This window comes from Nicotiana tomentosiformis, chromosome 11, assembly GCF_000390325.3.
Source record: "Nicotiana tomentosiformis chromosome 11, ASM39032v3, whole genome shotgun sequence".
NCBI classification, from domain to species: domain Eukaryota; kingdom Viridiplantae; phylum Streptophyta; class Magnoliopsida; order Solanales; family Solanaceae; genus Nicotiana; species Nicotiana tomentosiformis.
The window spans coordinates 31694555-31766643 of record NC_090822.1 but is presented as its reverse complement, the minus strand read 5'-3'; the positions used below and the strand labels follow the sequence as shown (position 1 = coordinate 31766643).

The following is a 72089-nucleotide window of genomic DNA, read 5'->3' as shown; positions in this document are numbered from 1 at the left end:
ATCCGATTTCTTTTTTGGGAGTGTTCATGTGCTAACAGAGCACTATAGTTTGGTTATATTCGGGACCAGGTCAGAGTGGGTGACTCTCAATAATGATTCTAGTGGGTTCAAGAATTAAAGTGGGGTGTCTAAGAATTTTGGGTTTGTTATGTGGCTGAGGACTGGGTTTACACCAGAGTGTGAAGGATACTTGGGGAATTTCTATGTTATCATTAAATTGGAAGAAGTTAAGTCAGATAGTAATGGTTTGAATCAGCATGGTATAGAAATGATCAGTTCCTTCGTTATGTTAAGTCTATACATGTGATTCGTGGTTGTACATACGGGCTTGACAACCACCGTAATTTGATTGATTTAGAGGTATTTGATTTTGATGGCCTTGTTATGTGTAAATAGATCCCGGAAGAGTTATGGAGGTTTAGACCATAAGTTGAGATTTGCATTTTCTACGGTTATGGGAATTTAGTTGCGTGTTGTAATTCTTCCTTTGAAATAAGTGGAGTGAAAGGGTTCTAGCTGATGAAGTGTTTATTCTATTGGTGGTTCGGGGGTTATGATGAAATTCTTGCACTCTCGCGTAGCGGCATGATAGGTGCAATGAACGTTATGAAAATTGAAAGTTGAGGATCAAGGTTGCAGTTCGGTTTTGACAAGAATGTCACGAGCTCGGAGGAGCAGGGGAGGATTTCAGATGTTCGGAGTATGCTGGCACTATTTTCGGGAAACCTGAGGATGGTCTATTTTGTGGAAGAAGTGTTGGGTATTTGCTTGACTAGTACAATAGAAATAGCATGGTTGGTGGCCATTGATGTTCAGTTTTTACTACCTGGGGCGGAAGGTTGTGGGAGTATATCCCACGCGAAGATCGTATAAGTGTGACATGTTAGTCATTTGATTGCTAGAGATTGAAATCAGGTATGGAGCTTCTAGTACCATCGCTGATTGGAGAATTTATATTTGAGAGACGCTCTATTATTTTCATTGCGGACTTTGGAAGATTATTCCGGATTTGACTATCGATCGTATGTGTCATGAATAGGTTCATTGTGTATCTTTGGATGCTTATTGGCCCATTTTGGGATGATTTGGATTTGGCATGAGGTCCATTGGTAGTGTCACGTGGCTTTGTCACGCCTCAAACCTAGGCCTGAACGTCACACGACACCTGATGCCTGATTACATGCGACCGAGCGAACCAACTGGTTGGCTGAATCAACATGTGATATCATAACATACTGAATGCGGAAGATAAACTAACACATGCTGATATACTGAAAGTCTGGATGATATATATCAATGTGCGGAAATACTAATATAATTCTGAAACATATTTGTAGCCAACATAGCTTAACATGAAAAGCCTGTGACTCTGTCTAATTGTTACTCTAGTCTATGAAGCCCCTAATGAAGTACTGAAAACACTAACTGTCTGAGAATACTGAAGACTGTAAGGTAATGATAATGTCCCGAAACAACTGGGTATCACCAAATAGCTGGTACGAGAATCCTAGCACTCTGAATCGTCAACCTGTAAATCATTACCTGCATCGTGAGATGCATGCCCCGGGCAAAAAGGGATGTCAATACATTTGAATTGCACTGGTATGTAAAAAAACTGAAAGAAAGATATATAAATGCTGAAACTGATCCTGAGCTAATAACTGAGAATTGATAATTGAGAACTGAAATGATAACTGTTGAAAGTGAAACTGAAATGGTGACTGATAACTGAAATGATAACTGATAACTGAACTGAACAAAGGAAGTAAGGATATCAATACTCCATCTTCTAAATAATGAACAACCTATTTATCTGAATAAATAAATTGCGGCCTCAGGCCCAATATATATGGGCACACACTGCGGCATCGGGCCCAAGTATACTTATACATAATTGCAGCCTCAGGCCCAAAGATGCATAAAGCATTAAATGTGGCCTCAGGCCCAAACATGCATAAAGCATAAACTGCGGCCTTAGGCCCAAATACATGTGTTCACTATTCAGGGATTTTAAAACAGGAACTAAGAATCGTACTGTAATACATAATACTGAAATACTGAACCATATTGAGTTACATGATACTTGAATGCTGAATAGAACTGGACTGAGACATGTATTCATGAATTGATTATGAGAACTTATGCTTCAACTATTTATGACATACTGGTAATCTAGACTGAGACTCATGGGAATTAAAAACAAGTCTATATTGATTACGCACTGAGCTCACAACGTTCAGAATAAAAGTGATGAACGAGTTACGAAGCTAGGGAATAGAAGTTCTGCAACTATTCAAGGAACTAGGCGTAACTATATTTCTGAGGCAATTAGTAACGTCGTAAAAGAAACGTAGTGTATGGAAAATCATTAACATTTCCAAACATAGATAGTTAGCCTCATATACCTTAACTTCCTTCTCTTGAGCATAATACAACATTCGCCAACCCTTTCAACTTTAATCTATATCAATACAAGTCAAAGGGATTCCATATTAGCAATAATACTCATGTTTTGGTCACTTAGGCATTTTATCAAACACTTGGTGGGTATAAAGCTTCATAGCCCTCATTAATGGTGTGTCTACACCAAACAACCCATTCTCTTGCTCCTAGATAAATTCTAAAACCTCAAATTGTTATAATCAATATCATTGTTCATCACCCATAAGATAAACAACACCCTTAATCAATAATCAACAACCAACAACCTAAATCCATAACCATTCATGCTTTTCTATCAAACTCATCAACTCATATCTTATGAACTTAGAGTCTATAATCATTAATCCAATATTATAATCAATTAGAGGGTGAAGACATTACCTTTTTGAAGTCCAATCCTCTTGAATTCGAGTTCTAGGGTTTCTTTTCTCAACCATGATGTCCCAATCGAATATCTAATGTTTGGAGGGTTTACCAATATTAATAAGGTATTAGAGAATTGAAATCAACTTATAATCATGATTAGAACTTACCTTGGATGGTGGAGGGACCTTTGAGGAGTTAGGTTCTTGAGAGCTTCCCTTTCTAGAGCAAGTTTATGTGTTTTGGGGTGTGGGGGACGAAGTAGGGCTTTAAAAATGACCCACCGGGTGTGCTCCCATGCACATGAAGGCCCCAACCGCGCACCTAGTGCACATAAAGCCAGTAGCACTACCACAAGAGTGCGGCCATGCACGGGACCATCCGGGTGCGCACCTGGCGTGCATACTGTGCATTTCTCTATAAAATGCATATAACATTTGGCACAGAGATCCTTTTGGGCTACACAATATATCGTTGGAAAGCTATTCCAAAGGACTACAACTTTGATGTTTCAAATTTTGTCCAAGTCATAACACAATTTCATGAAATTGGGCTGAAAGACAAATCTTCCATAAACTTAGTCGATTTTATCGAATCGTACGCACCTCACTCTCCGTCTTGATTCCAAATGACTATTTCCACCCATACTCATCCCGATAGGACTTCATATGTCTAAAATATTAAATTAATACCCATTTAATATATCCACACCTAGTCCTAATGTATGGGGTGTTACAGGTAGGCCTAATGTGAATGTATATTTTATATCAAATCAGATATGTTGAGTCAGCATAGAATTGCTTATCGATGATTCTTCGGTCATAGTGGATGATATTCCTAGCATTGTCTAATTTAGGTGCTACTCTTTTATGCCATATGGGTTGTGAGACGGCTTGATTATTCACACATGTGTGGTGATCACACGTAGTTTGTGGTGTTATATGAGCAAGATGGCTCTGGAGATGCAGGTCGTTTATTACACCATAGTCGTGCTTGGATTTTGTAGCACATGGTGATATCCGTCAATCTAGGGTTGTATTATGCAATTGGCATGCTTGCGGTCGATATTCAGGCATTTCATTGTATAAGCATTATAACTTGTTGGGTATTTCCTTATTGATTATTATGTGTGGAGCAGGTGACACACCGCCGCGGGTATGATGTTTGGATTGGGTTGCATGCCGCAACGGTATCATGTGTGGATCGAGTTGCACGATGCAACAGTGAGATGTTGTGTACGGTTACTTATACTTATTTTATATGCCTTGTTTCTCATCTATGAGATAGGGTCATAGCATAGCTTGGCCGTTTTATTCGTTACGCGGGCTGGATGGTCCCTTACCCGAGTTTATTTTTCCTTAATTAGTCATATTCGAGTTGTGGCTTGTTGATGCATTGATGCCGTCATATGGGATTTTAGGTGGATTTAGATCTGGCTTGTAGGTCGAGCATCTTGTACTAGGTGAGACGAGGTTGTCGGGCCTGAAGTCAGTACAATCAAACTTATATAAGGTATAATAGAGGGGAAAGTGTCACTATTCAGTTCAGACGGAGGTAGCGGTTGCTGTTGAGCGGAGGAATTCCATGAATTATTGATTTGGTGGGTCATTATGAGATTCTTCACGTCTCTTTCATCGTGGCAGTATTGCAAGGTTAGATTGGCAGTATTGCAAGGTTGGAACATGGCTTATATGTGTTATGAGGTATATTACGGGCATCGGGTTCGTGAAATTTGCAGCTATTGTGGTTGGATGATGTTATTACGGGCATGCGACTTATGTGGTGCATGGTGTGATTTCAGCATGGATGCATGATCATGTTTTGGTACAGCGTGTAGAGATGGATACGGTGTTCGTATATTAGAATCAGATCTGGTATAGAATTTTGGATGTTGAAATTTGGTTCTAATGCTTGGGGTCTAAGGTAAGGGTGGCAAGTGGGCCGGTCCAGGCCCGGGACAGGTCCGGGACCGCGGGCCAAACGGGCTAAACGGGCCAAGACCGTTTGGCCCGGTTTTAGCGGGTCTGAGCCGGTCTTGTGGGCCGGTCCTATGATTTGGGCCCGTCAGGCCCGGGACCGTTTAGCCCGCCAGGGCCCGGAACCGGCCCGGTCCCTTAGCGGGCCAAACGGTCCCAACGGCTATTTTAAAAAATATATATAGTCGTTGGGCTGTCAAAAATAGCTGTTGGCTATTTATAAAATAGCCATTTAACCCCCCAACTTCCCCCCCCCCAATATTTTTTAATAGCTGTCAAAAATTGCCATATTTTTTAATAGCTGTCAAAAATTGCCATATTTTTTAATGCTATAATAAAATTACAAGGCATATCTCTTTACAATATTTTTGTCTTTAGACTTAGATATTATTTTTAACATCTTTTTGTCTTTAGACTAATATATATACTATACTATACTATATATACATCTTATATATAGTATATAAGTTGTATATATAGCTTATCGAATATAACTTTTATATATATATACATCTTATATCGATATACTATATATACATCTTATATATATATATACATCTTATATATATATATATATATATATATATATATATATATATATATATATATATATATATATATATATATATATATATATATATATATATATATATATATATATATATCTTATATCCAACATTTTTTAATAGCTGTTAAAAATTGCCATATTTTTTAATGCTATAATAAAATTACAAGGCATATCTCTTTACAATATTTTTGTCTTTAGACTTAGATATTATTTTTAACATCTTTTTGTCTTTATACTAATATATATATTATACTATACTATATATACATCTTATATATAGTATATAAGCTATATATATAGCTTATCGAATATAACTTTTATATATATATACATCTTATATCGATATAATATATATATATATAAGATGTATATATTGCTTATCGAATATAGCTTATATATATATACATCTTATATCAATATACTATATATACATCTTATATATATATATATATATATATATATAGTATATAAGATGTATATATAGCTTATCGAATATAGCTTATATATATATATATATACATCTTATATACATCTTATATATATACTACACTATATATATATTATATATATATTTAATATATATACTATACTATATATACATCTTATATATAGTATATAAGATGTATATATAGCTTATCGAATATAGCTTATATATATATACTATATATACATATATATATCTTATATCGATATACTATATATACATCTTATATACATCTCTCTCTCTCTCTCTCTAAAGTTATAAAGTAAGAGTTTGTAGTTTGTTGATTGTAACAAGAAGAACAAGTAAAATAAAATTTTCAGTTCTTCATCTTCAGGCCTTGCATCCCGGCTAAAAGGTACTGATTTCTTTCTTAGTTAGTTTTTCTTCTAGTCTCTCCTCTGTGGCCATGACGATGTCCCACTAAGAGACTTCATATCTATGTTGAGTATCTAACTTCTCTCCTATATAAACCATGAAAGAGACGGCATCTATTTAAATATAGATGAACTTTATATATAGAGTTTTGACTTGGTGTCAAGATGGTTGGTACAGTCTAATATAAGACTGCTCTTATTGGCTTTGCCTTAGTGGCTTCGTCTAGCCAGCCGTGAACCTCAGCCCAATAAAGGAGTTAAAAGGGGCATCTTCTTTCACGGTTAGAACTGCTAGACACATGGGCTCAATAAAAGTATGTATTATATTAAGACAGACCCCTTGCTTGAGTAAAGGTTTTTAACCTTCCATACAGTCATTAAACTATATATAAAATTCAAGTATATTTCAATTCTTATATCCTTACTGATTGTGCGGATTACCGCCAGTCTTTAAATATAAGGGTACTGAATTAGCTAGATTGAGAATTCTCAAATATGTTAAAATAGAAATCTTTAACTGGTGAAAACCTCGGTAGACATATAAAAGTCAGCAGAGGTGCGAAACAATTCCAGTTCCCGGTCAAACGGTGATTTCTGTTTTAGCTTAGTTGAGAAGGCCGTACGGATTACTGCCCGCCACTTGATCCTGTTAAAATGGTATCAGAGCCTAGGTACTTTCATGGTATATATGAGATAGATATGAAATATTCGACATAGATATGTTTCTGAAATATGGATTTAGGAGAAACTAGTATGAAAAATACTAGGTTGGAAGAGGTAGATATACCTCAAAACTTTGATTTGTTAAATAAATGGACTATTCCTAAAGTCCCTATTAGAACAATCTATGATCATGGATGGTTTGATAAACTCTCTTCTAAATAACTTGTTAAAACAACTGAGCAATCTTTAGCTTTAAATTCGTCTGAACAGACTATTCGTTTGTTAAACAAGCATGATGTAGATGTTTATAAAAACCAATATAATTATCTGCATATTGGTATGATACAAATTGCTTTTAAGCCATTAACCCTAAAAGGGTTACCAGAGACGTTTTTGGCTGCTCTCAGAGATGCCAGAAATCTGAATTTTAGACAGTCTCTGATGGGTTCTATTGAATCTAGTGTTGCCTACGGCCCAGTATATTTTAATACTCAACCCAATCTGCAATTATCTCTATCTGATGTTAATATACTTGATGCATTAACATTAAATGTGAAAATGCATGGTTATAATTATGCGCCTGGTTCTGAACTTATATGTTTATCGTATAGGATTTACTTTAAATTGCTATCTACGTTAAACCCTAGATGTAAATTATATGATACATCTGATCAGACCATATTAGTGGAAACAAATTTTGCAAAGTCTAAGGTCACCACAAGAAGACCTATTAAGTGGGAAGAAATTAATTTTCCAACTACATGGACTTTGGACTCGGTAATATCACCAAGTCAGATTACAAATGCTGTTAGTAATACTGAATATTCCCATATTACTCAAAATCCGGATGGTAGGATTTGTATTCAGTTTGATGAAAATAGTTTCACTTATAATAAGCAGTCCTTTTTTAATAATAGACTCTTGCCTGCTACTAGTTCTAATTATAATAGACATTCATTTACCAATCGTAGACTGTTGCCTGATATTCAACACATTTCTCCTGTTGAAACAGTCTATGGACCAGCTAAAAATCGTGCTGCATCTCTACACACAATTTCTACTAAAGTAAGTGATAAACCTGTTGAAAGGGTTAAGATTAACCCCAAGACAAATATTGTTCAGGATAATGATAATATTTCTGATAAGGATATTCCTTCTGCGTCCGAGATGGATTTTGACCCAAATGATGTTTAAATGATTCCACACCAAATTGATTTTAGTCCAGGGTCACAAGCTAGAAGTTATATTCAAAAAGAATTTTTTAGTGATAAATGGAACCGGTTTAAAACTTGGTTTTTTGATACTTATAGTAAAGAGGATTTAAACAATATTTCTCACGAATTTTATGAAACTTGTGCTTTACATAATCAAATTATGTATTTTGTTCCTTGGTTTATAACCACATATTTACCACTTTTTATAAAAATTTTGGAAAGATCTTATAAAGACGGGAGTGAAAATATTACTAAAGTCATTTACCCTCCTCAAGTACCTTTTGTTTTACCTAATAATACAGGTATTACTTTTACTGCATTTTAAAAATTTATTGATGAAGATGTGGCTGCAGTCAGCATCGCAGAAATTAATAAATTAATTTCTCAAAATAATTATTTGAGCTTATATGTTAAAGTTTTGGGAGAACAGATTAGTTTTTTTGATAAAAATACTTGATGATTTAACTGTTTTGATAAATGTTTTGAGTACTAGCAAGAAAATAATTGATATTGCCTCTACTTCAGGAAGCAAATCAGAATCTCAAATTGTTTTTACTCATGTTCAAAGACCTCCTGAGATTCAGGATTTTAAATTTAAATCTTTTAATGATTTAGAAGAACTTCTTGATAAAAAGTTATCCGGTTTGAATATCAAACCCATTGATTTATCAAATGATTTTGCTGATAAATTAGATTCTACTTTTGACTATAAAAATGATGTTTTGTCAGAGTTTAATAAACTCAAAGGATACCCCAAAAAGAATAAGTTTGTTAATAGGAGATATGCTGATAAATCCAGAATGCAAACTTATTATTACAATCGTCCTACTCCTCAAGATGTTTTAATAGAGGAACGTGATTAGAATCAGACTAATACGTCTTACAGTGGTTCTGAAATTTACGAATGGAATCTTGATGGATTAACTGATAGACAATTGACTATTCTTGTACATAGAATGCTTATGTATGCAACTATCTGTAAAAGTGTGAGAAATACAGATAGAAATATTTGCAAAATGATTGTTGCAAGTTTTACTGGCCAACTTCGTGGTTGGTGGGACAATTATTTGACTGTCGAAGAAAGAGCAATGGTTATTAATGCTCAAGCCACTGACGAAGGAGTTGATAACTTAGGCATGGCCCTAGTGGCAAATAGAGAAGATGTGGTTTATATTCTTATTCTTACTATATTAGAACACATCAATGGTAAATTTACCAACCAGAATGAGACTGTCCATACTCTCCTTAATGGCCTTAGATGTAAGACCTCAGGTGATTTTAGATGGTATAAAGACACTTTTATGAGTAGAGTGATGGAACTACCAGAAAATAAGCTTGATCATTGGAAAACTAAGTTTATAGATGGCCTTCCCTCTTTATTTGCTGAAAGAGTTAGAAAGATTTTAAGAGGTTGTTATGGTGAAATTCCATACAGAAACTATACCTATGGTAAGTTGATAGGAATTTGCACAGAGGAAGGGTTAAACCTCTGCAATGAATTAAGATTATCCAGACAGCTTAAAATGGATAAGCTTAAAGAAAGAAACCAATTAGAGGACTTTTGCACCTAGTTCGGTTTACCCAAAACTTCTACTCATAAGAAGAAGAAACATAAGTATCATAGATACCCCAACCAAGACAGTCCTTATAGGAGAAAGAGATCTAGATATAGATCCAAAGAAGAATGAGAAGCTAAGAAAGCCCATCGTAAGGCTACTAGATTTACCAAAATAGGTCTAAGAGAGATCTAGCTGACATTAAGTATTACAAGTGTGGTAAATTTGGCCATATAGCCCCGAATTGTAAGCTTCAAAAGCTGAAAACCTTAGGACTAGACGATGAGTTACGTGATAAGGTTTATGGTTTGTTATACACTTCTGGATCAGAATCTGATTATTATTCTGAGTCAGAATCCGAAGCTGAAATAGATTTACTTGATTTATCTGATAGTGATAAAAATGTTGATAATACTTGTACAACTTGCAAAGGTAATACATGTACTTGTGATGATGATGAATTTTATAAATTGCAATCACAGTTTCAAGATTTGAACATGAAAACTATTACATCTAATAATGTAATAGAACTTTTAAAAGAAGTTACTGATGAAAAACTTCGTGAAAAAATTATTAATTTGGCTGCTAGTTCAAGTTCTAGTTAAAGTTCTAGTTTTGCAAAACCTTTTGAAAAAGAATTTGAATATTCCCCGCCTTATTCTTTACTAGAGGTTAATAACCGTCTTTTAAATAAAAATACAACTCCAGCAAGAGATTCTTCTTTCGATTATTTAAAAGTTGAAGTTGAAAACTTGAAATGAGAAATCAAATCTCTTAAACAAAATCAAATGATTTGTGATCATAGGATTACCCAGATTGAGAAAATCAATTCTCCAGCTAAGAAATCTAATGATAAAAACAAAGGTATTTTTGAAAATGATATTGAAGAAAAACCTATTAATTTTAATCCTAAACATGACATGTTTTTAGGAATGATGCAGATTATTACTGCTCATAAATGGTATATTAAATGTATTATTCTCATTGATAATAGTTTTTCTATTACAAACATTGCCATGATTGATAGTGGAGCAGATGTTAGCTGCATTCAAGAAGGTTTAGTACCTACAAAATATTTTTAAAAAACTACTCATGTGGTTAGATCTGCATCCGGACATGCTTTAGCTATAAAGTATAAATTGCCTAATACGGGTATCTGTCAGAATAAAGTCTGTATTCCCCATTTCCTTTTCTTGGTTAAAAACCAGCTATACCCTCCAATTATACTTGGAACACCGTTTATTAACGCAATTTATCCTTTTACTAGCATAGACTCGAAAGGTTTTACTGCTACTTATAAGGATAAAGAGATAAGTTATACTTTTGTTACAGATCCAGTAACTAGAGATATTAATGCTTTAATTGATATGAAGCAGAAACATATTGATTCTTTGCAGTTAGAATTGTTTAGTATGAATATATTTGATACTTTGAATTCTACTAAAGTACAGGAAAAGATCAAATTAATCTCCGAAAGTATTACTATTGATATTTGTGTAGAACACCCTAGTGCTTTTTGGAATAGAAAAAAGCATATTGTAACTCTGCCTTATGAAGATAATTTCTCTGAGGATGATATTCCTACTAAATCTAGACATTGTCAGATGAACGCAGAATTAGTGAAATTCTGCAAAAAGGAGATTGATAACTTGTTACAAAAGGGTTTGATAAAACCCTCAAAGTCTCCTTGGTCTTGCACAGCTTTTTATGTTAATAACGCAGCTGAAAAGGAACGTGGTATTCCTAGATTAGTCATTAATTACAAACCCTTGAATAAATATTTGAAGTGGGTTAAATATCCTATTCCCAATAAAAGAGATTTATTGTTAAGATTATATGATGCCAATATATTTTTAAAATTTGATTTAAAATCTGGATATTAGCAGATTCAAATATTTAAAGAGCATACTTATAGAACTGCTTTTAATGTTCCATTTGGGCAATATGAATGGAATGTTATGCCTTTTGGTTTGAAGAATGCCCCTTCTGAATTCCAAAAAATTATGAATGATATTTTCAACCCCTATCTAGACTTTATCATTGTTTATATCGATGACATTTTGGTATTTTTCAAAACACTTGAAATGCATATTAAGCATTTAGATATTTTAAAAAGAATTGTTATACAAAATGGTTTGGTTATCTCAAAACAAAAAATGAGTTTATTCCAAACTAACATTCGATTCTTAGGACATTATATTTGTCAAGGAAAGATTACTCCTATTCAAAGATCGATCGATTTTGCTTCAATTTTTCTCGATGTTATTACTGATAGAACTCAGTTACAAAGATTTTTAGGAAGTTTAAATTATATATCACCTTTTTATAAAGATTTATCGCGTGATTTAGCCCCCTTATATGATAGGCTAAAAAGGACTATAAAAATCCTTGGACTGATAGTCATACTGCTTTGGTTAAAAATATTAAGCAACGTGTTAAATCTTTACCTTGCTTGACCCTTGCTAATCCTGCATGGCAAAAGATTATCGAGACAGATGCGTCTAATATTAGTTACGGAGGGATTTTGAAACAGATAAATCCCAATAATAAGCATGAATATCGGATTAGATTCTACAATGGTAAATGGTCTGAAGCCCAGAGAAAATACGCCACTGTGGCATATGAAATGTTAACCATAGTAAAATGTGTTTTAAAATTTCAAGACGATTTATACAATCACAGGTTTTTAATAAAAACTGACGCACAATCTGTTAAATATATGTTTAACAAAGACTTTAAACATGATGCCTCGAAAATGATATTTGCAAGATGGCAGGCTCAATTAGCCCCTTTTGATTTTGAAATACAATATAAAAAGGGAATTGATAATTCTCTGCCAGATTTCTTATCTCGTGAATATTTACAGGATGGAACCCCCCTGGGGTAGGGGAAGAGGTAGAGGTTGGGGAAGATCATCACCTCTAGGATCGTCATACGGATCCACATCAAACTCCACAGTTATACAAATGGGAAGAAAGAGTTTAACTAATGAGAGGATATCTCTCAGAGAAGAATCATCGATCGGACCATCCATCCATCTGGAAGATATTCCAGAAGATAATCCGTTATACGCACATTTGCAGGCATATTTGACTGCTCAAAAACAGAAAGATACTTCTGCTAAGCAAAGTGATACTTTTGCTTCCATTACAAAAGATGACAATGATGATATCAAGTCATATGAGAAAGTGTATAAAAAAGAAATGATATTTCTTTTAGAAAATTCTGATATTCAGAGAAAAGAAGAGCCGAGGAATATATTCCAAAGGTATTTGATAAATGGATTATATTATCCGGGTGAGTCATACAAAACCCGATCTTATTATGAAACAATACTCACCAGTACTGGCAGTGTAGAGTTTCAGCACTTTTCTGGTTATAGCACAGATGAGAACGTTTATAACTTCTCAAACATTATAATTAAACAGATTATATCTGTTGAAGACTGGGGTATATCCATAATGAAAGAAAGGCAGATAAGCCTTAACAAATCTCGAATGAATTTCACCTATTGGGATTATATCCAGGCATTTGATAAAGTGTTATACTACAATAATGATCGACACAAGCATACTTGGTTTATTAAAGTATGTGCAAAGATATTTGTAGAGGCTATTCCTAATTGGTTTCTAAACTGGTGGTCATACCACGGTCCGACAGTAAAAATTTTACTTGATCCATTTCTCATGTTATACAAAGAATGGATAAAAATTTCCCCTTTTATAAACAATTTATATCACACAGATCATATCTGTTACCCAGAAAAAATTGACCAAATTTATTTCTTTCTGGAATTCTCTATTCCCTGGATTCATAAATGGACTCCAGAAGTCGGATTCACCGAAGAACAAGTCCTGTGCTTATACAGGACCTTTTACAACAACTTTTGGGATAAACTAATAAAAAAGGATCCCAAAACAAAGACATTATATGGTCAAGAACTCTTGGATTCCATCAAAACGAAAATCAAAGAATATTCCAGCAAACCTCAGAAAGAGGTGATTGATAACAACTCAGTACGGCATATTGCCAGAAAGATCTCTTTTCAGGAAGGAGATAAAGAAGAAATGATTAGCAACTACTTGCAGATATACTTAAAATTTTAAAACACATTTTACTATGGTTAACATTTCATGTGCCACAGTGGCGTATTTTCTCTGGGCTTCAGACCATTTACCAGAGTAGAATCTAATCAGATATTCATGCTTATTATTGGGATTTATCTGTTTCAAAATCCCTCCGTAACCAATATTAGACGTATCTGTCTCGATAATCTTTTGCCATGCAGGATTAGCAAGGGTCAAACAAGGTAAAGATTTAACACGTTGCTTAATATTTGTAACCAAAGCAGTATGACTATCAGTCCAAGGATTTTTATAATCCTTTTTTAGCCTATCATATAAGGGGGCTAAATCACGCGACAAATCTTTATAAAAAGGTGATATATAATTTAAACTTCCCAAAAATCTTTGTAACTGAGTTATATCAGTAATAACATCGGAAAATTTTGAAGCAAAATCGATCGATCTTTGAATAGGAGTAATCTTTCCTTGACAAATATAATGTCCTAAGAATCGAATGTTAGTTTGGAATAAACTCATATTTTGTTTTGAGATAACCAAACCATTTTGTATAACAATTCTTTTGAAAATATCTAAATGCTTAATATGCATTTCAAGTGTTTTGGAAAATACCAAAATATCATCGATATAAACAATGATAAAGTCTAGATAGGGGTTGAAAATATCATTCATAATTTTTTGGAATTCAGAAGGGGCATTCTTCAAACCAAAAGGCATAACATTCCATTCATATTGCCTAAATGGAACATTAAAAGCAGTTCTATAAGTATGCTCTTTAAATATTTGAATCTGCCAATATCCAGATTTTAAATCAAATTTTGAAAATATATTGGCATCATATAATCTTGACAATAAATCTCTTTTATTGGGAATAGGATACCTAACCCACTTCAAATATTTATTCAAGGGTTTATAATTAATGACTAATCTAGGAATACCACGTTCCTTTTCAGCTGCGTTATTAATATAAAAAACTATGCAAGACCAAGGAGACTTTGAGGGTTTTATCAAACCCTTTTGTAACAAGTTATCAATCTCCTTTTTTGCAGAATTTCATTAATTCTGTATTCATCTGACAAGGTCTAGATTTAGTAGGAATATCATCCTCAGAGAAATTATCTTCATAAGGCAGAGTTACAATATGCTTTTTTTCTATTCCAAAAAGCACTAGGGTGTTCTGCACAAATATTAATAGTAATACTTTCGGAGATCAATTTGATCTTTTCCTGTACTTTAGTAGAATTCAAAGTATCAAATATATTCATACTAAACAATTCTAACTGCAAAGAATCAATATGTTTCTGCTTCATATCAATTAAAGCATTAATATCTCTAGTTACTGGATCTGTAACAAAAGTATAACTTATCTCTTTATCCTTATAAGTAGCAGCAAAACCTTTCGAGTCTATGCTAGTAAAAGGATAAATTGCGTTAATAAACGGTATTCCAAGTATAATTGGAGGGTACAACTGGTTTTTAACCAAGAAAAAGAAATGGGGAATACAGACTTTATTCTGACAGATACCCGTATTAGGCAATTTATACTTTATATCTAAAGCATGTCCGGATGCAGATCTAACCATATGAGTAGTTTTTTGAAAATATTTCATAGGTATTAAACCTTCTTGAATACAGCTAACATCTGCTCCACTATCAATCATGGCAATGTTTGTAATAGAAAAACTATTATCAATGAGAATAGTACATTTAATATACCATTTATGTGCAGTAATAATCTGCATCATTCCTAAAAACATATCATGTTTAGGATTAAAATTAATAGGTTTTTCTTCAATATCATTTTCAAAAATACCTTTATTTTTATCATTAGATTTCTCAGCTGGAGAATTGATTTTCTCAATCTGAGTAATCCTATGATCACAAATCATTTGATTTTGTTTAAGAGATTTGATTTCTCGTTTCAAGTTTTCAACTTCAACTTTTAAATCATCGAAAGAAGAATCTCTTGCTGGAGTTGTATTTTTATTTAAAAGACGGTTATTAACCTCTAGTAAAGAATAAGGCGGGGAATATTCAAATTCTTTTTCAAAAGGTTTTGCAAAACTAGAACTTGAACTAGAACTTGAACTAGCAGCCAAATTAATAATATTTTCACGAAGTTTTTCATCAGTAACTTCTTTTAAAAGTTCTATTACATTATCAGATGTAATAGTTTTCATGTTCAAATCTTGAAACTGTGATTGCAATTTATAAAATTCATCATCATCACAAGTACATGTATTACCTTTGCAAGTTGTACAAGTATTATCAACATTTTTATCACTATTAGATAAATCAAGTAAATCTATTTCAGCTTCGGATTCTGACTCAGAATAATAATCAGATTCTGATCCAGAAGTATATAACAAACCATAAACCTTATCACGTAACTCATCGTCTAGTCCTAAGGTTTTCAGCTTTTGAAGCTTACAATTCGGGGCTATATGGCCAAATTTACCACACTTGTAACACTTAATGTCAGCTAGATCTCTCTTATACCTATTTTTGGTAAATCTAGTAGCCTTACGATGGGCTTTCTTAGCTTCTCGTTCTTCTTTGGATCTATATCTAGATCTCTTTCTCCTATAAGGACTGTCTTGGTTGGGGTATCTATGATACTTATGTTTCTTCTTCTTATGAGTAGAAGTTTCGGGTAAACCGGGTAAACCGAACTGGGTGCAAAAGTCCCCTAATTGATTTCTTTCCTTAAGTTTATCCATTTTAAGCTGTCTGGACAATCTTAATTCATTGCACAGGAGTTGATAACTTAGGCATGGCCCTAGTGGCAAATAGAGAAGATGTTGTTTATACTCTTATTCTTACTATATTAGAACACTTCAACGGTAGATTTACCAATCAGAATGAGACTGTCCGTACTCTCCTTAATGGCCTTATATGTAAGACCTTAGGTGATTTTAGATGGTATAAAGACACTTTTATGAGTAGAGTGATGGAACTACCAGAAAATAAGCTTGATCATTGGAAAACTAAGTTTATAGATGGCCTTCCCTCTTTATTTGCTGAAAGAGTTAGAAAGATTTTAAGAGGTAGTTATGGTGAAATTCCATACAGAAACTATACCTATGGTAAGTTGATAGGAATTTGCACAGAGGAAGGGTTAAACCTGTGCAATGAATTAAGATTGTCCAGAGAGCTTAAAATGGATAAGCTTAATTCATTGCACAGGTTTATAAGAATAAGAGTATAAACAGCATCTTCTCTATTTGCCACTAGGGCCATGCCTAAGTTATCAACTCCTTCGTCAGTGGCTTGAGCATTAATAACCATTGCTCTTTCTTCGACAGTCAAATAATTGTCCCACCAACCACGAAGTTGGCTAGTAAAACTTGCAACAATCATTTTGCAAATATTTCTATCTGTATTTCTCACACTTTTACAGATAGTTGCATACATAAGCATTCTATGTACAAGAATAGTCAATTGTCTATCAGTTAATCCATCAAGATTTCATTCGTAAATTTCAGAACCACTGTAAGACGTATTAGTCTGATTCTAATCACGTTCCTCTATTAAAACATCTTGAGGAGTAGGACGATTGTAATAATAAGTTTGCATTCTGGATTTATCAGCATATCTCCTATTAACAAACTTATTCTTTTTGGGGTATCCTTTGAGTTTATTAAACTTTGACAAAACATCATTTTTATAGTCAAAAGTAGAATCTAATTTATCAGCAAAATCATTTGATAAATCAATGGGTTTGATATTCAAACCGGATAACTTTTTATCAAGAAGTTCTTCTAAATCATTAAAAGATTTAAATTTAAAATCTTGAATCTCAGGAGGTCTTTGAACATGAGTAAAAACAATTTGAGATTCTGATTTGCTTCCTGAAGTAGAGGCAATATCAGTTATTTTCTTGCTAATACTCAAAACTTTTATCAAAACTGTTAAATCATCAAGTTTTTTATCAAGAAAACTAATCTGTTCTCCCAAAACTTTAACATATAAGCTCAAATAATTATTTTGAGAAATTAATTTATTAATTTCTGCGATGCTGACTGCAGCCACATCTTCATCAATAAATTTTTGAAATGCAGTAAAAGTAATACCTGTATTATTAGGTAAAACAAAATGTGCTTGAGGAGGGTAAATGGCTTTAGTAATATTGCCACTCCCGTCTTTATAAGATCTTTCCAAAACTTTTATAAAAAGTGGTAAATATGTGGTTATAAACCAAGGAACAAAATACATAATTTGATTATGTAAAGCACAAGTTTCATAAAATTCTTGAAAAATATTGTTTAAATCCCCTTTACTATAAGTATCAAAAAGCCAAGTTTTAAACCGGTTCCATTTATCACTGAAAAATTCTTTTTGAATATAACTTCTAGCTTGTGACCCTGGACTAAAATCAATTTGGTGTGGAATCATTTAAACATCATTTGGGTCAAAATCCATCTCGGACACAGAAGGAATATCCTTATCAGAAATATTATCATTATCCTGAACAATATTTGTCAAGAATTTTATGAAACTTGTGCTTTACATAATCAAATTATGTATTTTGTTCCTTGGTTTATAACCACATATTTACCACTTTTTATAAAATTTTTGGAAAGATCTTATAAAGACGGGAGTGGCAATGAATCGATATACTACATATACATCTTATATACTATACTATATATACATCTTATATATAGTATATAAGATGTATATATAGCTTATATATATATATACATCTTATATACTATATATAAGATGTATATATTATATATATTCGATATTAAATATTGAATATTAAAATTTAGAATGTTAAATAAAATTTAGGTCACAATTTTATAATAAAATTTACAAAGCATTGCCTTAGATATTTTTTTTAAGATCCTTTTGTCTCTAATATCTATTTAATTTTTTTTTTTTAAATATATATTGGGCCCGTTGCGACCGTTTAGCCCGGGACCAAACGGTCCCGTGCCGGTCCATACAAAAAGCCCGTTTAGGCCCAGGCCCGTTTGGCCGGTTTAATTTGGGACCGGCCCGGGACCGTTTGGACCCGGGACCGGCCCACTTGCCAGCCCTAGTCTAAGGTAACAGGAAGGATCTTCAGTATGGATTGAGCCGATGTGCTCATATAGGTTGTGGTGGCACGGGTAGGCGCGCGTGGTGCCAAATAGTGAATTTGAACAACTTCGGAATGATTCTTGGCACGTTCAAGGACGAATGCTTGTTTAAGTGGGGGAGAATGTAATAACCTGACCGGTTGTTTTGATCTCTAGCACATCATTCGGTAGTTTGAGGCCTTGAATAGCTTCACTTCATGTTATATAACTTGTACGAATAGTCGGAACTTAATTTCAGGAAGTTCGGAGTTGATTCAAAAGGTAAATTCTCAATTCGGAAGATTTAAGTTGAAAGAGTTGACCACGGTTTTAATTTTGAGTAAACAACCTCAGAATCGAGATTTGAAGATTCTAATAGGTTAATATGATGATTTTGGACTTGGGCATATGATCGTTTTGAGTATCGGGTGATCCGAGAGCAATTCGGCGCTTATTGTGGAAAGTTGGCATTTTGAAAGTTTTAGAAATTCCTAAGTTTGATTTGAAGAAGACATTGTACTTAAATTTGGCGTCATTCCGAAATGTTTAGATATGATTCAGACGTGTTCGTCGAAGTTTAAATATTTGAAAGTTAAAAGAAGGATTTGATCGTCGATTCGTGGTTTTGATGTTATTCGTGGCGTTGAGCATTTGGATAAGTTTGGATAAGGTATTGGGACTAGTTGTTGTGATTGGATGGAGTCCCGGGGGCCTAGGGTGTGTTTCAGAATGTTTTTGGACAAATTCTCCTTATTTTATCACTGCTGGTTTCTAGTGTATCTGGTGTGCATCGCGATCGCGGAAGCAGGGTTGGCATCGCGAAGATGGTGTCGCGTTCATGGAGCTTGACTAGGGTTTGCTCTGCATTTTCGTGGTGATGGTCATGAACGCGCTGAGTTAGGTGGGATGTCCTAGGTTTGGAAGGTTGTTTATCGCGATCGCTTGTTCATGAACGTGATCGCATAGGATAATTTCTGAGGCTGGGGTTTATTGCCTTCGCATTCACAATGTTTGCCTCACGTTCACATAGGCTTGTCTGGCTAAGTTTCATGATCGTGAGATGTATATTGCATTCGCGTAAGTGAATTTCTGAGTGAGGTCTGTGTGCCTTTCCACGATCGCGTGGGCTTTTCCGCAATCGCGTAGAAGGGAGGCCTAGGCAGAATATAAGTTAGCCAAATTAGGATTTGCTCATTTAATCTCATTTTTCTCTCTTGGAGCCGACTTTGGGGCGATTTTGGAGAGCTATTTCATCCACCTTTTGGGGGGTAAGTGTTTCTAAACCACTTCTGATTATATTTCATGTACACATGTATTTTTAATAATAAACTTGGTAGAAATTATGAGATTTTGAAGCAAAACATAGAATTGATATTTTTGGATTTTGACCACCAAAATTTGACATGAAATTATGATTAAATTATATATTTGAGTTCATGGTGCTATGGGTATTGTTTATCTTCGAAACTTTTCGCAATCCGGGCACGTGAGCCCAGGGGTTGACTGTGTTGACTTTTCGAGCGAAGTTGGAAATTGTTATAAATTGATTAATTAAGAGTATTGGAGTATATTTTGATTGGTTTGTATGTTGTTTGACTAGTTTCGGATCAATGGGCAACGGTTTAAAGTGTTAGGGAGGCGTTGGATCCGGTTATGAAACTTCGAAGTAAGGTAAATCTCCTGTCTAACATTGTGAGGGGAAAACTACCCCTTAGGTGATTTATTTGATATGTGCTACTTGGTGTAGGGGCTACGTATGCACGAGGTGATGAGAGTCCGTACGTAGCTAGATTCATGTTTATGTTCGGATAGACCTAGGACTTTACCATGCAATAAATTGTATTACTTGAATTTAATTATTAGTTTAATTATTTGAAGCCTATAAGTGAACGCTGATAGAGATCATGTTAGATCGAATCTCAATTCCGTGAGTTATTTGGTGGGATAATCGATTGATGGTAAATATCATGTTTACGTAACGTCTCTGACCCTGTATAGTAAATACACGATTCGTAAGTCAATAAGTTTCTTCTCTTCTTGGGGATCGGGTCGAACGCCTTGGCAATATATATATATATATATATATATATATATATATATATATGCCAAGGCGTTCGGCCGTATGACCTCGACAGTGTATGTGCATGACTATATGGATCGGGCCGAACGACCTCGGCATAATTCGTGCTTAAATATTGCTAGGAATCCGAAAATCCACGAGATTACCCTCTTGATTGAACTTGAAAATTACATGATATTCTCCTTATGACCTGAGATCGGATATTTACTTGATGGTTCTTATTTTTTGAGATGGCATGTGGCACTTGGGAATTTTTAAACTGATGATATTTTGTTAACGGATTTCGTTATCTATTGTTTCTTATCCTATTGATCATGTTGTATTTCATTCCTGCTTATGATTCCTGCATATTATTTATTGGACCACCAGTAAGTGTCTATGTGGACCCCTCGTGACTATTTCTCCGGGGTTAGGCTAGATACTTACTGGGTATGCGTTGATTTACATACTCATGCTTCACTTCTGCACTAAGTGTGCAGGATCTGACATGTTCATTTGGTAGTCATCTTAGCGCGTAGGTGCAGCTGCTGAGGGGACTTTATGGTGAGCTGCATTTCATGCTACGTGTCGCATCCCACAGAGTTTCCATCATATTTATTTACTTTATACTGTTTATTTTACATTTCAGACATATGTATTATTATTGTACTCCTTAGTAGATGCTCATGCACTTGTGACACCGAGATTTAGGATATTCTAGTTGATGTTTATGAATTTGCATAATATTTTCACCTTTTATTTTTGTATCTTACTAATTATGTATGTATTGATGATTTTAAATGCTTAAATTTTTTTATTTAATAAGATTTGGGATTTCGAAAGTAATAAGATAAATAGTTAATTTGATAGTTCAACCCTGTCTTGCCTAACGATGACGTTGGGCGCCATCATGACCTATAGCGGGAATTGGATCGTGACAAGTCATGAGTCACAAATCACAAATCATATGCTCACGACACCTCGTGCCCACATTATAAATCACGACCGCACGGATAACTCACGTGTCAATATCTCAATCTGACTGGCATGGTCACAGGCTCACAATCACAATCCGCCTGGCATTATCATAGGCTCAATATTACAATGGAAGCAGATATTACAAGAATGCATGTGCATGTTCAACAAATGTCAAGTTTCATACTCCTGAACTGGTATAAGTGGCATGCTACGGTGTATGCATGTGCGAGTGTAATATACACTCCAAGTCAATAAGTAATATCAAAGACATCGAGTAGCTCATTTGAAACAACACAACAATTCACGTAAGGTGCACCACACATAGAAGGAAATTCACACCATTACATGAATATCATCAACATTATGCTCCCATGCTATCACATATCATCCTTGACATAGACACCCTTATATCCTCGCATTGACAACATCATAATAGCCACCCTTATCGATTCGCCCTGACAATAAATCACAATAGCAACCCGTATCACTCTGCATAATAGCCACCCTTATCGCTCCACCTAGACAATAAACACAATAGCCACTTGTATCACTCCGCCCAGACAATAGCATAATAGCCACTTGTATCACTCTGTCTAGACAATAATACAATAGCCACTTGTATCACTCCGCACAATCAACAACAGTGAGATGCCATCCTTATGCTCTGCATAATAACAATAGTGAGATGCCACCCTTATGCTCCGTATAACAACAACAGTGAGATGCCACCCTTATGCTCCGTATAACAACAATCAATCCACACAACAAATTCACATGTGCTAACATCACAACAGCACAACATATCAACCCATACCATAAGTGCGCATAGGCTACAACCTTTTCAAAACAACAATACCAATATCACCATAACATATAGCCCACGGCTTAACCACGATGTGTAAAAGAATCTCAATAGCAACAAAATAAAACGAAGAAAATAACTCAACAATGAACAATAATTCATTAAACAACAACTTTAACTAAAATAGGTTAATGGTTTCAATAACTTTAACTTCAATTAATTGCTTAAGAATAAACTCAATAATGAAGGTATTTTCATGAAATGGCAACTTCTAATTCTAGTGTATGACATAAGCTAACAATGAGAGAGATGGCATGAACTAGCAACTACGTCTAAATGCATGAGAATAACTTGACAACGAAGGGATATCATGTAATAGCAACTTCAAATAAGAATAATTCAACAATGAAAGAGGTAACATCACAGATAAAAAGATAACAACTTCAAATAAAGCATATAAGGATAGACTCGACAAATAAATCAATACTCTAAATAGACCTTCCCGTGTGAAACAACCTCCGTAAGGCTCGAATCTAGCCAAAATAATTCAATATCATAAATAAAAGTCATAGGAAATAATTCCAGATATAAATTTTCGATCTTTAATGAAAACCAAACAGTCAATTCTTAAAATGACCGGTCGAGTCATTACACAAAGTCAACTCCTGGTCAAACCTCTCAACCTTCCATACCTTCAACTTTCCAACTTTCGCCAAAATACATCAAATCAACCTACGGACCTCCAAATCCAAACCTGAACATACGCCTAAGTCTGAAATCACCATACGAAACTATTGGAATCCTCAAAATACCATTTCGGAGTTGTCTACACAAAAATCAAAATTCGGTCAACTCTTACCACTTAAGCTTCTAAAATGAGAATCATCCTTCCATATCAACTCCAAAACGCACGAAAATCAAAACCGACCATACACACAATCATAATACACAATAGGAAGCTACTCGAGACCTTAAACCACCAAATAGAATGTTGAATTACACGTCATTAACATAGCCGGTTAGATAGTAAAAGTATTATCAGATATGAATCATAAAATAATTAGTTGTCAGTATAAAAGAGACTCTATCGGATTTTAATGTAAAATATAACAAATTAACATACAAATCGTTATGAATGAAATAAATAATTCATAATAGTTTATATAAAAATAATTATATAAATTAAGACTTTAAAAAGTATATCTATTAGTTAAACAAATTAAGTATTTAGTATTATCTTAATAACGAATAACATTATTAAAAAATTGATAGTACATAAAAGAGACCGTGTCATATTGTTTTGGTAAAAGATAACAAATTAACATATAAATCATTACGAATGCAATACATACTTAATAGTACTTTATATAAAAAAAATTATTAAAAATATTTGACATTATCTCGATAAGTTAAACAAATTAAATATTTAGTATTCTTATAACGACAAATAAATATGATAAAAAGTTGACAATATACCGAGTTTTAGTCGTAAAATCCTAAAACCTAACATATAAATTAAATACTTTATATCAAATTAAGTAATAATATAAAATTTATGAATTAAATAATAATACAAAACATATCGCAAGATATTTTGAGACGTTAAATGATTAAAGAGAATAATATTTTAATTAATATTATTCAATTTACAGACATCATCATAGATTTCCGTTTGTGCATGCTGGACCTGCTTCTCGAGAGATACTTTTGCTCCAGGCGAGCCATAGGTCATCACATATCTGGGATGGAGAGCTTCTTAGCCAAAACTTCCATCCGAGATGTATTGACGATTTTTGGGAGTTTATTAGGTATCACCCACTTCATCCTCGTACAGTTGCGTGCCTTCAACGTACTGGTTTTTACCAGATTATAGAGGTCGGTCGATTGTAGTTCGATTAGCCTCTGATCACAGCTTAGATCGGGCGGTGGAGACCTGAGACTCATACATTTCATTTTCCTATTAACGATGCAACCATCACGCTAGAGGACGTGGAGGTATTATTCGGGTTGTCCGCTGATGGTTTTGATGTCCATTACCTGCCTGCTCTTAGGGATTATAGGAGGCACGACTATCTATAGATGTTGTAGTGGCTCACTGGATTCCAGCCGGCGAAGTAGACTGCTATCATTGGCGTTAGTCGATTGCAGCTATCTCCGGTTAGGCAGCATCTGGATGTGCTGCACTAGCAGATCACGGATGAGTCACCACTTGAGGCTATTGAGCGACAGTCGAGGCTGTTGATATTGATGATATTTGGTGGAATTCTTTTCCTAAAAACTTCGGGAAATCTTGTGAGCCTACGGTTCTTGCATCATCCGGAGTGCTTAGATCACTTACCAATCTACAACTAGGGTGGAGTTGTTCTAGCGTACCTTTATAGGCAGATGTGCAGAGCGTCGATGGGTCGTATGAGAGACATCACTGGATTTATTCCGCTACTGTAGATGATAACATTATCAGCACTTTCATGATTATCATAGATATAGTAAAAATTACTCAAATTTACATCCACAATCAATATTAGGTTTGGGCTTGGGAGAGATTCTTGCAGATGCAGCCCCCTCCTCAACTGCTAACTCTAGATGCACCACCTCCGCCATTTCTACCATGTGCTAGGAGGTGGGTAGATAGGCGAGGACGCGCTCGTGACGTCGAGGCTCTGTCACGCCCCGAAATCGGGGAGCGTGACCGGCGCTCAACCGAGTGAACCCGGCCGATCAAGCCTATTAGATTTCATTCTACCTAAACTCATCCATGAATAAAGAGGAGATGTACTCCATTAATCAAACATTGAAAAGATTTCATTAACAACTCCCATTTCATTTTCATTAGCAACTTCATTCATAATTTCCAAAATATTACAAGTTTATAGATATAATAAAAAAATATGTTTTCCAAATACCAACATTTCTAGTTCAATTCCTAATATTCGACTACCACCCACAACCTATCTACGGAGCCTCTAAGTACAACACAAGAATAGTATGGAAATGCTGGCAACACGGCCCCGGCTATACCTCAAAACACAATGAACGACTCAAATGACATCAGGCCTGGATTAGAGTAGGGCTCACCAAAACCTGCTGAATAGAGAGTGACTGCTAACGAGGACCAAAGTTGCCCGCTGATGAACCACCTGCATCCATTAAAGATGCAGCGCCCCCGGCAAAAGGGACATTAGTACATATGGAATAGTACTATTATGTAAAGCTAAATGTCCTATTTCAAAATAAAATGCCAATGTAATAAAGGAAAAATCATGGAAACAACAATCAACAATCAATGGTATTCAAATGCCAAGTTAAAACATAATAATTCCCAAAATATGAAGATAACAGTTTGAAGTGATAATCAAAATATGATAATAATATTATTTTTGGTTGGGAGATCTTTAGCACTGATATACCACTGTTCACAATACCACTGTTCACAATACCAATACCAATACCACCGTACTTTTAGCATGGAGTTTGATCACGACCCGATCGGCTAGGCCATCTCATCTGAGACATCAACCACAATCACAATTTCAATTACAATTTCCAGCACAATCACCACCATGTGTGTGGCATGGTGTCCGATCACGACCCAATCGACTAGGCCATCTCACCACAATGACGTATGGATCGACAACATCCATTTCTATCAATCATCTCATCCCAATTAAGGGGAATAATTTTATCACATCAGTCTCATCCCAAATATGGGAAATAATCACAATCCACTCCTACACTACATGTGTAGTTTCGGGGTTCGGTTATTTCAACCTATCCTTCTTCGGTGACTATAGATACTCCCAAAACTATTATTGATTTGCTTACGAAGGAAACAACAATATAAATGCATTTACCTCATAACATTTCATACCGTATATAGCCTTATTGGCACTTTCAACAACTTTCAACATTATTATTTCATTGGCTCTCTTGTCCATACATATGATTCTTCATTCATGGTACAATGGTCGTATTTCATATTCCACACTTTCATTTCTTCCCCTTCATAGATCATCATCATAAATATCAACAAATAGAATATTCCGGAAATCTCAACTTTAGGTTCACTAGTAATGAAGACTTTAAACACAATGGATTTCTTTTCAAGAAATGGAGTAAAATGATTGGCAATCGAAGCACAAGTTAAAATCATAAACGAGTAACACATCATTTATTCTTGAAATACTTTTCCCCAAAAAGGGCAATACACAATTTCAACTCATGAATATGTAAGAACGCAAAACACATCGAAACTACTTACAAAGCATAACATTAGTTAAAATATCCACATATGGGCATCACTTGAGTTCATAAGCTTTTAGGCAACTCTATTTTCAAAGTCAATTTTGGAACAATTGAATCGAAGCTCATTTCATAATCTTTCTCACATCATCTTATTTCATTGGCACCATTGGCCATAAGTATAACTTTCACTCTTGGCACGTTGGCCACACTTTATATCCCTAATTCACTTAATTCACTTTCAACCATCTTTATAAATTATCAACAATAAGATATTTCCAATCAAGACTTTAGGTACATATATGAGCAATTAATAGTCTTAAGCATATTAATATTTTCTCATACAATTTGGCATCATAACCTTCATTTGAAACATGACTCAAACACATAGCATTTTAATACACATATCATTCTTGAACACATTCCCAAAAGATAACATAATGTAATATGAGCATTCAGAACACGTTTTAAATACATAATTCTCCACACTTTGCTTATTCGGGACAATCGAATTTTATTGGGAACATCTCAGAACATAAAATAAGGAACTTGAGACAACCATACTTGAAACTTACGGGAACATCATGGAATTCAATTCTAAGAGATTAGTTTAGCCAACATACATCGCTTTGAGCTTTCCTTAAATTACTACAATGTTCCGGAAATTCTAGCAATCCCAATCTATTTTGAGACATAACAAAATTGAACACAAATTAGGAAGGTATTCATGGTTTCAACTTATTTGATCATTTTATCAAACACTAGGTGTGTAAATGTGGCTACAAGGTTCTTCTACAAGATTTCTTTCATTCTACAACCCAATCTTTACTTATTTGAGCTCAACAATCCTCCCACAAACCTTATTGGTACAAGCATATATACATAATACTCTTACACCCAATCACCTATCTTTTACCCCAAACTCGAAATTGAAGACTAGAAGTTTGAATCTTACCTCTTGAGTGAAGATCTTGTGAGATTTTCTTATTGGATTTCAAAGCTTGGATAAGATCTTGATGAACAAAGCACTTGAGCTTCTTCCTCTCTCTAGAACACTCTCACTTCTCTCTAAAATCATCAGATAATTGCCCCAAAATAAGCCCCAAAGCCTATTTACCAAAATGGGGTCGGGTTATAAAAATAGGAAAATGGACCCTCTGAACTCAGGTATGCAGTCGCACAATGGGTATGCGGGTCACACAATGGACAGCAAAATCGATGCCCAGAACTGGGCTGCACTGGTCAGGTATGCGACCATTTTACAGTCGTAGAATCACTTTTGCGATCGCATAATGATTCTACGGTCGCACATCTGACCGCAGAATCACATTCTTTCAGCCTTTGATAATTTGGTCATAACTTCTTGTAGGAGTGCCCAAATGACGAACGGTTTGAAGCATTAAAAACTAGACTCAAAGATATTTCATTTTATAGGTTGATAATCACATAACGCCTTATTTATATATAGATATGCTCATCTAAAGTTTGGTCTTATGCGTACCTATTTGAAACTTTAGTCTATCTGAAATTTCCAACTTGACTTGGACTTAGGGCTCTTCTTAGACCCCACATTACTTATAATATGCCTCGTACACTTATTATCATATCCAATTGATATCCATCATATTAATAGTCATCGTCTGCACACAAAATAATACAATTAGCACACATCAACTTTCTTACTAGCGCTTAAGTACTTTAAAATTTTCTTGGGTGTTACATTCTCCCCCACTTAAGAACATTCATCCTCGAATGTTTTACAAGTCACTTCTAAGAGTAGAGTCACCATCCTTTTACCTCCAACCATTATACATAGGCACTTATGACTACATGGGTCTTATACTTCTTTTCCAAAATCTCAACTTACTTATGGCCCTTAAAATTTGGCTATCTCTACAAATTCATAAAAATTTCGGCAGAGTTTTCCCCTGTAACTTGGCCTATCCACCTATCAGAGAATCACCAAATCACCCTATCAACACATCCATAACTCGACAAATCATCACAATATATATCAACAACACTAATCTCAACATTACAGGCATTATATTATCAAGAGTGATATCTGGATATGAGCTGCACATATTTAAATCATAACACATAGAAAGTACCTTTCAAATCACAACCACTTGCTATACAACCAAGCGAAAACATTTTCTTTCCACAACACTTTCGGCCTTCAAGGTGACCTTCTCGACTCACAGAATTCGCCATAAAATATTAACGGAGGCAATCTCAAGTCCCAAACTTATCTAACAAGGATGACAAATAGATACCCCTCATAAGCCAATTATCCATTAACTTCACCTTCGCTAGCTTTCACCGGAATGATAGACAAAGGATTTTCAACTACCTTCTTAGACATAGAAACATGAAACACCAAGTATACGAAGTACAATAATAGGAAAATATCATATTCATAGTTTAGCCTATTTTCTTCAAGATTTCATAAGTCCTAATGCGACTACATATACATTACCTTTATTAGCAATTCACATAACATCCTCATGGAGAAAATATTGAGAATAACCCGTTCACTTTCTTCAATTCTAAATCTCTACGCCGAACATCCAAACTAGACCTTTGGAGGCCTCCAACAATTAGTATAAGATGTTCTAGCTTGAATATGACCATAAAATTTCCTATCCAATATATTTGATCACGGGATGACGCTTCTTCTTTGACATGTGACATATAGGAGGCATAATCGGAAGGATAAAGATATTAGCGTCAATTATTCTTGGAAGACTAAGAGTCATAAAAAGGACAATAACAATTATTTCATTCCATATGTGCCTTGTTCGGCAATAATAAGCCTCAAAGAGAAATGGCCAAGTACATGACACCAGTCGTCTCTTGGAGTGTAGGGAAAATCAGTTCAACTCAAAATGAGAATATTTTGGCACCCCGAATGTGATATGGGTTTCAAAATGCATTAAATTGCATTACGCTCTTAACATTATCTGACATAAGGAATCTATGTCACAAGCCCATGGGGATGAAAAAGAAGTTGAACACTTGTAAGATTATTATCATTCTCATAACTTAACCTTTGCCAATAGTTGATGCTATATGAGAGGACTAGAGATACGACGAATTTGTGAAAATCTCAAATTTCCCAAAAATGTTTATGCGGACAAGTGACCCCTTTCAATTGACAGCTACACATATAATAAGTGTTGAGATATGCTCTCATGTTACTAGACAGTAAAATGGATTCATGATAATGCTCATAAAGGAGTAAAGTGATTGTTCCAATCATAGGAGCCACATACATAGAAGAGAGGGAATTGCTCGAGAATGATCTCAACACTAAGTTGTCTTACATTAGATATGATACCACATAGGTAAACTTTATGATTGTGCATGCATAGGTACAAGTGAGCAGATGTTATCCATTCGAATCAAAGGTTCTGTAAGAAATTTGTCAGGTATAGTCCCTTGTTGAGAATTTAGGGAAGCAGTGGGAAGTATTCACCTAGGGTTATAACTCATTCCAAGGAAATAATTATAGAACTCAATTCCTCATGAGGTTGTAAATAAGATAATTTGTGATAGAGTGGCTTCACGAATAATGAGTCTCATCTAGAAAGTAAGGACATACAATGTTTTGTGATTCAACGTTTTGGTTAAGACCATATTTATATAGGCCCTTTCAATATGGATGTACATATACAACAAGGAAAATAATGTGGTGTTCATAATGATGTACTAAGGAGTGACTTACTTGATGGCTTTAGATTGACAGGGCACTACCTTAATTGATGCCCCTCTACTCCACATCCAAAACATACATTAGTACCATAGTGACAGACATACCCCTGAATGACATCTCATGCACTTCACACAACGAGGATGGGGTCCGCTAAACTGACTCGTCCCCACTTACCTGATATTTACCCTTTTTGCATAAATCATAAGCATTCCCCTTAGTTTTCCTCCAAGCCTTCATGGCGGGAGTAACAACCTCTGCAACAGCTCGTTGAATGGACTTTTGGAATTGCCCAAATCTACCACCCCCAACACGCTTATGAGCATACTCACAACATGATGTAAAATATTTTTGCCCGCATATCGGGCAGACCGGGATGGGTGTATCCAACCTAAGGGAATTTGTTATTCTTGTGCCCCCTCTTTACACAACCATAACATATTTCAAGAATCATCCAACACAAACCCTAGTGGCTAAACCTGAGTGGCTCTTCTTTCATATCAAACATTTAGGTTTATTGATGCCAATAATCCTCTTTCATTTCTTAGGTGCTCTCACCATATAACTGGTGGTGTGGTGACATTAATAGAAATAGGGACACTTCCCCTAGCAACTGGTTCTTTTATTCACTCCTTGCTGCCTTGAACTCGTGGGTTACTCATATGGAAAATGAGACATGACGAGGAAATTAGTTTCCTATCTTGAGCTTTATCGCACGATCTGGAGTATCAAAGAATTGTGAAATTCCTATATGTCCAAGTAGCCTCCTCATTATAGATGTGGTCGACAACACATTGATAAGAATGACTCTACTAGACATGACTCTGAGACATCCTAAGACACTTTAAAACCTTAGGCTAAGATACCAAGTTTGTCACGCCCCGAAATCGGGGAGCGCGATCGGCGCTCAACCGAGTGAACCCGACCGAGCAAGCCTATTAGATTTTCTTCTACCCAAACTCATCCATGAATAAAGAGGAGATGTACTCCATTAATCAAATATTGAAAAGATTTCATTAACAACTCCCATTTCATATCCATTAGCAGCTTCATTCATAATTTCCAAAGTATTACAAATTTATAGATATAATAAAAAAATATGTTTGCCAAATACCAGCATTTCTAGTTCAATTCCCAATATTCGACTACCACCCACAACCTGTCTACGGAGCCTATAAGTACAACACAAGAGTAGTATGGAAGTGTCGGCAACAAGGCTCCGGCTATACCTCAAAACACAATGTACGACTCAAACGCCATCAGGCCCGGAATAGAGTAGGGCTCACCAAAACCTACTGAATAGAGAGTGACTACTAACGAGGACCAAAGCTGCCCGCCGATGAACCACCTGCATCCATTAAAGATGCAGCGCCCCCGGCAAAAGGGACGTTAGTACATATGGAATAGTACTATCATGTAAAGCTAAATGTCCTATTTCAAAATAAAATGCCAATGTAAGAAAGGGAAAACCATGGAAACAACAATCAACAATCAATGGTATTCAAATGCCAAGTTAAAACATAATTATTCCAAAACTATGAAGATAACACTGTGAAGTGATAATCAAAATATGATAATAATATTATTTTTGGTTGGGAGATCTTTAGCACCGATATACCACTGTTCACAATACCACTATTCATAATACCAATACCACCGTCCTTTTAGCACAGAGTATGATAACGACCCGATCGGCTAGGCTATCTCATCTGAAACATCAACCACAATCACAATTTCAATTACAATTTCCAGCACAATCACCACCATGTTTGTGGCATGGTGTCCGATCACGACCCGATTGGCTAGGCCATCTCACCACAATGTCGTGTGGATCGACATCATCCATTTTTATCAATCATCTCATCCCAATTAAGGGGAATAATTTATCACATCAATCTCATCCCAAATAAGGGGAATAATCACAATCCACTCCTACACCGGCACGTGTAGTTTCGGGGTTAGGTTATTTCAACCTACCCTTCCTCGGTGACTATAGATACTCCCAAAAATATTATTGATTTGCTTGCAAAGGAAACAACAATACAATTGCATTTACCTCATAACCTTTCATACAATATATACCCTCATTGGCACTTTCAACAACTTTCAACATCATTATTTCATTGGCTCTCTTGGCCATACATATGATTTTTCATTCATGGCACAATAGACGTATTTCATATTTCACACTTTCATTTCTTCCCTTTCATGGATCATCATCATAAATATTAACAAATAGAATATTCCGGGAATCACAACTTTAGGTTCACTGGTAATGAAGATTTTAAACACAATGGATTTCTTTCCAAGAAATGGAGTAAAATGATTGGCAATCAAAGCACAAGTTAAAATAATAAATGAGTAACACATCATTTATTCTTGAAATACTTTTCCCCCAAAAGGGCAATACACAATTTCAACTCACGAATATATAAGAACGCAAAACACATTAAAACTACTTACAAAGCATATCATTATTTAAAGCTGCCACATATGGGCATCACTTGAGTTCATAAGCTTTTAGGCAATTCTATTTTCGAAGTCAATTTTGGAACAGTTGAATCGAAGCTCATTTCATAATCTTTCTCACATCATCTTATTTCATTGGCACCATTGGCCACAAGTATAACTTTCACTCTTGGCACGTTGGCCACACTTTATATCCCCAATTCACTTATTTCACTTCCAACCATCTTTATAGATTATAAACAATAAGACATTTTCAACCAAGACTTTAGGTACACATATGAGCAATTAAGAATCTTAAGCTATTGAGCTTTTCTCACACAATTTGGCATCATAACCTTTATTTGAAACATGACTCAAAGACATAGTATTTTAATACACATATCATTCTTGAACACATTCTCAAAAGATAACATAATGTGATAGGAACATTCAGAACACATTTTAAATACATAATTCTCGACACTTTGTTTATTCGGGACAATCGAATTTATTGGGAACATCTCAGAATATAGAATAAGGAACTTGAGACAACCATACTTGAAACTTACGGGAACATCATGAAATTCAATTCTAAGAAAGTAGTTTAGCCAACATTCCTCACTTTAAGCTTTCCTTAAATTACTACAACGTTCCGAAAATTCTAGCTATCCCAATCTATTTTGAGACATAACAAAATTGAACACAAATTAGGAAGGTATTCATGATTTCAACTCATTTGAGCATTTTATCAAACACTAGGTGTGCAAATTTGGCTACAAGGTTCTTCTACAAGATTTCCTTCATTCTATAACCCAATCTTTACTTATTTGAGCTCAACAATCTTCTCACAAACCTTATTTGTACAAGCATATATACATAATACTCTTACACCCAAGAATCGTACTCTCAATCACCCATCTTTTATACCAAACTCGAAATTGAAGACTAGAGGTTTGAATCTTACCTCTTGAGTAAAGATCTTGTGAGATTTTCTTATTGGATTTCAAAGCTTGGACAAGATCTTGATGAACAAAACACTGAGATTCTTCCTTTCTCTAGAACATTCTCACTTCTCTCTAAAATCATCAGATAATTTCCCCAAAATAAGCCCCAAAGCCTATTTATCAAAATGGGGTCGGGTTATGAAAATAGGAAAATGGACCCTCTGAACTCAGGTATGCGGTCACACAATGGACCACACAATAGGTATGTGGGTCGCACAATGGATCGCAAAATCGAGGCCCAGAACTGGGCTGCATTGGTCAGGTCTGCGACCATTTTGCGGTAGCAGAATCACTTTTGCGATCGCAAAATGATTCTGCGGTCGCGCATCTGACCGCAAAATCATATTCTTCCCGCCTTTGGTAATTTGGTCATAACTTCCTGTGGGAGTGCCCAAATGACGAACAGTTTGAAGCGTTAGAAACTAGACTCAAAGATATTTCATTTTAGAGGTTGATCATCATATAACTCCTTATATATATGTAGATATGCTCGTCTAAAGTTTGGTCTTGTACGTACCTATTTGAAACTTTAGTCTATCATGAAATTTCCAACTTGACTTGGACTTAGGGCTCTCCTTAGACCCCACATCACTTATAATATATCTCGTACACTTATTTTTATATCCAATTGATATCCATCATATTAATAGTCATTGTCTGCACACAAAATAATACAATTAGCACACATCAACTTTTTTACTAGTGCTCAAGTACTTCGAAATATTTCGGGGTGTTACAGGCTCGACACCATCTTCCTTACTACATCGATCTGTTGGATTTACGTGAATATGCTCAGGTAAATATTTGACTAAGTTTATTATATAATGTTTGATTTGTCTTGTGTTTACTCACTATTCTTGTGTTTAATAAATAGTTCATATGGAGGCCATATAGCGATGAACTCATTGCCTGTTTGCCAGATTATTGCTCATGCAGTCGAGTTGTGTGGATGTTTGAGGTCTCACTAATATGTCTCTATATAGTTGAGCATCATCCGACAAGGAGAGTCCTATGATAGTTTGGTCACCGACAGCTTATACCTGCTCCTCCCAATTGGCATGCCATATATTAAGAGCAGGATGATCGCAACAGAGTTGACCAGACATACTTGGCTTGACTAGAGGCCAAGATAGAGGACCGAGATCAGAGATGGAGCCCGATTCCGCCATACCCTCCACATGACAATGTTGACAGTGAGCATGAGTACATGTCTTGGTATTATCGTGTTACTCATACTCTAATTGGTAATCCCGTTCATCGGGAGGATGGTCGGTAAGTTCCATACGTCGAGAGGCACGAGGCACTGGTATGTTATTTGATATACTTACTTATCATGTAAGATTTTCTTAATTAACATGTTATATGTTATGCAGGCTATTGGCTTACACTGTTTCTACCAGATGGGTCTGCAGATGCAGCAACATCTAGGCGACGAAGCATCATTTATGCACGATTAGGGTCATCATGTTGCTGATCTTGCTGCTTCCATATTGGTAGCTCCCTGAGCGGATGCGCGATTAAGTTTTGATGTTGCGTATGTCCCGCTTGAGGATTACCATCATGGGCCAGGTGTGCCCCCAGCATGTGTTAGATGTGTCCAGAGAGGAAGGGGTGGTACGCATAGTCATGGTGGTTAGCGAGGACGGGGTCCCCAGCAAGGGGGCATTGGGGTACCCGTGGAGGATATTGGTGAGGATCTTCCGGGTGACTTTGGTGAGGCACATGATGCTAGCGATGATATGCTTGCATTCAGATTGCTGTCACCGGGGTCTTCACAATTTACCCTAACAACTCCATTACTGATCGCGGGCACCACTATTCCGTCGTTTGATTGGGATGAGTATTATCCTGACATTCTAGGCTTATCGAGGGTTGCATAGGATCGTCCGGTGCGAGATGTGCATAGTGGAAGACGTTTAAGTTATGTCTCTACATCGAGGGTTGCTAAGGATCCTCCAGGAACAAAGATGGACACATCATAGCCGGTGCAGACGGCACAACCTTCATATGGTCCAGTTCACCTTGGAGTTTTCCCAGATCATTGTGTGCCCACTCAGATGCAGGTTGTTTGTATTACCGCTATTTTAAATTTATTTGACATTAATTATTAGTCAGTAATATCTAATTTGTTTATATTTCTTTTAAAGATTTTTCCATAACCTATCTCGGAGACGACAACGTGTGATACTCGATTGCCGGACACGCAGGATCTTATTCAGGAGTCAGCTGAGACACCAGTTTGACTATAATTTAGTTTTTAAAGCTATTATGTTACTATTCGATATATCATATACTAAAATATGCTAATATTTTGTAGCTTAATGTTGGCCCAACGGAGGCCTCTACTGATCCTGCTAGCCTTCTAAATGATCATGTTATAGCGCATTCTTAGATAAAGAGGAGACGGGATGAGGATGATCCAGATAGCGTAGCCGGTCGGGATGGTATGCGCCTCAGGTCAGCCGATGCACTAAAGCATACAGACTGTAGGACACATTGATATTTAGTTTGATTTGTATATATGACATTAAATATTTTTTTTAATATTATTGAAGTTTTTATATTATAAGCTATGTGTTTTTAGCTTTAGTCTTATTGATTAGGTTAATACTAGAACAGAAAAAATACGCCAGATTAACATAAATTAAAATACGATGAAAAAAGCATAATACATGAAATCTAAAACATAAAATAAATATTACACTTAAAACAATCATGTGTTCATTTAATTGCGTGCAGGCTTTTTCAGGTCGATAAGACAAGACACATAACACATATTTTTCATGCTCCATGGTTCACTATTAGTGGAATCTTTACGGTACTAGTTCATATAGGTTTTTTCAGGCCAACAAGACAAGATAACGCATATTGCACATGCGTCATATTGAACTACCTCCTATTTGGTTCTTTTTAAGTTGAACCAAATTTCCAGTTATTCATTTAAACAACCGTTTCAAAAATGATATTTACATTAATAATTGATTTAAGAAGAGGCAAAAGAGTGAAGGTAGTTCAAAAGATCCACATGAAACACGTCAGAACATAATTGATCCCTTACTTAAAACAATAGGTTGTTATACTGATTTGGTGGATGACATGTGGTATGGTGTTTTACATCCCTTGGAAAATAAATCCATCAATATACATATAGACCTCAAAATTGCAGGGTACGTTATTGAGGGGGAAGTGCATTCTACAAAGCCTGAAGGTACGCAAATTTGAGGTGAAAACCTACAATGGGTTCCCCTATACTCAAAAAGGTATGATTATGAAGTATTATATCATTGGCATGGGCTAGTTGTACCACAAGCATTGTCTACAACATTCCAAACTAACATACACAAAGATGAACCAGAAGTTATTCGGCACCTGATGAAGGAGATTTTAGAGATGGAAAAGGCACTAGCCGTTCATCATGCACTGGATGATCTTAACTACCTCCAAGGAATAAAGGATCAACATTGGGCTTTATTAGAGAATGAAAAATTACATAAAGACCTTGATTATCCTGTATTCCTAACAATTGTGAGTGGGAAGGACTGCCAAAATTTCTACCGCTGACATTGGACATAAGAGTGCCATATTATTATAGAAATCAAGTAAGTGGTCTTATTGATAATAGCGATGAAATACGAGAAATGTGTGTCAACTGGGGCCTAGATTATGATGCCCTCGGTCGGGACGGATACGAACAAGACGGAGATGAAGAAGATGAAGACAATGATAATAAAGAAACCGACGAAAGTAACGATGAATTAATGTCCGACAGTAACGATAATGACGAATGAAAATAATTATTTTTTTCTTCAAGTTTTTCTTAAGTATTGTATTGAATCTTTAATGCAAAGTGTCAATTAGAGTTAACGCTATTCGAAATATAATTTTATTTCATTAATATTGCAAGCACACACCATTACATACACTTATTCCTACTAAATATACTGCTACAAAAAACTAAGTTTATGCTTGAAAATTGCCAATATTGAATGAACTAGCACCAGGAGCTGAATTGCCACCGCTTCCCAAACTGACTGTAGGACATTTACGGCGATCGTGTCCTGTTTGGGAACATATACTATATTTACACGTATATACGGTATCACTAGTATCCATTTGGTTTCATATCCACGTTCTTTTTTTGCACTTACCTTTTACGCAAGAAATCCTTGTTACAAACTATTTTAAATGGTTTCGGCGGCCAATAATGCTCAGAACCCACTAGTTGGAAGTAGCCACTATAGGTGTTTGCGTATGCAGACACACTATATACTTTATCAACATACCTCGTCACTGCAAACCTAGAATATTGAAAGCACTTCATGGCATATGAGCATGGCAAGTGATAAATCGGCTATTTCCCATATGAACATAATCGCCTTAATTCATTGATGATGTAGGTATTATTACCATGTTTTTGATGCAAACCGGTGCGAACTTCAAAAATATTTTGATTGTTGCAATATTACAAATATGTATGCCATTTTTCCTGCTTCCTATATTTCTCAAATTGTTTCATAGGTTATTGCATAAATTGAACACCTATTTCCAATAAAGACGATGCACTATAAAATCTTTCAACAAACCTCTCCGCCAGCTGCTTGAATGACATCCGCACCATGGTAGTGACATGCAATCCAAGGGTAGACTTCAACAACCTGTTAAAAGACTATAACTAATTTGTAGTCAAAATTCCCCATCTTCTGCTACCATCCTTATACAAAGTCCACTTATCAAGCTCATGTTGCATCAACCAACGATAAGCTCATTTGCCTTCCTGCCTAATTATTTCCATTCGCATCCTGAATTTACACTCTGGATGGTCTGTTACATCCATCCACATTAAATCATGTAAGCTCTTGTTTGGATGAGCCCACTGGAAGTTGGCCTTTAAGTGCCTAACACAGTAATGGTGGTAGGCGTACGGCTCCTTTCATGCATCCAAAGAATTCACATAACTTAAAATTCCACCATACCGACCAGATATTAGACAAATACATGAACACTGTCTCACAACGTTCTCCTTCAAGTAGATTAAAAACCATGTACAAGTCTCTTTACTTTCATTGACACAAACAGAAAATGCGAGGGGAAATATGCTTCCATTAGCATCTATTGCAATGGCAATCAACATCTTTATATCATACTTTTCATATACATGTGTGCTGTCTATAGAGATTATGGGCTGACAATGAACAAAACTATCAATGAATGGTTTAAATGCCTAGAACATATATCTGAATATGTATTCTGGTATGCTAGGACTACAATCGTGCTTCCATTCAAGAATTGTCCTGGGGTTAAAGTGTTGCAAAGCAGTCATGTACCTCGGTAGAGCCGCAAATGACTTATACCAATTGCCATAAACAATCTCAAACTCACGTTTACATCCGAGAAATGCCTTTCTTTTGGTAATGGTACACCCATATACCTGCGCAACTGATGTTATACACTCTTTGACCTTGTACCTTATGGACGATTCAATGTGTGAAATCAAGGCAAGGGAAATCAAATCAACATTCAAGTTAAAATGATTCCCATTGAATGTGTCCATATCACAAGTGTGCTTGCCAATGTATTTTCACACGATCCACATATTAGTTTTCAACTTTCTCGCACACATCATCCACTTACAACCTTGGTCCCATCTACAATAAACAACCATATATATTTTCTTAGATGACTCAATAACCTCAATCTAATGACAATTTTTATGCTGTAAATTAGCAACGCCCTACTAAGGCGCGACTTGTCAGCAAAAGGCATATTCTTACAAAGCTCTGTTGGTCTAGATTCATCCTATATTGTTGTACGAATGTCATCAAGATTCCTTGTGAAGGCATCCACATCCAGCTAACTGGGCAAGTAATCAAGGTAGGGAATCTCCCTTGAATGAAAAGGCACAAGGGAATCGTACACTGTGGGTCTAACGATAGGTGGAGTCTGCATATACGGAGAATGCTCAGTTGTGGTATCATGCTCCCTCGTCAAATCGAGTTTCTCATTTCTCACTCTCATCTGCGAAGTGTGATTCCTCATCATTACTCTCATCAGGAAAAGGTGTATCATCTTTAGACTCATCAGCGTTATTGTCCTAATCACTGTCATCTTCCTTACTTTGTGCATCTGCCATATCCTGATTCAATATATCGTTATCGCGCATCAAAGTTAGGACATGACCGACATGTTGCTCATTTTTACTGCACAACCAATAAAATAATGAGTTTCTCAGAGTCATCCCAACATAATATATTAACTTTGTCTCTTAACTTACAATTCACAATCTGTAGATAGCCCATGATGAATATTATCGAGTTGTTGATGACTCGTGGATGGACCAGCATGATCTAAACCTCCAAAATTAGGTATATTCCAATTGTTAATTGGTTCACAACTTGCAAAATTTATATTTGACCGGTAACCATTTTAAAAGATACAAGTGTTAGTACGAATATGATACATAAAAGAAAAGATTATTTTACAACAAGAAAAATTAAAATTTACCACTCGGCGTGTGAATTATGTAAACTTGGCAACCTTCTATGCTGCTGCATTGGGGAGAAATTATTCCCTCACTCCTTATTCGTCCGTAGAGATAAGTTTAGATCTGGCCAGACTCTTTCATACGGAACATGTTCGGATAAACTACTCCGAAAATACCACCAGATGATTGAGTGTTATCCATATTTTGCGAAATATTAATATTGTTGACGTCTTCAGACTTGACGTGCATTTTCAATATTTTTAACACAAGAACATCTCGGTGTTCATCCGGAATCCTAAAAAAATCTTGCAGAGTTTCATCATCTTTGATGTTAAACTTGGCATAACAAGCAACTCCTTGACGGGTAAGCGAATAAGGTTATCTTCCGATTACCTTAATATTAACTGCACGTTTACCCACGCTCATTCTTTTACAAATCAAAGATATCAATCTGTCGTACTCCAATGTGAGTGGCAACTTAACAACACTCTGTGGAGAATAACTATAGTGTACCGAGTTATTCTCTACCACAAACTTACCACCTCAATATAATGCAATCCTAATTTTTCGTCCTTCAGACATTCTAGCAAAATTCAATTTTTTTGATGAATATGAAGTGATACAAAAGCTGCTGAAGAATGAATTTTTCAGAATAATTTTTTGAAAAACGAATATTCGACCTTAAGTAAGAAAATATCCAATGCGAGGGGATGACAATTGGTATGTATAGAGCATGTATTATATGCGTTGTACATATAGCGCATATAATACATGCACTATACACATCAATTATTATGGGTCAACAAATACTAAGCATAGCGCATGTTTTACCCAGAGGCGGATCCAGGATTTTAAGATCATGGGTGCACCACCGGCTTTAACGTGGTACTTGTAAATGGTGTCAAAATTTTTTTGATCAATAATGTCAATTGATGTGAGAACATTTAGTATTTTATGACTTATTATCAATTTTAAATATACTTTTAAAAAGATAACTTATACACTTCTTAAATAACTCGGTTCTTACCATCAAAATTCAAAACAAAGAGGGAAATAAAATGCTAATGACAATTTAATACCTTAAAATTTGACTAATTCTTTATATGTAAAATTTGACAATTTAGTGCAAAAAGAAAATTCTTTATATGTAAAATTTGACAATTTAGTGCAAAAAGAAGCACAAAAAATATTAAAAATTTTCAACATATGACTAATTCTTTATATGTAAATTACTTACAAAAATAAACTAAAATATTTCTTAAGAAACTATACTAACAATTCAAAATTGGGTAAAGAGAAAATTACTTGAGAGATATCAATTGGAATTGAGGTTGGCATAAATTGGGATTAGGGGGAATAAAAAACTATAGGACGAGAACAAATGAAAGTAAACAGTAGAATGAGAAAGTCCAACAGGATTCGATCCCTTATTCTTGGGGAAGAAAAACGATGCACCACTTAGTTTTGTAGAACATGAGTTCCTAAATTTAATATTAGACCATTTCTGTAAATTACATACATAGAAAAACTAATTTGTCAAAAAGATCCTGAGTTTACGTGAATCCAAATTTATAGGGTACATCCGCCTTGACTATACTTAACGGAGCAATATATCGTTTAGGTATAGCACATAAAAAACATGCGTTATATAAAAAAATATCATCAATATTTTTTCTACCTATTTTTGTATCTTGAGTCCGATTTTGCATCACTTTTATTCCGGTCTCGAGGAAGTGAAATGATAATTGAAGTCAGTCATCTTCTGCCACTAATTGTTCTTTGCTTTGTCAGCACAGTTTCCAAAAGTTTCAACTCCATTTTTTTAAAAAGCTTTTCTATAATGAGATTCTATTTTGCTTCTTATTTTCATCGTGCTCTTGACGGCAATGGAGGCAGGAGTGACGGATGAGTTTTAGAGCGTTTAATAAATATTTATTTAATGTTGACTAAATCATGGAATAATATAAAGCAAGATCTTACCTTTTAAAGCTCTTTTAAGCGTGTGGTTGTCATTCACAGCCCCATTGAAAAGTACCGGAGCTAATTATACTGGAGCATATCCTCACCCATTTAGCATAACTTAATATTGTTAGATCATAATTATTTTATTTTTTATTGTTAAATATTTTAGTATAATATTATGATTCAATTTATATTTTATGTTATTTTTCTTGAAAAATATCATATATAGTTGTATTTTACTAGGAATAAAAAAAATTGGAGCACATATGTATTTTATGCTATGAAGATTTAACTGGAAAAAAACTCGAAAAAATATGAGAAAAAATGAGATTGAAAGATCTAACTTTGTTGATTTGATTTGATTTATGATTTAAATATTCGACATAATTAGTTTAATTTGGTAATTGAAAAATGTGAAAACAACCAAACTTATGTACACCCCTAACTAGCATCATTTAAAACGACAAAATATGATCTCTTATGTTTGATGACAAGTTTAAAGTAATCTCTTAAGTATGCACCGGGCATTTTTGGTCCTTTTAAGTTTGCTAAAACTTAGCACTTTTGATCTCCGACAAATATTTAACAATTTATGTTCATTAGATTTGACGAAAAATGTAAAAAAGATTAATGTTTTAAACAAAGGAAAGCTCCATCAAATCCTAGAAAATACAATACAAAAAATTACCGTAGACACAAAAAAGATATCAAAAATAGCTGAAAATCGCACCTCAAAAGACTGTAACAAACTTTAAAAATAGACTAAAAATAGCAGAAAATACAAAAATTATACCTTTAAATGTGAATTCGCGTTATTTTTTAATTTTTTTCCCTCTGTTCCTATCAAATCTAATAGATAGATTTCATTAAATATTTGATAGAGACAAAAATGTTAGATTTTGGCAAACCTAAACAACTAAAACTGCTCGGTGCATACTTGAGGGACTACTTTTAACCTAGTCTTAAATATAAGGGACCATTTTGTTATTTTCTCAATAAATTTCAAACCCTGCCGTTGCTGTCGCTTTCACTTTGCCCTACACTTTTGTCACTTCTCATTGATCAAAACTCCTTTCGAAACGTGCGCCCTTTTTTCTTTCACTCGACAGTTATGCGCTAACTCCCAAACTCACTCCTCTCAATCTCACTGCCACAGACTCTAGATCACTCTCTCTTCTTCCTCCTAACCCTCCAACCAAAATATACATACACATTTCTATATCTCTACATCACATTTTGCATCGTTCAAATGAAGTTACTTCATTGTCCTTCGATCTCTACCTACAAACCTAAACTCCATTCCCAAGACTGTCCTTTTTCGAGGAGAAACAGTGTAGATTTTGTGAGTATTGGAAGAAAATCGAGGATTTCAGTGGCGGTAGTAAATGCGGCTGCTGACAGTGGACGAGGAGTTAAGGTGGAGACTGCGGCCACGGCGGTGGTGGTGGAGAAGCCGATGATAGAACGACATCGCTTTGAGGTTCTACCAGGGAAACCTTTGCCGTTTGGCGCTACTGCAACAGACGGCGGTGTCAATTTCGCCGTTTTTTCGAGTCATGCCACTTCTGCTACTCTTTGCTTGATCACTCTCTCCGATTTACCTCAGGTAGTTCTCCGACTAAAAGAAAATTATTTTATTTCTTTTTTACTTTCTCCATTCCAATTTATGTTACACAGTTTCAATCGGCACGAGTGTAAGAAATAAAGATTTTTTTTGAAACTTATGTCCCTAAACATATCATAACATTTCTGTGTTTACAGAAGTGTCCAAATATAAAAATGTGTCATTTTGTTTTAAATGAACTAATAAAAAAAAATAGTCACATAAACTAGAATAGATGGAGTAAATTTAACTTTATACTTCACATTCTAACCTTAATGAGATTGTTTCTTGTCTCGAGAAATTTTCAGTTTTAAATGTAGCTTATTTTAATATAATTATGTTTTTTAAGGTTAATCCCTTTGGCCCAAGTAGCTGATGATCTACTGTATACAAATTCAATTAAAGTAATATTTTTTCATGTTAGCAATTTAATATTTAAAGTCAACATCGTTTCTTCTTTTTATTTTATTTTAAAATTTAAAGTGATGGTGGTGTTTGGGCCATCTTGTACGCACCTCGACTATTCAGCCGGGTACTTGTTACCTCCCGCTAGCACAAGTACTAGGTAACCTACCTACCAATGCTTGAGCAAATGGAAAGAGATCTTCCTAGCCTTTTTGCTTTCGCTGGATTTGAACTTGAGACCTCATGGTTCTCTTGGCCGCCACACCCTTGCGTACTTTTTCTTAGTTGTGCTTCATTTGTATCCTATATTTTATCCCGATATTTGTAGCTTCCCCGAAGTAAAAAGCCTAGTATAACTGACTATTTTTTCTGAAGGTCAGTTTTTCTTGTAACAATTTTTAGTCCTAATTTACAATGGATTTTTCCGATGGTGCCTCATTGAGGATAGTGGTAATTGTATTAATTAAAAGAATATTAAAGTTGGAGGGAAGTATTTTATATTCCCATCAGAAAGTTCACTTCCCTTTTTTTCCTTTCTGATTTTGATGTTTCATGATGTATTATATTATCTAAATGAAAATGCTCAATCTCTGGCTTAAAAGGGGGATGCCATTTTTGCTATTGTGCGTTATATCAATCAATAACTCTTCAATCTCAAGTTAATCAGGATCGGTTATAATCATCTATATCAATTATTTTCCATTCAGGTTCATTTCATTCCAATACTATAATAATTCTCCTTTGAAGACAAATTCGGCGATTTCTAAATCTTGTACTTATCCCTACACTTATAATTAGTTTAATCCCAACTAGTTTGTATCACTTGTATTGTTCCTTTGCTTCCGTTGTGTTCAACTCTTATCTAAGTCTGGTTTAATTTCGAGAAATTTAGGTCTTCTTAGGAAACTTCCCTCCTTTTCATTTTAGGCTTGTTATATGAGTTATTATTCCGTGTAGTTCTGAGAAGTAGATGGGGTTACAACGTAAATTCCTCCTTTAGGCTTGTTATATGAGTTATTATTCCGTGTAGTTCTGAGATGTAGATGGGGTTATAACGTAAATTCCTCTAAAAATATTATCTTCAAATATTTACAATAAGACATCTTATGGGGCTAGCTGTAACATATCAGGAGAAAGTTTATAAATTATATCCTTCAATACGCCATAGCACATCTGGCTTGTTTGTAGTTTCAGTTTTTCACCTCTTATTAACTCTTGCAGAAGAGAGTGACTGTGCAAATTTTCCTGGATCCTCTGGCTAATAAAACTGGAGATGTCTGGCATGTGTTCCTTAAGGGAGATTTCGAGAATATGCTTTATGGCTACAAGTTTGATGGAAAATTCTCTCCTGAAGAAGGACATTTCTTTGACTCTTCTCAGATAGTTTTGGATCCTTATGCCAAGGTCAGATAACTATAAAGTAAGAAAATTTTTCTGTTAATATAAGTTTGTTATTTCTTATTCAGATTATGCTTTCTTATTACAAATGACCTCCACTCATGCATTTAGTTATTACATTCTTTTGGCCTGCCCTGAGTCATTCTTGGATGTCCATCTAGGCTACAGTAAGTAGAGGAGAATATGGTGTATTAGGGCCAGAGGATGATTGTTGGCCCCCAATGGCTGGCATGGTACCTTCTGCTGCTGATCAGGTAATTACAGTCTCTTAGTGTTCAGCATAGTCATATGTATGATCTGGTTCTTTCTGTTTATGTTTTAGTTTTACTTTTTCCCAGCTAACTATGGAATTGGTAGTAACATGTTAGAAAGACCACAATCACCAAAAAGCATTGTCGTGCTTGCCTTCCCAACAGAAAAAATAATGGGTGGCTTCATTACTGTCCTCGACTTAGATGAGACATGGGAATATACGGTTTTGTTTGTTTTAACATGTCTGTTTTACTGTTTGATCTTTGTTATTTTCAGTTTGACTGGGAAGGAGATCTACCGCTGAAGTTTCCACAGAGAGATGTTGTAATTTATGAAATGCATGTTCGTGGGTATACAAATCATGAGTCCAGCGGAACAAAATTTCCTGGTACTTACCGTGGTGTTGTGGAGAAACTTGATCACTTGAAGGTGAATGCTTGGTTGTTATAATAGTATATGTTATATAGCCTGTAAGGTTAGCATATGATTGGTTTTTCAGGAGTAAGTTTTAGCTTTTCCGACATTGTTAGTCAAGACCACTTTTGGACACACCAAAATTTGAGGAGGTTCATGCAAATGTTTTTCCTCTTTCATCTTATTGTAAGGGTCTGCATTCATATATTGCATTGGAGGGGTTTTTGGCTTTCATCAATAGTTAAGTCATGGACCATTGGCCCAAATTTATCTCTTTTAGTAAACTAGTATATGAAAATTATAGTTGTGAGATCAGATGGCAAATATCCTGTGCAAAATTGAAAGCCGGATTGCCCAAGTCTTAGACGGATATGGATCATGATTCATAAGTCATCTTGGTACCTTTTTAATGCATAAGTGAAAGTGAAGGCATCAGCTGGTTATGAGGTTTAAGCGTGGTTTATTTCCTGATATTTTTGCAGGAACTTGGTGTCAACTGTATAGAGCTAATGCCCTGTCATGAATTCAATGAGCTGGAGTACTATAGTTATAACTCTGTATTGGGTGACTACAAGTAAACTTCCCTTTTCACTTATTGCAAAGAGTTACTTTCACACTTTGAAATTGTTGGTGTAGGAACATTAGAAAAGTTTTAACATGTAAGACTATATGTATGTTATCGCACATCTAATATTTGAAATGGAAATTATTAAGAATTTGAATTTCAAACTCATAACTCTCTCACTTGGATGAATTTCTTGCATTTTTGTTCCAAACAGGAGGGAATTTCTAGTTTCTGGACCAAAACAATATGGTATTCTAATTACCTTTATGTCATGCTTGAGAGATCAAAAAAATTCATAAAAATGCTGGAATAAGAGTGTTACATTACTGCCTAACTTTGCATGTTTAGCCTTTCTGTCTGCATATTTACTTTGCCTTTGTCCGAAGAAGTCAGACACCTAGAAAAAATTCAACTGAATTACAAATTTTGGGGGTGGGGGTGGGGGTGGGGCATTAGAATATATCCCTCTATGATGACGCAAGTTATGCATGCAGAAGCCTGCATCGGTGTGACTATGTTTTGGTACTGGATTCAATTGCTAATTTGTGGCAAAATCAGTTCTAGGTTTATTAGTTTTTTTTTTTCACAAATATTTTTCTTAGGATAAACCCCACACATTAGGTGGTTATTTTTTCCTTCTCTTTTTGGGGTGGGGAATTCTAAATGTAACTAACTGATGTTGTTGCCTATTTTGATTGGGGAGAGGATTCTTTCTTTTTTCTTTTTTCTTTGGAGGTGGGGAGGATGGTACAGCAATTCTGAAATTAAATTAGTTGATGCTGCTCCCAATCCCAATTATTGACTTGATGTCCGAGTTGGGTATAACTGATGTGACAAGTCTAGCTCATAGAGACTGATTAAGAATCTCCCATTTCAAAAAGAAGACTGATAAAGAATCTCTTCATGCTTACTATCCAAAACTGTTAGATGCTCAGAAAGATAAAAGACAAGCGAAAGGAAGAAGTTGAAGAGAGATTCTATGAGAAGCGTAGATAGCATATTTTTGAAAGTCCTCTGAGAATAATGTGCAATGATTGCCAGCAGAATGTTCTTGCATGCAAGAGTTGGGACAGTTGATTTGATTGTCTCTTTTGCATTGAGCCCATATATGAGATTTGAACATGATTTTTATGCATTGGGTAGTGATGCTAAGATCATATGATGATAACACTCACACACCTACATTTGAAGATATTTTAGGCTTAACTAGACAATAAGATTGTACACGGCATAATTGACTTCCGAACATATTCATTATGTTCTAAGCTGCTTGTACATGACTAGATAGTAGCTATACATGCTAATGATATCCCTTTAGTCAGTGGTATATATCCTTGACAGTGGCTTGACATATATTTTTTTCATGTTGTTCCGTAAATTAATGTGTTAATCTGAGCACTGCACTTCTTGAAGATTTTTTCAACTTCATGAAAATAGGGGAATCTCAAGAAAATATTGACTTTGTGGTCAATTTTGTCTTATGGGATTTTATCTTTTTAGGTTTAACTTTTGGGGCTATTCTACTGTCAATTTCTTTTCTCCAATGGGAAGATACTCATCTGCTGGTCTAAGTAACTGTGGCCTCGGGGCAATAAACGAGTTTAAGTATCTTGTTAAGGAAGCACATAAACGTGGAATCGAGGTGACTAATTACTGGAGAAAACTATGGGTTTGTTCTCCAAAATTTGGTATATTCTCTTCTGATTGTTCATTGGCAGGTTATCATGGATGTTGTTTTCAATCACACTGCTGAAGGAAATGAAAATGGTCCCATTGTATCATTTAGAGGCGTTGACAACAGTGTGTTTTATATGCTAGCTCCTAAGGTATGAGTGTCACTACTAATCCATGCACGTCTCTATTGTTGGTGTTAGTTTTTTAGCTCAGTTTTTGAAAGGGAAAAAAGGAGAGTCCATGGTCTATTTTAAGTTCCATATATGGAATCATTTGCTTTCTCTAAAATTTGTTATTGTGAAGTTGCTCCACTGTTATAAAATTGATTAGTTCTTTCGAATCATGGAAATATACTTTTTGCTATTCTAAGATAATTAACCCTGCAATTGTTTTTACTTAAGTAATAAAAGAAAATAATTAAACGCTGCAATGTGGTATTCTCTACCTTAAGCTTATTATGTTCTCTATATCCCTCATTTCATCAAAGTCATAACAGGTGAAATTGTTAAGTTGTGAGGCTTCATTTTATGGCGGTAAGCACTTTAGTGACGGTAAGTATGGTGCAACGAGCAGCAACTACGTCAGCAATGAGTCATGCCTTTCAATCCTGTCATCCTGGTTGAAGCACTAAAATGGAGAGACTTTGTCTAGTGCCATAAACTGCTGCCCAATGGGTGAACTTAAATATAAAAGCTTGTGTAATGGCTGCTAAAGAAAGTCATACCAGAATAGCTATAATATTTGGTTGCTTGGAATTTTGTGATGTTGTGTGGCTTCTTTCTTGGTTGGTGCTTTTCTATGAAGAATAGGGACTCACAAGATGCTGAGTCGTGTATATTTTCTTGCTATACTCATTCCGGGGTCATTGTTTTTTGATTGGTAGAGAATATGTATCTGCAAAAGATCTGGTGTGTCAACAAAGTTGTATTAGGAAAAAAACAATCTATAATTTAAACATTAGTAAAAATGTTCTTACTTCAAGTTCACTTCGTTAAGAAGGAAAGTTTTATTTTTTGAAGTAATTTAGAATTATCATATTAAACCTTGGACTTTAACTCTCTGACTCCAAGATAAATATACATCTCATGGCTTTGCAGGGAGAGTTCTACAACTACTCAGGATGTGGAAACACCTTCAACTGTAATCATCCCATTGTACGACAGTTTATAGTGGATTGCTTGAGGTAAGCTAGTTTCATCATGTAATCTGCGGGATGCCAGCGTACTTTCTAGTTGTTGTTGGTCTGTGAAGATGATAACATGTATTACAACCTATTTTGGAAAAGCAAGTGCAAAAGCCACCTGCTGTGTTGTCAAAGGTGAGCTTAGAGCGCGCTTAAGCCCTGAGGCGAGGCTCAAAACATGTTGAGTGCTTCCCCTAGCTTAGCGGGCGCTTCAGTGTTATCATCAAGGCTTTAAGACTTACATTTCCTTGCTAATGAGCGTAATCCTGAAAAGGCGACACTAAACAATTGATATTTTACTTTATCGTAAATTTTTTTCAATTTCTTTGTCCATATATTCGGTTTTCATGCTTATAGATATTAGTCTTGGACTACACGAACATATTTGTAGTTTTTCTCCATTTACGCCTTTCTTGATTAAAGCCCACACTTTATTTGCGCATTGCTCTTAAAGCCCCAATAGATCTTAGAGTTTTTTTTGCGTTTTTCGCCTTTGATAACACTGGTTTTAAGGACTGAAAAGAAGACTTCAGGGGTAGCCAAAATACATATCATAGATTTAGTTAATAACATATTTGAGGCTTCAACTCTGACAATATGTCAGAGACCTGAGTAGGTAGATGAACTTCTCTGCTATTTTAAAGGCTTAAATTTCCGTTTCTTTAATGAATGGGGGTTCCTTTACAGTCTATATATCCTGCATATGAGTTGCATATTTTCTGCTCTGACCATGAAATGTCCTATGTTGATTATAGTAGAAAAGGTATACTTTGCTCTCTTGACAGATATTGGGTTACTGAAATGCACGTAGATGGCTTCCGCTTTGATCTTGCTTCTATCCTTACAAGAAGTAGCAGGTATTTCTGCATAGCCTCGTATTTCTTGTCCTTGTTGAAATGTTGGTGAAAAGTAAGTTTTTTTCTCTTTGAATTTTCAGCTTGTGGGATGCTGTAAATGTCTATGGAAATTCAACTGATGTTGACGTGATCACCACAGGCACTCCTCTCACAAATCCACCATTGATTGATATGATTAGCAATGATCCAATACTTCGTGGAGTAAAGGTACTTAAGTTTCCCTATGTGTTCCTTTTGAGAAAATAAGTTAATTTCCACTTTCCTTTAGGAGGACTAGTATGTTACCGTTATGGCAGATTTAAGGACAGCAAATGCTATCTCGAACTGGCTTCGACTTTCTTCTGATGATCTGTACATTTATGGTGTTATCAGCTTCAATTTTTTCTTCGAAGAGATGATGTGTTTAATTTTACTTGTATCTTTTTACTTTTGCAACTTTTGGCAACTGAATTTTGGCATGTTCCTTTTCTTTGGGTGATAAAATGCTTAAAGTTTCCTCTTTATAACAGCTTATAGCTGAAGCGTGGGATTGTGGAGGCCTTTACCAAGTTGGCACGTTTCCGCACTGGGGTATCTGGTCGGAGTGGAATGGAAAGGTCAGTTTGGAGACATTTTTTGGCGATGACTATCTTCATTTCAGGTTGTTCGTAGTTTGAGGATATGAGAATGCTTATAACTGGAAAGAGAACTAAAGTAATAGAGTCATTTCATATTATTAGTAAAGGCTTCATGCATAGTAAGTAGAGTTTCAACTGTTTCTTTTTGGCTTCCTGTCTCATGAGCTGGAATATTATACTCCCTCCGTCCCAATTTCTGTGATGGTGTTTGATTGGACACGGAGTTTAAAAATGAAAGAAAGACTTTTGAAATTTGAGGTCTAAAATAAGCCGTAGAAATTTGTATGGCTATAAATAATTTCATTAAGGTTAAAACAGTATTTTCAAAGGCGCACTTTTAAGCCCTGAAGAGAGGCACAAGATATGTTGATCTCTTCGCCTCGCTTGGCGGACGCTTCAGTCTCATCATCAAGGCTTTAGGACATGCTTTTCCTTGCCAACGAGCATAATCCTGAAGATGCGACATTAAACAATTGATATTTAACTTTGTCGTAATTCTTTTTCAATTTCTTTGTCCATATATTCGTTAGGACGTCAGACTGAACTTCTGTCTCCCCTAGATTCAAGGTCAGCAGAAAGATCATATGATAGGTTTTTTCTTCCTGAGGAAAGTTAAGACAAGAAAGAACATAGATAAAAGAATCGAAATCCTGTAGTGGGCTATTCATGCTTATAACTGTTAGTGTTGGTGACTGCTTGGACGTTTTGAGGCTTCGACATTCATGTGAATTAGCTAGTGCTCTAATGTATGTAAAACAGATCTAGCCTTTTCTTGACCAAGTTGAAAGCTTTACTGAGTTCACCAATGCCTTGTTTACTCCATAAAAAAAAATTAATAATTCACCAAGGCCTTGAAATCAGCATGCATTAGTTTCTGAGGCAAATATATCAAATAACTGATGATCCCTCTTGCAATACCTAACACAAAATCACTGTGTTTTTTTTTTATGGTTCTTCCTAGCCAGTATGATTGCAAAAGAGACCTGAAGCTGAAGGCCAATATAGTTTTATACTTTAGTCGTAAGATTATAAATTTAAGCAATTCTAGCCAAGTGGGAATAGATTCATATATGATCTTTATCGTAGGTTTATTAACATAGGTATCAATGCAAATGAAAACATGGTAATCACATACTGGAACCATCACGAGATGCAAATTTTCAAATGATTGAGCTTGCATTTTCTTTCTAGTTTTCTCACCATTAGAATTTGATACAGGTTTTTCCTGGAGACCTCACAGTCGCAGAAGTGGTTAGGGTGGTCAGATGACTGGCCTATAAACAACCACCCGTAGTTACACTTATAATGCTTGACTAAAATAGTAACAGCTTATACCCATTACCAAGCCATTGCATGTTGTGTGTTGTTTTGAGCTGATCAACTATGGAGCTCGGGGCTTGTCAAATGTAATTCGGGCACTCAAGTATGCAAATCTTTAAGTTCACATCCTTTGTTCTAGGCACATGTCTAATCTAGGCTATCTTTAAGTTCAGGGAAGCATATTGACTATGACCTATGCTATCCCCTGCAGTGTTTATTTAGTACTTCAATAATCTTTTAGAAAATTACTAAATGTTTGGAAATTGACGTGTAATTAACTGAAGTAGTTTCCTTGAAATCAATGGATATCCAAATGCTCTTAAATTTGTCAATTTAAATTGCTTGTCCTCTATTCTCTGACTCTGTGAGCACACGACTAACTTCAGTAGCTAAACATCTTGCGAAAATTTCGGGGAGCAAATTGAGATTCACCCTAACCGAGTTGGATTTGTTTTATTTATGGGAAGATCTGCTTGAAATGTTTATTTGTATAACGGGGTATCTCTGTAGGTCCTTGTTAGTCCGCTGGAAATGCACTAAACTTTAAATAGGATCAGATCCCTAGGTGCTACTACTCAGTTGGGACTTTATTTTTGTATTGATGTCATTTTGAACATTGTTCGCTGTGTATAAATTGGTTGCACTCCTTTTCTGATATTTCCTCTTGGCCTGTTGCTAACCAACTTTTTCCTTTCAAACATATAAAAACAAGAAAAAGAAATGCCAACCAGCTCTCTTATGTTTTTATTTGGTTTCAGTACCGTGACATAGTACGGCAGTTCATCAAAGGCACAGATGGGTTTTCTGGGGCCCTTGCTGAATGCCTTTGTGGAAGCCCAAATCTATACCAGGTATACTACTTTAGAGTTCTTTTACCTTATAGGTATGGTGCTATGTGAGCTATTTGCATTTTTTGGTGTTCAATTAGGAGGGAGGAAGAAATCCATGGAACAGTATAAATTTTGTGTGTGCCCATGATGGTTTTACTTTGGCTGATTTGGTGACATATAATGATAAACACAATTTGGCAAATGGAGAGGACAACAAAGACGGCGAGAATCACAATAATAGTTGGAATTGTGGTGAGGTAAATCTCTGTGCACGAGTCTATATATCTTTTGAATCTTTTCACTTATTGAAATCTTCTTTTCACTTATTGAAGCTGTCTTGGGGGTTGGCGTCACACTGTATAAAAGCAGATTGTTTTAAAAGTTCAAATGCTATATTTTCCTTTCTTTTGATACTGAATAATGTCCAATATCGTAGCATTCACATCCGTGTATTTGTGCATTTGGAAGTATCTGCATTTTCCTTGTGCTCAGTCTTGCGATTAATTGTTTAGATGTTGTAATTGATTTTTTATGATGAGCTTTCACGGTACTTCATACCGTCTCTATGTTCCTTACTTCATGTGTGATCTCTGCATGTACCATCTTGAGTGTTGTAATTAATAGCGCTAGTCGTTCTTTCTGTTTTGCGTAGTACTAACATCCTCCTTAAATTAGTAAAAAGTAGCATCACTTAATAATATATCATACACGGAATGGTGTTTCTGTGAATGCAACAAAAATTGGTAATCTGGGTACTAACTTGGTGTGAAAAGAAAATGAGTGTTATTTCATAGCTTTCTAGTTGCTGATTCCTTGTTAAAATTTCTTTTAGTTACTTCAACCAATGAAGTAGATCAGCATATTAGGTTTATTATAGTTAAGATGGTGCTCAACTTCCCTACTGAGACTTGATCTTAAGGTTTACTTGAAGAGGATTCTGTTACGCTTCTGATAATGAGATGCTCCAGCATGGCTAGCTTCTTGTTTGAGTATGGCACCGAGGAAATTCAGATAATATTGAGGCCAGTCAATTGTTATGGGTGCTTCCAAAAGTTTTTCAATGTGGATATGAAGGCCTGTGCAGTACCTTACCATGATACCTCGGGCTTTTTTGTTTTCATTTATAACAAGCTACTTCTTCGTTGTAGGAAGGAGAGTTTGCAAGTATCTCAGTGAAGAAATTGAGGAAAAGACAAATGCGAAATTTCTTCCTCTGCCTTATGGTTTCCCAAGTAAGTTCAATTCTCCGCTTTTGATGTTATTCAATAGAAAGTAACAGGTAAAAGCACCAACATGTTGATATAATAGGAGATTGGATTGTCTTTTGCCTGCTTCTCATCAATTTTGTATTATGAAATCTGATCATCCAACGTAAGATCTTAAGGTAAGGAGTGCCACAAGACAGTATATACCGCTTTTGACCCCATTCTTTACTCAATGCCTGACATTATATAACTCGACATCTCCTACACGTGGGATCCTACTTTGGAGTTTCATGTATGGACTTGAATGCGGATTTACAAGTGAGATGATTTAGTAAAATTTGGCTCTAATATCATGTGAAAGGCTTTGAGCATCCAACCAAAATTCAAGGCAAGGATAAGTCCTAGACCTTTATGTACCCATCTGGAGGGCTTTCTATATGGCTATACCTAATGTGGGATAATATAACTCAACAATATAGTTTAATCTTATGATTTGTGTAGCTACTTCATTTTGCCTAGAAGTTCGTGCATTTCTTCTTTTCGAAATGGTTGTTCCTACTCAATCAGATAATCATTTCTTTGATATATATTTTCTTCTTATAATTAATGTTTTTCCATTTGTGGTTCTTCAGGGCGTTCCCATGATATGTATGGGCGACGAGTATGGTCACACTAAAGGAGGAAACAACAACACATATTGCCATGATAATTATGTAACTGTTTACTACCATTTAAAGTACTACTATTCCCAGATGTAGGTCAATACATAGGTTCACTAATTGCAAGCCCTTTCTATAGATTAACTACTTCCGATGGGATAAGAAGGATGAATCTTCATCGGATTTTTTCAGATTTTGCTGCCTTGTGACCAAATTCCGCCAGTAAGAATCTAGCCTCTTTTTTCTTCCCCTTTCTTTCAGTTTCCGGTACTTTCTAAGCTATTAACTGTTGTTTGCGCTTGCAGCGAATGCGAATCACTGGGATTAGGTGGTTTCCCTACAGCAGAGAGGCTGCAATGGCACGGTCATGCTCCTGGAACACCAGATTGGTCTGAAACAAGTAGATTTGTTGCGTTTACACTGGTATTCCAGTAATTTTCGTTTAAGTATTTAGTGGTATCATGACTTAACTGTGACTCCTTACCCAACTTCTGTAAGGAACCTTAGTGTCAGACTTATTCCTGGTATCTCAAGTATTGTCAGCTTTCACTTTTCGAGAGTCAACTTCACTAATACTTTTTTAAGGTTTTCCTAAACATATTTTTCATACTTTAAGATAATTTTTTCATAAAATAGTATATTTTATTTAGTTTTTGCATACCTAAATAGAGTATAAGTTATATGCACTTCCAATGTAAATAGCTTTTTTCACTGTCAGTCTATCTTCAGCTATTATATCAGATTGCTTTCCATTTTTTAAGTTTACCAATTAAGGTTTGTATAAATAGTTACTATTAGTTGTCTTTTAAGTCACCTAATGGTGTAAATCTTCTTTACACCGTCAGTGCATAGAACTTATACTCATCTAAATATTAGGTTCAAATGATGAATTTATTCATTATTCCCTATTAACTTAACTGTCAGAAACCATAAATTGCCAATATTTCTTAACCGGAGGAGTATAGTTGAAAAAACATTGTCTTGTGATCATGGGAGACCTCTAATAGATTATGATCATATTTCACATGCCTAAGGAGAATTATATGTCGCCTTTTAGTACCTTCGCTACTGTATCTACTGATTGATATGTACGCTTGAATCAAAATGCAGGTCGACAAAGTGAAAGGAGAATTATATGTCGCCTTTAATGCCAGCCATTTGCCTGTAACAATTACACTTCCAGATAGGCCTGGTTATAGGTGGCAGCCTTTGGTCGACACTGGAAAACCAGCACCGTATGACTTCCTCACAGATGACCTTCCGGGGAGAGAGACAGCGGCCAAACAGTATTCTCATTTTCTCGACGCCAACCAGTATCCAATGCTCAGTTATTCATCCATTATTCTTTTACTTTCAATTGATGATGATGCTTAGTTTCATTCAAGCTGGGCGAGGTAAAGCCGCTTCAGTATCTATACCTGCAGTGAGTTACTTCGTAAATACATGTGCAAGGCAGGACATAACGGCAACCGGACTCGAGGAATCAATTTTTTTTTAAGATACACCTTGTATCATAATCTTATTTATGTAAATTACCCAGTTATCTCCAAATTGATCATTATAGAAGGATATTACCTTATATAGAACAGGAGAAAGAACTTGTGTTTTTAGTAGACTTGGAGATTAAGGGGTCCGTGTGACCTCTAGGTCACAGGCTCGAGCCGTGGAAGCAGTCACTAATGCTAGCATTAGTGTAGGCTGTCTACATCACACCCCTTGAGGTGCGATCCTTCCCCGGATCTTGCATGAAGGGGACTGAGCTTGTAAGCGAAGTCAGCAGCACTAGCTTATCTTATTATGTTTTGCTACAGTAGTTTACGGTCTAAAGACCCGTTAGCTTATGTTGGGACAAAAATTCCAAAATTCAAAACTAAGATTATGGTTCCTACACCAGGTGATTTCTTTCCATCTATCCAAGCCATGAAATGTAGTAGATATCTCGTTGAACTAATAGAAGTGCACACCACAATTACAAAAATTGGTTATGGTTACCTGTCACAACCCAAAATCTACCTTAAGGATCATGATAACACCTAGTTTCTAAAATTAGGTAAGCTGATTACTTATAACAGTTAAATCAATTGAGTATGATATTATGATGCAGAGTTTAATATAAAAGCGGAAAGTAAACGTTAATACAAGCCAACACAGCGATAATCACAACAAATCCCCAATACTAGGTAGTAGGAGAGTTACGAAGTCTAGTTAAATACATAGAAATATCTTAAAACAAAATACAATACTGTTCGAATAGAGAATTAATAGTATAATTAAAAGGAAAGGAATTCAAGGGACTGCGGCAATCGAACAGCTCTATCTTGAATCCTCGCAATCAAAGACGCCGATACTGACACTGCCTGGGTCTATAGCCTCCAACACCTGAGTTTGCACAAAAATGTGCAAAAAGTGTAGTATGAGTACACCATAGTCGGTACCAAGTAAGTATCAAGACTAACATCAGTGGAGTAGTGATGAGGTTCAAGTCAAGACACTTACTAATCAAATAACATGTGCAGAATATCAATATAAAGCTAACAGCGGAAAACAAAATAAATAAATGGCACAAAGAGATATCATGTGATAAAACATCAAAATAATCAAAGCACATATAAAATACAAGTGAAAGTAATTAAGAAAAAATGACGACAGTTCTAATCAACAAACCGTTCCGACATAGATTTATAACAAAAGTCACCCCGAGGCACTACACCTCATAACCACAAATTTCAAGTCACAAATCATGAATCTTACACACATAGCACCTCGTGCACACATTATTAATCACTCTTGCACGGCCAAGACCTCGTTCCACAACATAAGTCACAACCGCATGGACAACTCATGTGCAAACATCACAATCCGCCCGCGCGTGGTCACAAGCTCAATATCACAATCCGCCCGGCATGGTCACAAGCTCAATATCACAATCTGCCCGCGCGTGGTCACAGGCTCAATATCACAATCCGTCCGCGCGTGGTCACAAGTTACCAGTCCAAACCATATCGCAGAGAAAACATATATACAAGAACACATGTACATGATCAATGAACATCAAGTTTCATCCTTGTGGACTGGTATAAATGATATATTACGGTGTATGTATGTGCAAGTGTACTAGCACAACTCAAATCATCAAGAAATATCAGAGATATCGAGTAGTACATTGGGAACGACACAACAAATCACGTAATATGCATGACACACACAAGGAAGTCATAAGCACAAGCAAGAATACCACTTTTCATCAACAACACACCCTCACGCCATCCCATATTTTTCCCACATAGCCACCCTTATCTCACCGCATTGACAATATCATATAGCTACCCGTATCTCTCCGCCCAAGACAATATATCAATAGCTACTCGTACCGCTCCGCTGAGACAATTTATCAATAGCCACTCGTATCGCATCGTACAATCAACAATAGTGAAATGCCACCCTTATACTCCGCACAATCAACAATAGTGAAATGCAGCCCTTATGAAACGGGAAATAACTAGACAATGAAAGATATTCCATATAACAACAACTTCAATTAAAAGCATATTAATAACGTAAGAGTCTAAACCAGTCAATTTTTACATATAAGTTCAGGTATACACTCGTCACCTCGTGTACACGTCTTTCACATAGTACAAATAATACAATTAGACCAAACCCTACATGGTAGTTTCTCCCACACAAAGTTAGGCAAGATAGATGCCTCAAACAAGCTAAATCAATCCTCTATAAGTCCTTCCCGTACAAATCAACCCCTAGACGACTCGAATCTAGTCAAAATAACTTAATATCATAAATAAAAGCCATAGGAAACGATTCCGAATAATAAAGTTTCGATCTTGAACAAGAATCAAAAAGTCAACCGAAAAAGTTAACCTCGGGCCCGCACCTCAGAACCCGATAAAACTCACAAATTCCGAAAATTCATTCCAATAGGAGTCCAATCATACCAAAATCATTCAATTACGACCTCAAATCGTCATTCAAACCATCAATTTATGTTTTAGAAAAGTTTTACTAAAATTCTTAATTTCTCTAATTCAAATCATCAATCAAACACTAAAATCGAGGTTGGAATCATGAAATAAAAATAAATTCGAGTAAAAATATTTATCCCAATCCAAATCATGAATATCCCCTCCAAAATCGCCATAAACTGAGCTCTCTAACTCAAAATATGATAAAATAACAAAAGCTCTCGAATTAGAGTACTATATATTTTTATGCAGGGATCCTCTTCGCGATCACGAGACTTACTTTGCGATCGCGAAGAACAAATCATAAGCTGCCAAAATTCCCTCTAGTGAACGCGGTCTAAAGCCCGCAAACACGTTCTCTACGCTAACTGGCCTACGTGAACATGACCGCACGTACGCAAACGCGAAGGCCAACCACTGGCGCCCTTCTAGCTCTGCCTCTACGTGATCACGACACAAGGGTCGCGAACGCGATAAATGTCTCCCCTGAAGAACCGCGAACGCGACAGCTATCTCGCGAACGTGATGTGAAAATTTTCAGCCACCTAAAATAGTCTTCGCGATCGCGATGAACTGCAGAACATCAGAAAAACCAATAACTCCAAAACATGAAGAAATGGCTCATAGCCCATCCGAAACACACCCGAGGCCCCTGAGACCCCGTCTAATCACACCACCCAATCCCAAAATATAATACGGACCTACTCGAGACATCAAATCATATCAAACAACATCAAAAACTACGAATCACACCTCAATTTAAGCCTAATGAACTAATGAACTTTTAACTTTCAAAACTCTTGCCTAACCATATTAAATTAACTCGGAATGACCTCAAATTTTGCATGCAAGTCCCAAATGATACAACAGACCTATACCAACTTCCAAAACTACGATCCGAATCCGATATCAATAAAGTCAACCCTCGGTCAAATCTATCAACCTTCCAAACCTTCAACTATCCATTTTTTGCCAATTCAAGCCAAAACAACTTAGGAACCTCCAAATCCACATCCGGATATACGCCTACGTTCAAAATCACCATCTGAATCTAGCGGAACCATCCAAACTCCGATCCGAGATCAAATACGTACAAAGTCAAACATGGTCAACTCTTCCAACCTAAAGCTTTGAAATGAGAATCACTCTTCCAAATCAATCCCGAACCGTACGAAAATCAAAACCAACCATACACACATATCATAATACATCATATGAATCTACTCAAGACCTTAATTACCGAACGGGACTCCCAAGCTCAAAGCGGTCGGTCGGTTCATTACATTACAAATAGTCCTTTAGTAATAAAATCGGCTTTCAAGTCGTCGCCTGAGTAAACTATACTTTTGAAGAGATTAGGATATCGGTACCGTGAAACTGAAAACAAAAATTGAAGGAAATTTCAGATGGAAAGTTACCACTGACAACTTGTGAACTCTTTTATTGAAAGAATCTTGACTAAGCTTATACACACATTCTGGAAACGAGTTTTTCAAATATGTACATTCTCCGTCCTCAGTATCTGGTCATTTTTTTGCTTTTTGAAAGCCAAACTATGCTAGATCCAATTGAAATTTTTTAAAAGAAAAATTCTATTTGTTGAAACGAAAAAGAAAAAAAGAGAGTTCCTACAGGTTTAATAGTATGTTCGTTATGTGACAGAACTGAGAGTCAAAATTAGAGTGTAAAATGCAGAGACGCCAATATTGTTCACACAATTTATAAACCATCTAAGACATAAAGGAACTTTAGAAGTGTATATGAAATTCTTTTCTGCTTTCTGGGAATTTAAGCAAAGTTGTAATTTTCACTTGGTAGTTTTCCTCTATTTCCGAGAGTCTCTTAAGCAAAAAACGATTTAAAAAGAAAGAGAAATTGAAAGGGCTAACCCTTGAATTATTATACGACATAGAACACTTTTGCCATTCGTTATAGTTGGGGTCATTCATGACCTCGTCGTTACAAAAGTGGCGTACATATGTCATTTTTTCAGACTCAGCCAACAGAAGCATTTAAAAAAAAGGGAAAAGGGTCAAATCTACCCCTCAACTTCCGAATATTATTTATATTTAACCTCCGTTATACTTTCGAGGCATATATACCCCTACAGTTAGTAAAGTCTTCAAATTTACCCTTACTTTTAACAACGCTCCAATGTGGCAGTGGACCCAACTATTTAAGTTGCCACCGTGGCAATTTAAATAGTTGGGTCCACTGCCACATTGGAGCGTTGTTAAAAGTAAGGGTAAATTTGAAGACTTTACTAACTGTAGGGGTATATATGCCTCGAAAGTATAATATATGTTAAATGTAAATAATATTTGAAAGTACAAGGATATATTTGACCCTTTTTCCTAAAATAAAAAACCATAAATTGTGCCACGTGTAACTTTTATTCAATTTTTTAAAATTTTCTCTTCATATTCTTTTCCTTTTCCTTTTCCTTTCCTTTCTCTTTCATCTTCACCATCCATCATGAATTAACAAGAAAAAAGACCCGCAAAAATGCCATAACAAAATGGCAAAGATCGCTTTTAGCCCCCGCTCGAAATTATTTATATTCGATAACTACAAAAGTGTATAAAATTTATATATTTTTTGTGTGTAACGTACATAAATGTTTGTATATATATAGAGACAAAAATATACAAAAGATATATATTTTTTCGACTATTATTTTGAGAGCGGCTATATAGTGTCGTTTTTCGGAACAAAATCACCAACCAGTTGCCTAGCTTGGCTAATCATAAGCCAAATCCTCAAGCTTCCTCTCAAAATACACCCTCCATTGGCCCATTGCTACATGAAGAAGGATACTAACCCTTGGAAAAAAGCTGTGAAACTTCATGTCCTTCGTAGAAGACACCGTGAACAACAACAATCCAATTATGCACAAAAGCAATCCAACAAAAGAATCAGAGATTTCATCACCAATTGGTTATGTGGGATTGATCTTAGCATGCAACTTTCTTGTTATTTCAATCCCATGTTCCAACGCAGATTTTATTGAGATAGAACATTATCAAGGCACCACTAGTCGTGACAATCAAAACATTGAGGGTGCAACTTATTAAGAAACCAGATAACCCCATTCACCAATATCCACTATGTTCATTTGAGTGCCTTTATGGATTTTACTAAAGAATGTGGTTCTTTACCTAGCTCTTTACGCGTAAAGTAAAATAAGTACTAAAGTAAACACAATAATTTTTAACGTGGAAAATCACCCAGCTCAAAAGGTGCAAAAATCACGACCTACTACGTAGGATTTTCAACTTCAACTTTACTAGAACAATGAGCCAAATGTATCGTTTACAAATCTGTAACTCAATACTCTCCAGTACTCCTACTTCAGCCATTTCATTTACAAGTTACTCTAACTTGCAAACCCAAACATTCACTCCAACTCACTGATTGTTTATGACACTTTGATTACAACTCAATTTCCTAAAATACATTTACTACACTGACTCAAGAAGAATACAACACAGATACTTGACTTGAGTGTAGAAAATATGCTTCTTCAGTTGGTGTGCTCAAGGATGATCTCAGCAATCCAAAAAGATAGTATTTAAATTTCCTGGACTTCGAGATCTTTTAGGAGTCCTATGCGTAGTCATCTTCTCGTTTGATAGGACTCCTACTGTTCCAGAACTCCATAAGACTTGGTGTAATGACCCGACCAGTCGTTTTGCTTTCTAGATCCCCGTTCCTCTAAATAAGACTCTCAGTATGTGCTTTTACTGTTTTATGACTTGCGGGGATGGTTAGTTCGGGTGAAAGGGTTCGGGTTGAAATTAGAACACTTAGTTCCTTAATATTGGCTTAAAATGGTTAAGTTTGACTTGAGTCAGCATTATGAGTAAACGACCTCAGAATCGGAATTTGATGGTCCCAATAGGTTCGTATGATAATTTTGGACTTGGGCGTATGTTCGGATCGGGTTTTGGATGACTTGGGAGCATTTCGGCGCTTAATATTGAAAGTTGACGCATTGAAGGTTTTCGAGTTCTTTAAATTTGGTTTGAAATAGGTTTTGGTATTATCGAGGTCCCTTTGGGATTCCGAGCATAGGAATAGTCTAGTATGGTAATTTGTGACTTGCATGCAAAATATGGTGTCATTTCGAGTAGTCTAAGTATGATTCGGCGCGTTCGGAGCAAGTTGGAAGAACTTGAAGTTCATGAGCTGATTTGATTTGGTTTGGGGTGCAATTCTTAGTTTTGATGTTGTTTCATGTGTTCCGAAGGGTCGAGCGAGTCCGTCTCATGATTTTAAACTTGTTGGTATGTTTGGGCGAGGCCCTGGGGGCTATTCGGTTGAGGTGTGGAATATGGTTGAGCTTGGAAGGAGGGCTGAAACAGCAGGGGTTCTGGTGCAATCGCACCTGTGAAGTACCTGCCACAGGTGCGAGCTCGTAGAAGCGAGCTATTGATCACAAAAGCAGCCTGCGTAGACTGGCCAGTAGTCACAGAAGCGGAGCAGGAACCGCACTTGTGAACTCGCAGGTGCGAGGAAGGCGATTACAAAACCTGAAGGGGACCAGCCAGCTTGGGTTCGCAGGTGCGACACTTTCTCCGTAGAAGCGGGTTCGCAGAAGCGAGGCTTCACCCGCAAATGCGAAAATAGAAGACCTGGGCATGGTCCGTACCTATGATGATTTTGTCCGCAGAAGCGATCACATGTGCGAAAACTCCTGAAGGCAGTGAGGTCCATTTAATGTCGGGACTTGGGCTATTTTGGTTCATTTCTTTCACTTGTTGGACGATTTTAGAGCTCTTTGAAGATGGAATTTCACCTAGCACTTTGAGGTAAGTAATTTCTATATAAGATGAGTTTAATATATGCATTTTGGGTAGATTCTTAACACATAAATTATAAAAATTATGGGTTTAGTTGAAAAACCTAGGTTTTGATAAAAATGGAATTTAACCACGAAAATGATTATGGAATTGGATGAAAATCGTGAGGTTATGGGTAACAATTATCTTCGAAAATTTCCGAAATCCGGGCACGTGGGTCCGGGGGTGAATTTTAGGGATCTTTCAATTTGGGATGGGTAATTACTCTAATAGTTAAATTATGAACTTGTGAATGTATATTGATTATATATAATATTTGGCTAGTTTCAGGTTGTTTGGCACCAAGTTGAGGATTTAGAGCGGATTTGTGGACCGGAAGTGAGCTTGAGAACGAGGTAAGTCTCTTGCCTAACCTTGTAAGAGGGAACTCATCCCCTTAGGTGTATCTTGTTATGTATTACTTGTGTGGGGAGCTACATACGCACTAGGTGACGAGAGTCCTTGCGTAGCTATATTCCATGATATGTCCGGGTAGTTTTAGATCCACATCATGCCTTAATTTTACTATTGTGTTTATTATGCATATTAATTGTTTTGAATAGAGCTGAGGCTAGGGATTTTAAAGTTGCAAATTTTAAATTTAGATTTCTTATTTTTGGGAAGAATTGAGGAAATACATAATAACTTTGAGAATTCCATGTCCTCTTGCATCGAAAGTACTTCCGCGAGTGAGGTATAATTCTCTACTCTCATGGGAGCAGGTCGTTCGCCTTGGCAATTTAATAGATGCATCTATGATTTGTACCACTCGACCCTCGGAAGTATACACATTATTTTGGATTGGGCCGTACGACCTCGGCATAAATCGTGCGTGATAATACTCGAAGCCCGATTATACTTGATATTATTTTATGGCTTGAGAGGTTATAATCTGTTTAATGACCAAAATTGATTTGGAACTAGTAAGTGTTAGTCGGAGACTTTGGAATTTACTATCAGTTAAAGAATCATTTATTCACTGCTTGCTATTGTGTTATTATTGTTATTCACATATTTCATACCTATTTAGAATTTCTGTATTTTATTTGCTGGCCCATAGTAAGTGTCGATGTCGACCCCTCGTCACTACTTCTTCGAAGTTAGACTGGATACTTACTGAGTACATGATGTTTATGTACTCACGCTACACTTTTGTAGTAATTGTGCAGGATCTGAGACAGGTGCATCTAGTGTCCGCATTCATACCCGTTATCTGGAGGCTTAGAGGTGAGCTGCTCTCTGAGTCCGTTTTACAGCACCTGCAGTCTCTCTCTTTTGTATTTTCTTTCTGTCTTTCTCACTTTTAGACAATGGCTTATGTGTTTTGTATATTCTACTAGTTGCTCATACACTTGTGACACCGGGTTTTGGGAACATGCTAATAGACACTTTATTACTTTTGAGTATTTATTTTATCATATTTGCTCTTTTATTAGTTTACGCTTTACTTTATTAAATTTTTCACTTTTTATTTACTTAATAAATAAAAATCAACTACTTTAAAATTATTAAAAATGAATAAATATATGGATACTTCATCGTTGGCTTGCCTAGAAACGACGTTGGGTGCCATCACGGCCTATAGGAGGAATTGGGTTGTGACAACATGGTATCAGAGCACTAGGTTCACGTAGGTCTCACAAGTTATGAGCAGACCTCATAGAGTCTTGTAGATCGGTGTGGAGACGTCTGTACTTATCTTCGAGAGGCTATAGGGTGTTAGGAAACTACTTTTCTTTTATCTCATATCGTGCAGTTGATGTTGTGATAAGTATATTTCTCTTATTCTCTCACAGATGGTGAAAATGCGTGCGACAGATGCACCCGACTGTGGAAGAGCTGCTCCCCCTATTGCTAGAGGCTGAGGCAGAGGCCGATGGAGGGCTCCAGCTCGTGGTAAAGGATGAGGGCATCATAGAGTTTCTCCAGTTGTGCTACCAGTGGATCCATTGTAGGATCTTGTTATTGAGCAGCAGGGCGAGGTGCCCGCAACGGAGCTTGCCCAAGTGAATTTCATGTCTGCGCCAGGATTCCAGGAGGTCATGGGTCGTATGTTGCGGTTCATGGATTCTATGACTCAGGATGATTTATTTCCAGCAGACCTAAACCCATCTCAGGCGGGAGGGGGAGCATAGACCCCTACCGCTCAGGCTCCAGGGCATGTAGCTATCGTGTATCAGACCCCGTGCACACTACCTATGGATGAATCTGAGCTAGTTGCAGCAGCTATACCTGAGCCGCATAAGCTTTTGGATAGATGGACCAGGCTACATCCTCCTGTCTTTGGAGGTGAGCGACATGAGGACCCCCAGGACTTTATTGATCGTTATAGGGACAGGCTGCACAACATTAGGATATTGGAGTCCCACAGGGTGGACTTCACCACCTTTCAGCTAGAGGGCAGGGCCCGTAGATAGTGGCAGTCCTATCTTCTCGACAGGCCGGCAGGTTCTCCTCACTTGACATGGGACCAGTTCACACGCCTCTTTTTGGATAGATATATTCTACCTTCTCAGAGGGAAGAACTGTGATTTCAGTTTGAGCAGCTTCAGCAGGGTCAGATGTCGGTGACCGACTATGAGGCGAGATTCTCTGAGTTGTCTCGCCATGCACTTATGATACTTCCCACCGATGCAGAAAGAGTGTGAAAGTTTGTTGCGGGTTTACACTCTGGTATCCAAGCCACTAAGGCTCGAGAGATCGAGATGGGGACTTCTTACAAGCTAGTTGTGGAGATAGCTCGGAGGATCAAGGGTGTTCGTCAGTGGAGACGAGAGCAGACGTCGAGAGACAAGCGGTTTCGGTATTCTGGACAGTTCAGTGGTGCTCAGTCTGGGGGCAGAAGTCAGTTCGTGAGGGGTCAGTCTAGTATGCCCACATATCCAACATCGCCGCCTCCTCGGGGTGCTCCAGTGCGGCCCTATTTTAGCGTTATTTCAGATAGCTTCTACCGCCCGCCAGCTATTCAGGGTTCCTCCAGTGGGTATTTAGGCCATCAGGGTCAGACTTTAGGTCAACAGTCCACCATTCTGAGGGGTTGTTTTGAGTGTGGGGATCCTGGACACATGAAGAGATTTTGTCCTAGACTTTGGGGCAAGGTAGTACATCAGGGTCATCAGCCTATGATTACAGCACTAACTTTTGCACTAGCAATTCGGCCGCCCAGAGGCGGAGGGCAGATGGGTAGAGGTTGTCCTAGAGGTGGAGGCCAGTCAGGTGGCGCTCCAGCTAGGTTCTATACTTTTCTATCCATACTAGATTAGTAGCCTCAGATGCCGTGATCACATGTATTATTTCTGTCTGCGGTAGGGATGCTTCATTACTATTTGATCCAGGTTCTACATATTCATAGGATTCATCTCTGCTTGTTCATTTTTTTGGTGTTCCTCGTGAGTCCTTGGGTTCTCCTGTATATATGTCCACGTCAGTGGGCGATTCTATTGTTGTGGATCTGATCTATCGGTTCTGTATCATGACTTTTTGTGGTTATGAGACTAGAGCGGATCTTCTATTTCTTGATATGACCGACTTTGAGGTCATCTTGGGCATGGACTGGTTGTCTCCATATCATGTTGTCCTTGATTGCCATGTCAAGACTGTTACCTTGGCGATGCCAGAGTTGCCTAGATTGGAGTGGAAGGGTTAGTCTGTCAGTGCATCTAGTCGGTTTATCACTTTTCTGAAGGCCCGACACATGGTCGGGAAGGATTTTTTGGATTATCTAGCTTATGTTCGGGATACTACTATATAGACTCTGATGATTGATTCAGTGCCTGTGGTCCAGGAGTTCTCCGATGTGTTTCCTTCCGATCTACCAGGCATGCCACCAGATCGTAATATCAATTTCTGTATTGATTTGGCTCCAGGTTTCCCAGCCTGTCTCTATTCCACCGTACCGTATAGATCCGAAGGAGTTGAAAGAACAACTTGAGGAATTTCTAGCAAAGGGGTTTGTCAGGCCGTGTGCGTCGCCTTGGGAGTGCACCAGTGTTGTTCGTAAAGAAGAAATATTGGACTATGCGGATGTGTATTGATTATCGCTCGTTAAACAAAGCTACCATTAAGAACAAGTACCGTTGCTGCGTATTGATGATTTGTTTAACCAGTTGCAGGGTGTTCTCTAAGATCGACTTGAGATCGGGGTATTATCAACTAAAGATTCGTGATTCAAATGTTCCGAAGACGGCTTTCCGAACTAGATATGACCATTATGAGTTTCTAGTAATGTCCTACGGCTTGACTAATGCCCCAACGATGTTTATGGATTTGATGAACCAGGTGTTCAGGCCATATATTGACTCATTTGTCAATATCTTCATTGATGGCATATTGATCTACTCATGTAGCATGGAGGAGCACGGACAACATTTGAGAGTGGTGCTTTAGACCTTGTGGGAACAAAAGCTATATGCTAAGTTCTCCAAGTGTGAGTTCTGGTTAGATTCTTGGGGCATGTTGTAATAGGCGAGGGTATTAAGGTAGATCCCAGGAAGATCGAGGCAGTTCAGAGTTGGCCTCTTCCTACCACAGCGACCGAGATCAGGAGCTTCTTGGGGTTAGCAGGTCATTATCAACGGTTGGTGGAGGGCTTCTCATCTATTGCAGCACCTTTGACTAAATTGACCCAGAAGGGTCCTCCGTTCCGATGGTCCGATGATTGTGAGGTGAGCTTTCAAAAGCTCAAAACCGCATTGACTACAACACCGATGTTAGTGTTGACTTCCGATTCAGGGATGTATACTATGTATTGCGATGCTTCACGCGTTGGCTTGGGCTGTGTATTGATGCAAGAGGGGTGAGTTATTGTATATGCTTCATGTAAGCCGAAGCCCCATGATAAGAATTACCCCTACATGATTTGGAGTTGGTTGTGATAGTTCATGCTCTCAAGATCTAGAGGAATTATCTTTATGGGGTGTCCTGTGAGGTTTACACCGATCATCGCAGCTTGCAACATTTGTTCAAGAAGATGGATCTCAATCTGAGGTAGCACAAGTGGCTTGAGTTACTAAAAGATTATGATGTTACCATCCTTCATCATCCAGTCAAGGCAAATATGGTTGCGGATGCCTTGAGCAGAAAGGCTGAGAGTATGGTCATTTCAGCAGAGGAGAGGCCATTACCTTTGGACATTCAGTCCTTGGCTAACAGACTTGTGAGGTTGGATATCTCAGAGCCCAGCCGAGTTCTTGCATGTGTAGTCGCTCAGTCTTCATTATTCGAGAAGATTAAGGCTCGTCAGTATGACGATCCGCACTTGTTGGTTCTCAAAGAGACGATATTATATGGTGGTGCCAAGGAGGTTTCTATCGGTGAGGATGGTGTCGTGCTACTCCAAGGTCGTCTATGTGTCCCTAATATTGATGGGTTGAGGGTGAAGATTCTAGAGGAGGTGCACAATTCTCAGTATTTTATTCATCCAAGTGCTATGAAGATGTATCGCGACCTGAGGCAGTATTATTGGTGGAGGCGGATGAAGAAGGACATAGTTGAGTATGTAGCGAGGTGCCTAAAAAGACAGCAGGTTAAGTATGAGCATCAGAGGCCAGGTGGCCTACTCCAACATATGGTTATACCTGAGTGGAAATGGGAGCGCATTACTATAAACTTCGTAGTTGGGTTGCCGCAGACCTTAAGGAAGTTTGATGTAGTTTGGGTCATTGTCAATAGTTTGACCAAGTCGGCACACTTCATTCCGGTTCTGACCACGTATCCTTCAGAGAGATTGGCCCAGATTTACATTCAGGAGATTGTTCGGTTGCATGGTGTGCCTGTTTCCATCATATCAGATAGAGGCCCTCAATTTACTTCACATTTCTGGAGGGCAGTATAGAGTGAGTTGGGGACCCGGGTAGAGCTCAACACATCCTTTCATCCGTAGACCGATGGGCAGTCGGAGCGAATAATTCATATCTTGGAGGATATGCTAAGAGCATGTGTGATTGACTTCAGAGGGCAGTGGGATCGATTCTTGCCTTTGGCCGAGTTTGCTTATAACAAGAGTTATCAGTCCAGTATTGAGATGGATCCATTTGAGGCTTTGTATGGTCGGTGATTTCGTTCTCTCATCAGATGGTTTGAGCCCGACGAGATTAGGTTATATGGTACTGATTTATTGAAGGATTCCTTGGAGAAAGTGAAGATGATTCAAGAGCAACTTTGTACAGCACAGTCCAGACAAAAGAGTTACGTGGATCGAAAGGTGCGTGACTTATCATTTATGGTGGGCGAGAGGGTTCTCTTGAAAGTCTCGTCGATGAAGGGAATCATGAGGTTCGGGAAGAAGGGCAAGTTGAGCCCAAGGTTTATAGGTCCATTTGAGGTGTTGAGATGAGTTGGGGAGGTTGCTTATGAGCTTGCTTTGCCTCCCAGTCTATCGGGGCTTCATCCGATTTTCCATGTGTCTATGCTCCAGAAGTATCATGCCAACAGGTCGCATGTGTTAGATTACATCATGATTCAACTAGATGAGAGCATGCGTTATGAGGAGGGGCCAGTTGCCATTGTTGACAGACATGTTCGCCGGTTGAGGTCCAACAAGATTTTTGCGGTAAAGGTTCAGTGAAAAGGTCAACCACTTGAGGAGGTAACTTGGGAGACCGAGGATCACATGCGGAGCATATACCCACACTTATTCGGCACTCTGGTACAATTCTAGACCCGTTAGAGGACGAACGTTTGTTTAAAAGGTGGAGAATGTAACGACCTGACTGGTCGTTTTTCTTTCTAAATCCCTGTTTCCCTAAATAATACTCCCCGTATGTGCTTTTACTATTTTATGACTTGCGAGGATGGTTAGTTTGGGTTTGGAAGGGTTCGGGTTGAAATCGGAACACTTAGTTCCTTAATATTAGATTAAAATGGTTAGTTTGACTTGAGTCAACATTTTGAGTAAACTACCTCGGAACGAGGATTTGTCAGTCCCAATAGGTTCGTATGATGATTTTGGACTTGGGCGTATGTTCGAATCCGGTTTTGGATGACCTGGGAACGTTTCGGCGCTTAATGTTGAATGTTGGCGCATTAAAGGTTTTCGAGTTTTTTATATTTGGTTTGATGTAGGTTTTGGTGTTATCGAGGTCCGTTTGGGATTTAGAGCCTGGGAATAGTCCCGTATAGTGATTTATGACTTGCACACAAAATTTGGTGTCATTCCGTGTAGTCTATGTATGATTCGGCACGTTCGGAGCAAGTTGGAAGAACTTGAAGTTCATGAGTTAATTTGATTTGGTTTGGGGTGCAATTCTTAGTTTTGATGTTGTTTTACGTGTTCCGAGGGGTCGATCAAGTTCGTCTCATGATTTCTAACTTGTTGGTATGTTTGGGCGAGGCCTAGGGGGCCTCCGTGCTATTCGGACGAGGTGCGGAAGATGGTTGAGCTTGGAAGGAGGGATGGAGCAACAGGGGTTCTGATGCAATCTCACATGGGAAGAACCTACCGCAGGTGCGAGCTCGTAGAAGCAAGCTATTGCCCGTAGAAGCGTCCTGTGTGGACTAGCCAGTGGTCGCAGAAGTGGAGCAGGAACCACACCTGCGAACTCGCAGGTGCAAAGAAGGCGATCGCAGAAGCGGAAGGGGACCAGCCAGCCTTGGTTCGCAGGTGCGACGCTTTCTCCGTAAGAGCAAGGCTTGGCCCACATATGCGAAAATGGAAGACCTGGGCATGGTCCTCACCTGTGATGATTTATTCCGCAGAAGCGGAGCCGCAAGTGCGATAGTGCGATTGCAGGTGTGAAAACCTCTGAAGGCAGTGAGGTTCATTTAATGTCGAGACTTAGGCTATTTTGGTTCATTTCTTTCACTTCTTGGACGA

At 36.7% G+C, this 72089-nt stretch overlaps 1 protein-coding gene across 1 annotated transcript; it reads left to right on the top strand.

The window, feature by feature from the left end:
• The first annotated feature begins 43546 nt into the window (after window positions 1-43546).
• LOC104086372 (isoamylase 1, chloroplastic) lies at window positions 43547-57041 on the top strand. The gene is made up of 18 exons (XM_009590619.4): window positions 43547-44079; window positions 45703-45885; window positions 46041-46133; window positions 46408-46560; window positions 47028-47119; window positions 48611-48752; window positions 48829-48936; window positions 49882-49967; window positions 50753-50824; window positions 50905-51031; window positions 51334-51420; window positions 53520-53612; window positions 53690-53848; window positions 54740-54823; window positions 55429-55509; window positions 55595-55677; window positions 55761-55878; window positions 56566-57041. The coding sequence occupies exons 1-18, from the start codon at window positions 43723-43725 to the stop codon at window positions 56827-56829; spliced, it is 2382 nt and encodes a 793-aa protein (XP_009588914.1). The 5' UTR covers window positions 43547-43722; the 3' UTR covers window positions 56830-57041.
• The last annotated feature ends 15048 nt before the right edge of the window (window positions 57042-72089 follow it).

Coding starts and splice junctions, on each gene's coding strand:
- LOC104086372 (XM_009590619.4), top strand. CDS start 43,723: ATGAAGTTACTTCATTGTCCTTCGATCTCTACCTACAAACCTAAACTC. Junction 48,937..49,881: donor TTTATATGCTAGCTCCTAAG/GTATGAGTGTCA, acceptor ATGGCTTTGCAG/GGAGAGTTCTACAACTACTC. Junction 49,968..50,752: donor TTTATAGTGGATTGCTTGAG/GTAAGCTAGTTT, acceptor CTCTCTTGACAG/ATATTGGGTTACTGAAATGC.